A 71,074-nucleotide genomic window follows, 5' to 3' on the forward strand; every position below is an offset into this window, starting at 1 on the left:
ATAGGGCTGGCATCTCACTTGCAAGCTCTCTCAATGGGTTTCCTGGCCTCCCCTCCTCCCCCTCGCCTTGTCTGACTTCCTCTACAGACTCGAAGATCTTTGAGGACAAGGACAATGTCTTGTTCACCTTCTTACTCATTCCCACCAGGGGTTATTTGTCTAAATCAATTCATTTATAAGCGTTCTGCACCAGGCACATGGCAGGAACCCAGTAAATACCAGCTGACAGAGAAAACAAATGATCCAGAGATGATTTCTACCAATTAGAACTAATTTTGGAAAGGCTGCACAGAAGTGTTTTTGTGACATGGTTAGTCAGGGGACAGTGACCTCTCTTTTTATTTTTCCCTGATTGGAAGTGAACCTCACTTTTATGAGGTTTATAAAACCTGTGGAAATTGGGCACAGTATTAGGATGGTGGCCAGGAACAGAGTTTGCAATATAGTCCTAGAGCTTCTGAGCTTCACACAGGAGGTCACCGGAAGGAGTCTGGTCAGCAGAGTTTTGCTGGGACTGGCTGTGGCCACAGAGGTGTGGGCTTTTCTTGCCTTGCCTCCCTGACCCCAGAGGGAGAAAGTTATAGGAAGTGCTTCCAGAAATTAACTCTGGGGCCAGAATTCTGCACGAGAGGTGCCCATGCCCCCTCTTCAGGTGGGGGTAGGCATTCTACTGAGCTGAGGATCTAGAACCACCATGGAGGGCCACCAGCCCAGGAAGCTCCAGTATGGCCTCCACACTTCACTTGTGTCTGCTCCCAGGTTCTCTGTTGTTCTGTGTTGTAAGAATTCCCTGAAAAAGATCCATGGGGTTTCTTTTCTTTACAAATGTGTGTTTTATGCTAATAGAATTGGGAAACAAGGATATTAAAAGAAGAAAATAAGAAAGCAAATCCTTGTGCCAGTACCATGCTGTCTTGGTGATCACAGCTTTGTAGTAAAGCTTGAAATCAGGTAATGTGATGCCCCCAGTTTTATTTTTGTTTTTCAACATTTCCTTAGCGATTCGGGGTCTCTTCTGATTCCATACAAATTTTTGGATTATTTGCTCCAGCTCTTTGAAAAATACCGGTGGAATTTTGATCGGAATGGCATTAAAAGTATAGATTGCTCTAGGCGGTATAGACATTTTAACAACGTTTATTCTTCCGATCCAAGAGCATGGAATGGTCTTCCATCTTTTTGTGTCTTCTTCAATTTCTTTCATGAGTGTTCTGTAGTTCCTCGAGTACAGTTCCTTTACCTCTTTGGTTAGGTTTATCCTCAGGTATCTTATGGTTCTTGGTGCTATAGTAAATGGAATCGATTCTCTAATTTCCCTTTCTGTATTTTCATGGTTAGTGCATAAGAAAGCCACTGATTTCTGCACATTGACTTTGTATCCTGCCATGTTGCTGAATTGCTGTATGAGTTCTAGTAGTTTGGGAGTGGAGTCTTTTGGGTTTTCCATATAAAGAATCATGTCATCTGCAAAGAGAGAGAGTTGGACTTCTTCATTGCCAATTTGGATACCTTTTATTTCCCTTTGTTGTCTGATTGCTGCTGCTAGGACTTCTAATACTATGTTGAACAAGAGTGGTGAGAGTGGGCATCCTTGTCGTGTTCCTGATCTCAACGGGAAGGCTGCGAGCTTTTTCCCATTGAGGATGTGATTCTATCCAGTGGATGCCATTCTGGTGTGAGCAAGTTTTGTTTGATATGTATTTGTACACATACACAGGCTTTAATAAATATAGAATAACTGTGATTGTTTTATAAGATGCTGCTTCAGTTTAAAAAACACTGTGTAATTCTTTCCATGTCATTCCAGGTTCTTCCACATTAGTTCATATTGGAAGTGCTCAGTTTCATTACTCACTTGTGTATGCAGGTGTCAGGAGTCCATCATGTCCTAGATACATGTCCTAGAATGTTGCCCTTCTTCCTTTTCTCAAGCCCTATATTCAAAATCTCAGCAAGTCCCTATTCTTTTCGTCCTTCATAATAAAATGTGTCTATATTTAAGGATTTTAGAAAACACTGAATTAAAAAGAACACAATGGGTTGCTTCTAGTTCCATAATCTTTAAGTAGATTTTTTAAAGATATTTTTTATTTATTTGACAGAGAGAGAGAGAGGTCACAAGTAGGCAGAGAGGCAGGCAGAGAGAGAGGAGGAAGCAGACTCCCTGCTGAGCAGGGAGCCCAATGCTGGGCTCTATCCCAGGACCCTGGGATCATGACCTGAGCTGAAGGCAGAGGCTTTAACCCACTGAGCCATCCAAGTGCCCCTTTTTAAGTAGATTTTGTCAGTAGCCCTCACACAGATGACAATTATAATCTCCATAACAATTTTTTTTTCTGTCACAACTCTTTCTAGAACCTGAAGGTGACCTAAACCAGGCAAAACTGGATAAGAATAAACCTCAAAAGAATGAACTCATTGTAAGGCTCTGTGGCTAAGCTCAACTATGAGCCACATTCAGGCACTTATGACTCATCACAGAGCCATAGGCCAGTTGGTTTAAGGACAGAAATTGTGGCCACCAGGCATATAGAAATTAAGGATAAATGAGGAGAAAAAAGAAAAAAGAGGAGGTAGCAAAGGTCTTCCAGCCATTGGCCATACCTGAACTGTGGAAGAGAAGGGGCACTGAAAGGAGACAAAGGAGTGTTGGTAACTGGAAAGTTCAAGGGGCTGATAAATACCTCAGGATCTCCATGAAAACCCAAGAAGGGTCACACCTAAGGAATAAAGTCTATGCCACAGAACCAAAAAAATTATCTTAAAACTAAAATCATTCAAATACAAATCAAAACTATAATGAGGTGTCACATCACACTAGTCAGAATGACATCAAAAAGACAAGAGGTAGTATATATTGGTGAGAATGTGGAGAAAGGGGAACCCTCATGCACTGTTGGCGGAAATGTAAGCTGGTACTTACTTTTACTTACATTACTCAGGAAAAGAGCATCCAAAAATTAAAATAGGATTACCTTATGATGCAACAATTGTACTTCTGGGTACATATCCAAAGGAATTGAATCAGAATCTTGTAGGGATATCTACAGTCCTATGTCCATTGCAGCATTGCTCATAATAGCCAGGTTATAGAAACAACCTAAGCATCCATCAGTGGGTAAATGGATAAAGATGTGATTTATATACGGTAGAATACTACTATCCAGCCATATGGAAGGAGATCTGTCATTTGTGAAACTCGGATGTACCTTGAGAGCATTATGCTAACTGAGATATTTAGACAGAGAAAGATACATACTGTATGATATCTCTTACATGTAGAATCTAAAAGCAAATAAATAAAGAAAAGAAAACTAGAAGAAACAGGAAGTAAGGTGATGACTAACAGGGGCTGGGACATGTGGAGTGGGAAAATGGGGAGATATTGGTCAAAGGGTACAAACTTTCAGGAATAAGATTAACAAGTTCTGGGGATCTCGCATACATCATAGTTATTACAACTAATAATACCATATTATACACTTGAATGTTGCTAAAAGAATAGATGTTAAATGTTCTTTACACACATACAAAAGAAATAAATGGTAATTATTTGACATGATGAAGGTATTAGCCAATGCTCTTGTGGTAATATTTCTACAATACACAAATTTTTCAATATAAAAATATACCAAATCAACTCATTATACACCTTAACTTACAAATGCTATACATCAATTATGTCTCAATAAAGCTGGAAAAATGAATTTAAAACAATGAGAAAAAAAATGAGGTTAAAATGGAACAGAATAGAGACTCCAGAAATGGACCCTCAATTCTATCATCAACTAATCTTTGACAAATCAGCAAAAAAAAAAGAATATCCAGTGGAAGAAAAAAAACAGTCTCTTCAATACGTGGTGCTGGAAAACTTGGACAGCCACATGCAGAAGAATGAAACTGGACCATTCTGTAACACCATACACAAAGATAAACTCAAAATGGATGAAAGACCTCAATGTGAGACCAGAATCCATCAAAATCCTAGAGGAGAATACAGACAGTAACCTCTTCAACACCAGCCACAGCAACTTATTTCATGACATGTATCCAAAGGCAAAGGAAACAAAAGCAAAAATGAACTTTGGAGACTTCATCAAGATAAAAAGCTTCTGCACAGCAAAGGAAACAGTCAACAAAACTAGGAGACAGCCCACAGAATGGGAGAAGATATTTGCAAATGATGTTACAGATAAAGGGCTGATATCCAAGATCTATAAAGAACTCCTCAAACTCAACACTCAAAAAACTAATAACCCAGTCAATCAATGGGCAGAAGACATGACAGACACTTCTCCAAAAAAAAGACTTACAGATGGCTAACAGACATATGAAAAAATGTTCAACATCATTAACCATCGTGGAAAAATACAAACCAAAACCGCAATGAGATACCACCTTGCACCAGTTAGAATGCCAAAAATTAACCAAACAGGAAACAACAAATGCTGGAAAGGATGTTGTTGGGAATGAAAGTTGATACACCCACTCTGGAAAATAGTATGGAGGTTCCTCAAGATGTTAAAAATAGAGCTACCCTATGACCCAGCAATTGCACTACTAGGTATTTACCCCAAAGATACAGATGTAGTGAAAAGAAGGGCCATATGCACCCCAATGTTCATAGCAGCAATGGCCACGGTCGCCAAACTGTGGAAAGAATCAAGATGCCCTTCAATGGACAAATGGATAAGGAAGATGTGGTCCGTATACACTATGGAGTATGATGCCTCCATCAGAAAGGACGAATACCCATCTTTTGTATCAACATGGACGGGACTGGAAGAGATGATGCTGAGTGAAATAAGTCAAGCAGAGAGAGTCAATTATCATCTGGTTTCACTTATTTGTAGAGCATAACAAATAACACAAAGGACATGGGGAGATGGAGAGGAGAAAGGAGTTGAGGGAAATTGGAGGGGGAGATGAACCAAGAGAGACTGTGGACACTGAGAAACAACCTGAGGGTATGGGAGGGGATGGGGGAGGGGGCATGGGTTAGCCTGGTGGTGGGTATTAAGGAGGCTATGTATTGCATGGAGCACTGGGTGTGGTCCATAAACAATGAATACCGTTATGCTGTAAAGAAATTAAATTTAAAAATACTTGCAGTATTTTGTGGTGACTAATATAACACAATAAAAAAGAAAATTTTTTAAAATGGGGAAAAAACTAATTATGGACTACTATACAGTGGCTACTGAACTTAAAAATAAAAACTGAGCTCAAAACCAAAAAGACCTAGCCTGACAAAATAAAAAGTAATCCCTAACAAATAAAATTAAGCCTCCATAAAAGCTCCCAGTAATTTAACTCTGCTAGAACAAAAAGTCAACCCTCTTCACAGGAAGGTAACATAATCAGAAGGTAACATAATCAGAGTCTTTGTAAAGTATCATTTACAATGTCTAGGAATACAGTGTTATACATACAATAAAAAAAAGGTGTGACCAAAAGACAAAGAGAAAATAGAGTTAATAGAATTAGACCCTGAGACAACCCAGATGTTGGTATTATCAGACAAGTACTCTAAAGTAGCTATCGTCTCTGTCATTGTTGCTTTAAATATTTTTGCCATTCCTTTCTCTCCTTTTTCTCCTTCCAGTATTCCAATTATGTGTATGTTTCACCTTCTGTAGTTGTCCCATAGTCTGAAGATATCCTGCTTTTATTTGTTTCAATCTTTTTTCTCTTTGCTTTTCAGTTGTTGAGGACTCCACTGATTTATTCTCTAGCTCAAAGATTATTTTCTCAGCCATGTCCCATCTACTAATGTGCCCCTAAAAGGCATTTTCCATTTCTGTTATGGTGATTTTTATATTTAGAAATTTTTTTGTTCTTTCTTAGGATTTCTCCTCTCTGCTTACATCACCCACCTATTAATTAGAGGGTTTCTTTTAATTGTTGGTCTGATAATTCCAACATCCCTGCATGTCTAATTCTGATGGTTTTTCTGTGTCCTCAGTTTGTACTTTTTGCCTTCTGATATGCTAGTAACTTCTTTGTCATAGCCAGCTATGATGGAACGGGTAAAGGGAACGGCTGTCAATAGGTTTTAGTTACATAGTGGTGAAATAGAGACAGGAGAAGCCTTCTACAGGCCTATGATTAGGTCTCAATCTTTTAGGGAGTCTATGTCAAAGGTACAGGCCATGGGAAACTCTCCACCTCCTGTCTGGGTTTGGTTCCATGGCATTCAACTTCTGTGCACCTCAGCTTTCAATTTCCACCCCCATACAATTGATTAGGCTAACATGCACTGAGTTTTTCCAGGATGTACCAAGATCCATTCTGAGGGGCCAGGATTGAGTGTGAGGGAACCAGTAGCTGGAACCTGGTGGGGCCTCCATTAAGAGAGTCACCTGAGAGTGTATGAGCATGCTTGTGGCTCAGTGACCTGGTTCAGTACATATTTTTCTGAAAAAATCAGACACAACTGCAATGGCTTAGCCTTTCTAGTGTTAGGTAAAGTCTATTAAATTAGATAAAAGCAGCAATAAGACAGCAATAATGTAGAATTTCAGCCTAAAAGTGCCATCTTTAAACTTTCTGGGAGCAGTGCAGTCCTAGATGGAGTTTGGGGTCAGAGTAGTTTAGTTTGTCAAAGATGATGTGAGTTAATAGGCTCCAAGAAGCTGAGCATGGATTTTTTCCATCAGGAACATCCTAGTTACCCTAACAACAGCACCAACAATCCCTTGTTCCTCCCTGTGTCAATAATCATGCTGCTATGAGACTAAACATTATTTCCTCATCAACCCTTGAGCTAGTATGAGTAGGTGTTCTACCTTCAGATCCTTTTACAGATGATGTGTGCCTTCCATTTGCCCCACCACCACCACCACCACCTCCGACCTGCAGACGTGCACTGCCTGCCTGATCAGCCCACACTCTGTGAAGGAGGGTGGTCAGACATTCTATGCAGAGCCCCTACTCTAGGAATTTTAATGCTCAGGGCAGGTGGGTTGCCTTTATACAACAACAAACAAAAGAATGAGAAGAGTGATGCCCTTGCACCTCTATAAAAATTGGACATAAAATACCTGGATTTCAGGGCTGCGTGACAGGGAATCTAACCTGTCCTGTGAGGCTGTGGGTAGGGAGAGTGCAAGGTCAGAAGACAAAGGAATGGATTAGCACACTCTTGGCAGAGCAAGAGGGAGGAGCTGGAGGGAGGAGCCTGGGATGAGGGGTCTTACAGAAGCAGGGCATGTGACAGGAGACTGCAGGATGGGCAGCCTGCCCATGACTGGCAGATGTCTTAGACCATCCACTCCCATCATAGTGATGGGAGCAAGAGCCCCTTGCAAGAGGTACCCCGGTGCAGGCAGGAGCGTGAGAGAACAAGGCAAGGACTGCCTTTGAAATGAAGGTCTCACAGATGGTCCTTCAAAACCTCAGGCTGTGAGGGCATGTGACTTCCAGGAAAAATTGTTTTGTCTTTTTGCTTATTTGCTTTAAATATGTGAGCAGTGTGAGAAGGAGTCAGCAGGGGGAACGCGTGTCACAGGGGAAAGAGGGCAGGGCCGAAGAGCAGGTCCCTGAAAGGGTGGGAGAGAGGCATCCAGTGCAGAACAGGGGAGAGACCAGGAGGGCGGGAAAGCCAAAGTCAGAGGGTGAGGACTCTGCCAGACACATGGGGAGGAAAGGCCCAGTGCAAGGGGCAGGCTGAGTGGGTCCCTAAGTCTCTGTGCATATCCCAGGAGCGTGGTGGTTGCAGGAAGCCTGGGTGGAAATGCAGTGAAGATTGGACAGGCCCTCTGTCTCTCCCAAAGCCTATGCTCTCACCACTTGGCACTCTCACCTCCCAAGCCGCATGCCCACTTCTTAAACACTGGGAGTTAGAACTGGTGGCAAGTCCCCACTGTCTCTCCAAATTAATCTTTATACCACTTCTTTGGGTAAGTTTATCCACACTTTATGAATAAGAGAATCCATCAGTGAAGTCACTTTCCAAATACTCTCACTACTGTCAACTCTTGACATGGACCCATCATGACAGAAAAGTGTCTGTTCTGCCTGCAGTACAAAGGCAGAAAGTCCTCACTATGGTGCAGTCTCCTTGGACTTGAGCTTCGGGGATGATGAGAATAGCAATTCTGTGTTCGTGTCTCGAGAATCCATGGGCCAACCCCACGGCCATCCTGGCTCCTCCTCTGTCCCTTACACCTCCTGGGCACCCACCAACCTCCTCAAACACCTCAAGACACATCTTCCCTTCATGGCCCCACTCTACTGCCTTCCCAATTTCTTTCCCTTATTCCTATAAAACTGTTCACTGCTTTCCTTCCCTGCAGCCTACCCCTATCTACTTCCCATGCTGGCCTCAGGGGAGCTTCCTCCAAGCCTAGTTTTCTCCAGCTCAGGATCCTTCATTCATACCAGTGCTTCTGAAGTCATGGTCTGACTTCTCACCTAACACACAGAGCACCTGCTTACCTGGCCGATCTCACCTGGCACACACAGTTCTTGGTTACTTGGCTGACCTTTCTGACATCAAGCTGCCTACTCTTCCTGGGTCCCAGCATCTCCTGATTCCCTGGTCCCCACCAGGCCCCCAGGTATGCCATCAGGTTGCCATGCACTCACAGTAATTCTCACCTCTGCTCTGGTGATGCCCTGAGCCCAGACACTCAGTTCCGTGTGGATGGAAAACAGAATGCCAGGAGTAAGAAAACCTCATCAGCTATGTATGCAGGAACTTTGCCAGGCCCCTCAATGTGTTATTGGTTACAGACACAAATACACACAGTGTTCCACAATTTGTTGATTAAGACACCCATCAGACCTCCCAGATTGCTAGTCTACTGCCTTGTATCTTCCTCTGCAGTCAGCTAATGTGTGAGGACCACTGGGCACCAGGCAAGGCAGAGGCCAGAGTCTCTGCAGGGTGGGTGCTATACATGACAGACATGGTGACCATCATGTCCATCCTGACATCCAGAGAGACAGGTGTTTTCCACCCTCTAACCAGGTCACTTTTTTCCTAACCTCCACCTCCCTGCCTAGGACTGAGTCTGGCTGATCCCTGCCAGCCTTTTCAGACTAGCCCTCTACATGCCTCACAATTCCCTCACCTCCAGCCTCCTCAGCCACAATCCTGTGTCCATCCAGTAGGCAGGATAACATCAGAGTTTTGTCTGTGGGATTTGTGTTCAGTCTGGGCTGGAAACATCATCCATTCTTAAACCATGATTCTGAGTGGACATGTCCCTGGGGCCTGGAGTGAGGGAGGTAGTGGGGACTGTGCACCAACGAGAGCAAAATTCTTTATTCTCAGGGGCCTATGGAGGGGCCTTTCTGACAGCAGAGAGCAGGTGTGTGGTAACAAGAGTGATGCTGCTGAGGGCCCAGGGTGAGGGAAGGCAGGAGCTGCTGGAGGCACTTAGTCCACCCTGGGGTGGGTTTGGCACCCATCCCATAGGTTTGCTTTGAGAAATGGAATGAAACTTGATTAAACTTGGAAATTTTTCTCTGAAATCTAAACACTGCTTCTAGAGTAAGACTCAAAACAGCAGTTTCATTCTGGACTTTGCAACGCTGGGACCAGCCCATAATCACCAACCTTCAGCTTATCACTCACTGGAGTTCCCACTCTCACACACCTCGTGCTGCAGGTTGCTGAGTCACAATGGAATATTACTCAGCCAAGAAAAAGAATGAACTCTTGCCATTTGCAATGACATGGATGGATCTAGGGAGTGTCGTGCTAAGCGGAATAAGTCAGTCAGAGAAAGACAATTGTCACAGGATCTCACCCATATCTGGAATGGGTGAGCAAAAACAAATGAGCAAAAAAAGAAGGAGAGAAACCATTAACTCTAGAGAACACACTGATGGTCAGCAGAGGGGAGGAGAGGGGAAGAAGGAGTGTAATTGTTGTGATGAAAAAAATAAAATTAAATACAAAGCAGTCCATGCTGTCTGGCTCTGAAGAGAGGGGGGGCCTGGCCAGCTATTCCTCAAGGTGTCCCAATGCCTCTGTCCCTCTGTGGGCTGCCCTTCCTGCCTTTTACTTGTCACATTGGCCCCTCTCTTCCACTTTTTCTGTTTTCTCTCAGCTCAATTCATTATATGGACACAGTCCACAAACACATTCTGCTTGGAAGCTGAAACATTACCAGACAAAGCCGAGGCCCTTTGACCACGCCCCCAGCACCTCTGTTGTGTACTTGTTGTGCGTCCATGCAAACTGCTGCCTGTGCATTTGTGTGCCTGTGTTTATATAAAGAATGATACCCCTGCCTCATAACTTTTATGTTAACAATAGGATATGCTTTTTGTTCTGTAACTTGCTGTTTTCAACATCTGGAAGATGGCATCTGGATACCTTGATTCTAACAGATGCACTGCCCTGGCAAGAGGTGCTGTGGCTTAGCTGTGGCCCCACAGTGGTCTTCAGTGCATGTCTTGTTGCTATTTCTCCTGCTACAGTGAGGATAGAAAGTGTCCATGACAAGAAACACCACATGCCTCAGTGCAGACTGGTGGTTGCCCAGCCATGGGAGGTGATATGAAGTGACCACTTCATAGCTCCAGGGTCTCTATTTGGGCAATGAGAAATCTCTGGACCAAGATAGTGATGAGGAGTAGTCAATCCCACTGAATCGTTCACTTTAAAATAATTAAAATAGTAAACTTTTTGTTATGAGTATTGCACCACAAGAAAAAAAATGTAGAAATCCTTAGAAGAAAACATTAAGTAACACACCTTGAATAGATATAATTTTTATTTACTAATTTTACTTTTAAAAGCTGGGGAAATGCAAATAAGATGTCAAAAAAAACCCACAGACAGCATAGACATTTTCAAAATGTTCGTTCTTCCAATCCATGAGCATGAAATATTTTTCTATCTCTTTGTGTCTTCCTCAATTTAATTTCTTTTGTAAGCGTTCTATAGTCCCTAACTTGTAGATCCTTTACCTCTTAGGTTAGGTTTATTCCAAGGTATCTTAAGGTTTTTGATGCTATTGTAAGTGGAATCGATTCCTTGATCTCTCTTTCTTCAGTCACATTATTAGCATATAGAAATGCCAGTGATTTCTGTGCATTGATTTTGTATCCTGCCACGTTGCTGAATTCCTGTTGAATTCTAGTAATTTGAGGGTGGAGTCTTTTGGGTTTTTCACATAAAGTACCATGTCATCTTCAGATAGAGTTTCACTTCTTCTTTGCCAATTTGAATGCCTTTTATTTCTTTTTATTGTCTGATTGCTGAGGCTAGGGCCTCTAGTACTATGTTGAACAACAGAGGTGAGAGGGGACATCTATGTCATATTCATGACCTTAAGGAAAAGCTCTCAAAATTTTTAAATTATGTTCAGTCAGCCATTGTATAGTGCAACATTAGTTTTTGATATACTGTTCAATGATTCATCAGTTGCATACAACAGCCAGTGTCCATCACTACATGTGCCCTCCATAATACCCATCACCTCGTTACCCTATCTTCCGGCCCCACTCCCCTTTGAAACCCTCAGTTTGTTTACCGAGTTCCAGAGTATCTCATGGTTCATCTCCCTCTCTGATTTCTCCCCCTTTAGATTTCCCTCCTGTGCCCTTTGGCCTTCCATGTATTTCTTATGTTCCACATATGAGTGAAAGCGTGTGCCAATTGTCTTTCTCTGCTTGAGTTACTTCACTTAGCATAATCCCCTCCATTTCCATCCATGTCAATGCAAATGGTGGGCATTCATCCCTTCTGAATGGCTGAATAATATTCATATAATATATGAACCACATCTTCTTTATCCATTCATCCGTCGAAAGGCATCTTGGCCCTCATTTTTTCCCCACTGAGAATGATACTCACTGTGGGCTTTTCGTAGATGGCTTATATGACATTGTCATATCTTCCCTCTATCCCTATACTTTGCAGAGTTTTAATCAAGAAAGGATGCTCAGAGCAATCCACATATTCAGTGCAATCCCTATCAAAATACCATCAATATTTTTCACAGAGCTGTAACAAACAATCCTAAAATTTGTGTGGAACCAGAAAAGACCCCAAATTAGGGGAATACTGAAAAATAAAACCAAAGCTATGGTATCACAATGCTTGACTTTAAGCTATATTACAAAGTTGTGATCATCAAGACACATGGTATTGGCACAAAAGCAAACATATAGACCACTGGAATAGTATAGAGATCCCAGAAATGGACTCTCAACTCTATGGCCAACTAATCTTCAAAAAAGCAGGAAAAAATATCCAATGGAAAAAAAGAAAGTCTCTTCAATAAATGAGGCTGGGAAAATTGGACAGCCAAAATGCAGAAGAATGAAACTGGACCATTTCTTTACACCATACATGATGATGTACACAAAATGGATGAAAGACCTCAATGTGAGAAAGGAATCCATCAAAATCCTAGAGGAAAACATAGACACTAACCTCCTTGACCTTGGCCACAGCAACTTCTTCCAAGACACCTCTCTAATGGCAAGGGAAACAAAAGCAAAACTGAACTATTCAGACTTCATTAAAGTAAAAAGCTTCAGCACAGCAAAGGAAACAGTCAGCAAAACCAAAAGGTAACCTACAAAATGGGAGAAGATATTTACAAAAGACATGACAAATAAAGGGCTGGTATCCAAGATCTATAAAGAATTTCTCAAACCCAACACCCAAAAAAAAAAACACCAAAGGCACTGGAAACAAAAGTGAAAATAAACTTTTGGGACTTCATCAAGATTAAAAGCTTCTGCACAGCAAAGGAAACAGCCAACAAAACAAAGAGGAACCCATGGAATGGGAAAAGATATTCTCAAATGACACTACAGACAAAGGGCTGATATCCAGGATTTATAAATGACTCCTCAAACTCAACACACACAAAACAGATAATCATGTCAAAAAATGGGCAGAAGACATGAACAGACACTTCTCCAATGAAGACATACAAATGGCTATCAGACACATGAAAAAATGTTCATCATCACTAGCCATCAGGGAGATTCAAATTAAAACCACATTGAGATATCACCTTACACCAGTTAGAATGGCCAAAATTAACAAGACAGTAAACAACATGTGTTGGAGAGGATGTGGAGAAAGGGGAACCCTCTTCCACTGTTGGTGGGAATGCAAGTTGGTTTAGCCACTTTGGAAAACAGTGTGCAGATTCCTTAAAAAAATTAAAAATAGAGCTTCCCTATGACCCTGTAATTGCACTACTGGATATTTACCCCAAAGATACAGATGTAGTGAAAAGAAAGGGCCATATGTACCCCAATGTTCATAGCAGCAATGTCCACAATAGCCAAACTGTTGAAGGACCCTAGATGTCCTTCAACAAATGTTGGATAAAGATGTGGTCCATATACGCTATGGAGTATGATGCCGCCATCAGAAAGGATGAACACCCAACTTTTATTAACACCATGGACAGGACTGGAAGAGATTATGCTGAGTGAAATAAGTCAAGCAGAGAGAGTCAGTTATCATATGGTTTTACTCACATGTGGAGCATAAGGAATAGCATGGAGGACCATAGGGCACAGGAGGGAAATCTGAAGGGAGAGAAATCAAAGAGGGAGATGAACCATGAGAGACGATGAACCCCGGGAAGCAAACTGAGCATTACTGAAGGGGGGGTGGGGGACGGGGTAGCCGAGTAATGGGCATTAGAGGAGACACGTGCTGTGAAGAGCACTGGGTGTCATATGCGGCTGTGAATCATTGAACACTACATCAAAGACTAAGGATGTTGGCTAACTGAGCTGAAAGGAAGGAAGGGAGAGAGAGAGAGAGAGAGAGAGAGAAACCCCATGGAAATCGTCATATCCTAAGTGCTCAGACGGGCTCAGCCGCCCTCATTGGCTGCTGCTGTGTGGCTGTTATTGGCCTGTCCTGCCTATGCCCAGCCATGGCCAAGCCTCCTGCCCCCACACCCACTGGCACACCTGTCCCTGCCAGTGTTTCCCAGAACTCCCACTGTTCCCTATTCTGCTTCCTGGACAGCCTCCCAGCCTAGTGGCCGGAGGAGTGTGTGGTGCTGTGGTGAGCCTTGTCATCCACGGGCCTGTGACGTAGGCTGATACCCCCCCCCTGCACCTGCGGTCCCATTTTACACTAAGGGTCAGTGTCGTCACCTCCAAGGAACCCTCTAGTGCTGTGTTTCCGGGAGAAACCAGCGCTCAGAGTGGGCACTGGGGACGCTGGTGTCTGGCAGACACTGCCCGTCACAGCCCCGTCGGAGGAAGTAAGTTTTCTCTCTAACTTGGAGTGGCCGCTCCCGCCAATACCGCTTGCCTTGTCGCTCAGTACAAGTCACTCTGCGCTGAGGCTACCGCCTCAGGCTCCAAGGCCCCCAGGGCTCCTGAATCCCTCTAAGTGACAGAATCTGGAGCTGGATCCCAATGGGTTAACACTTTCACTCATGACATCACACAGCAGAGCTGCCTGGCTGAAAGCAGGCCACACTGGGCTCTGGCTGCTGTCCTCAGCACAGACCCCACCGACCCCACTTGCCACTGAACGAGGCCCCTGAAGAGCCAGCACAAGGTCACGTGTTTGTTTCTTCTGAGTCAAGCCCGAGGGGACTCCCTAGGCAACTTAAGGGCCATCTGCAATGCTTCCGGGACTCAGAAAGAAGCTTTCATCTGCTCCACAACTGTTTAAGTCATGCTGTGTATTATTCTTGATAACGGATCTCTTGCTATTATTATTAGATTCATTTCACAAAACAAGTGGAACAAAATGACTTAGGGCATGAAACTTTTTGTTTGCTAGGTCACAAATTATTATTATAGCAATTTTTAATTTTAGGGGTAAGTTTTCATCATTTTCAGAGGCCACAGAGAGAGCAGGACAGGGAAGGAGGGAGGGGCTAGGACTTTGTGGCCAAGGCCCACGTCCCTGCGTTTTGCAGGTCAGAGCAGGTGTGAGTGTGGGGCTGTGCACCATCCTCTCCAGGACACCAGCGGACACCTCCGAACACCTGTCCAGGAAGCCCGGGGCAATGCGGATTCCCTCTGAGGTGGGTGCTGCTCCACTTGTCCCTTCTCCTAACCCCGAGGATGTAAGACAGATCCAAGGCTCGAAGGTTGTTCCCTTTTCCCTCTGGGTGATGCACCTTCTGTGAGGTCTTGGGTGCGAGCGTGATCGTGTCTGCAGTGACCTGATGCCTCCCAGAGCCCAGTGTCCTGAAGGGCTCCCATGTCTGCTTGGAGGGGTCCGTGTACCCTGGCTGTGCCCTGGTGTTGCGTGCAGGTCTGTCTGGTTTAAACACAACTGACTTCTGCTTTTTGAGAGAACATGTTGTTATAATAAATTGCCATGTCATCAAGTTTTTAAACCGACTGCTGACCACACAGTGTCCGGGCTCAGACTGTGATGGGGAAGGAGAGCACGGTTCTCCTTCAGATGCTTCTGTGCTCCCCCGGCCCTCCTCTGACACTCCGACTGCAACCTCTCTGCTCCTTGTGGGCCCCACATGCTCACAGCACAGCCCAAGCCAAGGGCAGCAGCAGAAGAGTGTGCTCTGCACAGTGTTCTCTTCTGGACGGGAAAAGCCTGGGAGGGTCTGACTTTGGGTCCAGTCACCAGAATGGTGTATTTAATAACACTTCCAGGAGTGCCCCTATTAATACATGACTGCACAGGACACGAGCAATTGACAGGCTCTTTCAGAAGATGGGGTGGCTTCCCCTGTGCCTGCCTTTCCAGCATGAAGGTCTCTTGGGATTGTAAAAATGAAGATGCTGGGGACCCAGTCACATGTGCTATTTCAAGCAGAGATATTTTTTCCTTTTTTTAAGATTTTATTTATTTATTTGACAGACAGAGATCACAAGTAGGCAGAGAAGCAGGCAGAGAGAGAGGAGGAAGCAGATTCCCCGCTGAGCAGAGAGCCCGATGTGGGACTTGATCCCAGGACCCTGAGAACATGACCTGAGCCAAAGGCAGAGGCTTAACCCACTGAGCCACCCAGGTGCCCCCAGAGATATTTTTCTTAAGTCTGGGTTGCCCCTGTGAACTTGGGGCAGGTCTATACCTTTATAGTACAAAGTCAAAATTAAAACAGTGAAGATACAACCTGTCACTCATTTGTGGTGGGAACCCTTAAAAAGGTGCTTTACTCACAGATGTAAGTGGCAGGCACACAGAGTTGGGCTGTCTCCGGCTCCCGATGGACTTCCCCGGAGGCTGATCTGGGCTTCGGTTGGAAGATGTCCCCACTCAGTAGTAATACTGTCATCTGTTCTGCAACGGCTGCACAGCTTTCTCGGAAGTCCCTTGCTGGCCATCTGAGAAGGGCCAGTGCGTCTGCAGATACGCAGAGTGTGCTTGTGGCCGGGTGCGACCACGATGACTCTATCTGCTGTGTGACTGTGTGCCTGCCTTCTCAATGAGCCCGACATATCCCCTTGTCATGTACAGGTTCATCCTCGAACTGTTACCCTGTGTCTGTTATCATACAAGAAACATGACTGAGAAATATAAAACACACCAAAAATCGTGCTAATCTCTGTTGTGCCAGCACAAACCCAGCCGGAATAAGAGCTATGGACAAGGTCACCCCTGCAGAAGCAGCTGGGAGTTGCCATCAGGCTCTTTGATGCCTGCCCTGGACTGGATGCCCCCTTCCCAGGACGGGGAAGTCACGGGGACAGAATCCGTTCTGCTCTCTTCTGGTGGGACTGCCCTGGACCCTCAACCTGTAAGATCCTCCCTGCTTCCAAGAAGGCCTGTATCCCCTCTGACCTTCCCAGTCTGGTCCCGACTGCACCTCCCAGCCTGCACCTCATGTTCATCCCCCTCGGTGACTTAGGTCTCCCACCAGCCCTCCTGCCTCCATCATCCTCTGTCCCCCTAAGCAGAGCCCAGGCTCCATGTCGGGTGTGACGTCCACTGATGTCCACTGCCTCATGTCTGGGGCAGCTCATCAAGGAATGTGAAGGGACCCGGGGGGACCGGGCAGAGGAAGGGGCGGAGGGTGGAAGAGGGGGTAATGCCTGGTACTCCTGGGCCAGGACAGGACATGGAGATACTTTCAGGCCGACCGTGCACACTGGGCATCGTCTCCTGAAGGGCCTCACAGGGACATGGCATGGTCGGGGGACCACTGTGGGAGGCCGTCATGCCGCGGTGGGGTGTTTGTGGGCAGGGGTCCTGGGTGCCATGGCGGCAGGAGGAAGCAAGAGCGAGCACACCCGCCCATTTCCCTGAGAGGAGCTTGTTAGCCGGTGATGTCTGAGTCTAATGAAATACGAAAGGATTAAATTCTGGGAGAGTCTGGCATATTCACTTATTCCACACTTAGACCACTAATTCCACACACTTTTTTCCAGCCCAGCTGCCGAACAGGAAAGAGCTTGAACAGACGGGTCAAAGGCCATGAGGAATCAGACGCGAGTGACGGAATTCATCCTGCAGGGCTTCTCGGAAAGGCCGCAGCTCCATCTTCTCTACTTCAACCTCTTCCTCTGCCTCTACGCCACGGCCCTCTGTGGCAACTGCCTCATGATTGTGGCCGTCGCCTTCAGCTCCAGGCTCCACACACCCATGTACTTCTTCCTGGTCAACCTGTCTGTGCTGGACATCATCTGTACATGCACCGTGGTACCCAAACTGCTCGCGATCCTGGTGGCAGAGAAGAGAAGCATCTCCTACAGAGGCTGCATGGCCCAGATGTACTTCCTGTCGTGGTCAGTGGCCGGGGAGGTGCTGCTCTTCACCGCTATGGCCTATGACCGTTACGTGGCCATCTGCCAGCCACTGCACTATAGCTCCATGATGGGCCCGGGGGTGTGCGCCGTGCTGGCTGGAGCCGTGTGGGGCATCAGCGTGCTAGGAGCTGGCGTCAATGCCTGCCTGATGTTGCGGCTGAACTTCTGCGGCCCCAACGTGATTGATCACTTCTTCTGTGAGATCCCCCCTCTGCTGTTACTCTCCTGCTCCTCCACATATGTGAATAACATCATGGCAGTCATGGCCGACATCTTCTTTGCCATGCTGAACTTCCTGCTCACCATGGTGTCCTATGGCTTCATCATCGTCACCATCCTGAAGATTCGCACAGCCGAGGGGAAGCAGCGAGCCTTCTCTACCTGCTCCTCCCATCTCACCGTGGTCACCTTGTACTACTCCACCATCATCTACACCTATCTGAGCCCCGGCTCCAGCTACTCCCCCGGGATGGGCAAGGTGATGGCTGTACTCTATTCCACGGTGAGCCCCACCTTGAACCCTCTCATCTACAGCCTGAAGAACAAGGATGTCACAGCAGCCCTCAGGAAAGTCTTGATACTCGTGGTCAAAAACCTGTAAATTGGCAGTCTCTAAAGTTGTGTTCTTTGTTGCTCTCTGACCACTGACCCTTATGGGATGTATCCCACCTGTTATAAATACCCTCTTTCTATGTGACTCAAAACACAGCTTTATTGAGAAAATATTCCTATATGAGTTCTCTCTAACATCGCAGTGACTTGTGGCTTTTGCCCACCTGTCACTGGAAGTTTGGAGTTCCTGGAATATAACACACGGTAAGGTGCAATGGATGTGTTGGTTACTTCTCAGACCCCTGGACCACACACCAAACCAGAGTCTCTATCTTTGTCTTGCTGACTTTCATGAGGTGGGAGCCAGCTCAACTCCATCATAAATGCCCCTGCAAACAAACAAACAAAATGCCCCTGAAAACCTACCCGAAGCTCTGCTCAGGCCACATGGGTCTCAGCTCCAGATTGCAGAGGGGAGGCTCCTGCCATGGTGGACCTCGTGTGTGGACCTGACTGCGCTCTGGGACACACAGACAGCCGGTTGGACGTTATTTCGGGTGTGTCTGGGAGAGATTAGCATCTGAATGGACAAGCCGGGTAAAGAAGGTCATAGATCTTCCTCCCCAGTGGGGGTGGGCGTCACGGGGGCGCTGAGAGCCGGATGGAACAAAAAAGAGAAGGAAGGGTATGTTTGCTTCCTTGGCTGGAGACTCAGAAGAGGACTACAAATTGTCCCCGGTTTGGAAGTCTGGTCTTGGGCTGAATGACTCCATCAGGTCTTGTGGTTCTACAGTTTGCAAACGGCTGGTAGTGGGGCTTCTTGTCTTCCATAAATGCATCAGCCACTCCCCAATAATAAACCTCCAAATCTATGTATATATGAACATAAGTAGATACATACATATATGCACACCGTATTGTACCATATCATGCATGTGATTACATGTGCATATGTGTATATATGTGCATGTTATCTATGTGTGTGTATGTGTGTGAATAGATATAGATACAGATCACCACAAGTCCAAAAGTACGTGTACCTCCTACTGGTGGTTTCTCTGGAGAGCACGGACTACACCCTCTCCCGTCCCGTGCAATGACTGCCTTGGAATCCCCAGCCCAGGGACGCGACAGAAACCTCATGAGCCACAGCAACACCCCCTTCGAGTCTCGTGTGCACATTGCTCCTTCCACGTGGGACACTATTTACTGCTTAACACATGCTCTTTTCACACCCCTGCTGCACATTCAATCCTGAGTAGTTTTTCCCTAGCCAGCCTGAGTTCGGTCTCTCCACTATCTGCTCCTAGTGCTTTCTTATTTCCCTCACAGCTAATCATTCAATCGATTATGTAATTAATATCTGTCGCACTGGGTTTCATTAAGAAAGGGGCTCTGGATTTTGCACACCACTGCATCCTCACAAAACACGGGACCTGGAGCACAAGAGGTGGTAAATAAATGACAAATGATGCACAGTGCCTCTGACTTGTCACATCTGTCAAAGACGAAGACGCGCAAACCCCACTATGGGACAGTCTCCCTGCTGGCTGCTCCTGCCTACAGACACAGCACACGGGCTCACCGTTGTCCGTTCCATCACTTCGTGCGGTGGCAAAAAGTGGAAACTGCCTAAGTGCCCATCAGTGAGAACATAAGGAAGCGAGCTGTGGATTTACCACACCTGGGCTATCATCCCGAATCCATCCATTTAATGTGGAAATACATCACACCTGGAATTTCCTGTTGGGTGTTTTATCCATGGGGACAATATAATAAAAGCATAATGTAAGGAAGAAAAACAAGTTGGAAATAAATAGATGTAGGTGGCAAACATTGCCATATTTATAAAAATACTGAAATAATGGGGCACCTGGGTGTCAGGCAGTTAAGCATCTGCCTTGGCTCAGGTCGTGGTCTCGGGGTCCTGGGGTCGAGTCCTGCATCAGGCTCCCTGCTCCGCTGGGAGTCTGTGTCTCCCTCTCCCTCTGCCAGCCACTCCCCTGCTTGTGCTCACTTTTGCCCTCCCCCCTCACACTTGCTTTCTCATAAGTAAACAAATACAAAGATTTTTTTAAATCACTGAAGGGTGCCTGAGTGGCTCAGTCAATTAAGGGTGTCCCTTCAGCTCAGGTTATGATCCCAGGGTTCTAGGATCAAGTCCCACAGCCGGCTCCTTGCTCAGCAAGGAGCCTGCTTCCCCATCTGCATGCCCCTCCCCTTTTTTGTTCTCTCTCTCTCTCTCTCTCTGATAAATAAATAAGATGTTTTTTAAAAACTAATGAATCAGAATTTTCATTTTAACAGGTTCCCTGGGGGGTGCTTCATAAGCTAAGGTATGAGTACACCCGACTTAGGATAAAATCAAGACTTTCCTGTCTCCCACTATGTGCCCATCATGGTATCTGGTATTCTTCCTCAACACAGAGAAAACTATAGGAACCCCTCAATGAAATTCCTCTGTTTAGCAGATAATTCTAATTCATATCCTGTTTGTTTAAAGAAAAGTTGTCATAGCAGCAATGGCCACAATCACCAAACTGTAGAAAGAGCCAAGATGCCCTTCAACGGACGAATGGATAAATAAGATGTGGTCCGTATACACTATGGAATATTCCTCAGCCATCAGAAAGGATGAATACCCAACTTTTGTATCAACGTGGATGGGACTGGAGATTATGCTGAGTAAAATAAGTCAAGCAGAGAGTGTCAATTATATGGCTTCACTTACTTGTGGAGATTAAGGAATAGTGGAGGACATTAGGAATAAGAAAGGAAAATTGAATTGGGGGAAATCGGAGAAGAAGATGAACCGTGAGACTGTGGGCTCTGAGGAAAAAATTGAGGGATTTGGAAGGGAGGGGTGGGGGGTTGGGTGAGCCTGGTGGTGGGTACTCAGGAGGGCACAGATTGCATGGAGCACTGGGTGTGGAGCATAAACAATGAGTCTTGGAACACTGAAAAAATAAGATAAAATAAAAAGATGTCAGTATCATTGATCAGAATGGCTAAAATTAACAGCACAAAAAAAATTAACAACACAAGAAACAACAGGTGTTGGCGAGGACGGGAAGAAAGGGGAACTTTCTTACACTGCTGCTGGGAATGCAAGCTGGTGCAGCCACTCTGGAAAACAGTGTGGAGATTCCTCAGGAAGTTAAAAATAGAGCTACCCTATGACCCAGCAATAGCGTTACCGGGTATTTATCCAAAAGATACAAGCATAGTGATCTGAAGGGACACCTGCACTTCAATGTTTATAGCAGCAATGTCCCTGGTAGCCAAACTCTGGAAAGAGCCCATCTGTCCATAGACAGATGAATGGATAAAGAAGATGGGATAGATGTACAATGGGACATTACTCAGCCACCACAAGAATGAAATCTTGCCAACAACATGGATGGAACTAGAGGGTGTTGTGCTGAGCAAAATAAGTCAGTCAGAGAAAGACGGTTATCATATGAGCTCACTCATGTGGAGTTTAGGGACAAAACAGAAGATCAGAGGAGAAGGGAGGGAAAATAAAATAAGATAAAAACAGAGAGGGAGGCAAACCATAAAAGACTTTTAAATCCAGGAAACAAACTGAGGTTTGCTGGCGGGGACAAGCGGGGAACAGGGTAACTGGGGGAGGGGCACCGAGGAGGACACGTGACGTAACGAGCGCCGGGTGTTGTGTGCAACTGATGAATCACTGAACTTTACCTCTGAGACTAATAATATAGCATATATATGTTAACTAAATAGAATCTAAGTAAGTACGTTTTTAAAAAAGAAAAGTTGTCAGTATCATAATCTGAGTTTTTGAAGGTACCGTTTTTAGTAAATATGGGTAGTTTAGCCAGCTGGGCTGTGCTGTAGTCCCCCCGAACACGCCGGTGGTCTGTAGGCCATGGGTCACCTCTATATGGCATGGCTCAGCCACAGGCAGTTCCCGGGGCTCCATGGGACAGACACCACACAGCACACGAGTTCCCCCGTGACCAGGTCCTGGATACACCATTGGCAGGCTGTGGGAAGCACCATAGGCTGCTTCGAAGGGTGACACTGTCCTTGAGTGCTGAAAACAGTATCGTAGGGAAAAGAGTTCTTCTAAATCCTCTCAAAATAGTAACCACATGAATGTTTCCAACCAGCCAGCCAGCATCTGAGTTTCTGTCATTCTCATCTTGCCTGACTCCAGGAGACAAATGAATTGACCACAGGATGTTGCTTGGCACTAGCCGCTGGCGACTCAGCACATAAAAATGGCTTCAGTTGCTCCCTTTGGGCACTCTAGCCACTTAGAATTCATCTCCCAATTTTGCAAGCACTTAGTCGTATTTCTAAATTGTAACTGATTTTACCACATAAAGCTGTGAAGATCCCTAATGTAGCACATCACCTCAGTGGGTTAGGACAATCAAACAAAAAATCTGATTATAATTAACCTTGAATAACTTTTCCCACTTCCTCTATACAAGAGTAGATATGTATTTATCACCACTGCGAACTGTTACATGAAGACAGTGGGAACAGTTCCAACAGATGCTTGGTCTTCCCTGGACCTGCCCTCCCCCTTGCACACACACCCCATTTCTATCCCCAGAGTAGTCCCCGTTAACTTGTTCTTTTATGTTCTACGAGAAAACTTTTGTTGTGCATTGCTAAACAAATACTGGATAGCTATTTATCATAGCATTTATAGATTTTTATAATTTTTTTCTTTTATAAAGTGATTTTATTTAACCAGGTATTTATTGGCCACAGCAACTTTCAAGACACATCTCCAAAGGCAATGGGAACAAAAGAAAAAATGAAATTTGGGAGCTTCATCAAGATCAAAATCTTTTGCACAGCAAAGGAAACAGCCAACAAAACATAGAGGCAACCTACAGAATGGAAGAAGATATTCGCAAATGACACTATAGACAAAGGGCTGATAAAGAAGATCTGTAAAGAACTCCTCAAACTCAACCCTCAAAAAACAGATAATCATGTCAAAAAATGGGCAGAAGACATGAACAGACACTTCTCCAATGAAGACATACAAATGGCTAACAGACACGTGAAAAATGTTCAACATCATTAGCCATCAGGGAAATGTAAATCAAAACCACAATGAAATACCACCTCACACCAGTTAGAATGGCAAAAATCAATAAGACAGGAAAACCAAATGTTGGCAAGGATGTGGAGAAAGGGGAACCCTCTTCCACTGTTGGTGGGAATGCAAGTTGGTGTGGCCACTTTGGAAAACAGGGTGGAGATTCCTTAAGAAATTAAAAATAGAGCTTCCCTGTGACCCTGAAATTGTACTACTGGGTATTTATCCCAAAGATACAGATGTAGTGAAAAGAAGGGCCATCTCTACCCCAAAGTTCATAGCAACAATGGCCATAGTCGCCAAACTGGAAAGAGCCAAGACACCCTTCAATGGACTAATGGATAAAAAAGATATGGTCCGTATATAGAATGGAGTATTATGCTTCCATCAGAAAGGATGAATACCCACCATCTGCATCAACATGGACGGGACTGAAGGAGATTATGCTGAGTAAAAGAAGTCAGGCAGAGAAAGACAATTATGATATGGTTTCACTTATATGTGAAACATAAGGAACAGAGCAGAGGACCATAAGGGAAGGGAGGGAAACTGAAGCGGGGGAAATCAGAGATGGAGACGAACCATGAGAGACTCTGGACCCCGGGAGACAAACAAGGGTCAGGGGCGAGAGGGGTTGGAGGGGGCGTAACAGGGTGCTGGGCATTAAGGAGGGCACATGTGATGAGCATGGGGTGTTGTACACAACTAATGAGTCGTTGAACACTACATCAAAAACTATGAGGTGCTATACCTGCCTAACTGAATTTAAATTGTTAAGAAGTTAAGCCTGGGGCGCCTGGGTGGCTCAGTGGTTAAGCTGCTGCCTTCGGCTGAGGTCATGATCCCCGGGTCCTGGGATCAAGTCCTGCATTGGGCTCCTTGCTCAGCGGTGAGCCTGCTCCTCTCTCTGCCTCTGCCTCCACTCTGCCTACTTGTGCTCGCGCTCTCTCTCTCTCTGACAAATAAATAGATAAATAAAATTTAAAAAAAAAAAAAAAAAGCTAGGTGAAGTAGAATAGACTGAAAAGTGAGCATCTCAGGTGACCCATAAGGCAATATTGAGCATCTGTCAGATATGTAAGTGGATTCCCAAGACTGGAGTGAGGGGTGGAAACAGCAAAGAAAATTGGTCAAAAGTTTTTCAAAGATTTTCTAGATACAGGAATCCCCACAGTCACCACAAGCAGCATGAACACATAACAACCCATCAAAACTCACCGTTGTGCAATGTCTGACAATCAGTAGCGAACCGTAAGAGGAATCAAAGGCATAAAGAAAGGTCACACATGAAAGAACAAACATAAAAAACCGCAAGCAGATTTCTCGTTGGAAGATGTGCAAGCCAAGGGCGCCTTGGTGGCTCGGTCGGTTGAGCGTCTGACTCTGGCTGTCAGCTCAGGTCATGATTTCGGGGTCCTGGGATCGAGTTCCGGTGCGGCTCCCTGCTCCACAGGAGGCCTGCTTCTCCCTCTGCCCCTCCCCCACTTATGTTCCTTCTCTCACTCTCTCCCTGTTAAGTAAATAAAATATTTTTTGAAAAGGTAAATAAAATTCACATTTATCTAGATTGACCATGAAAACATTAGAAAAGCCTCAAGTTCCTAAACTCAGAAACAGAAGTGGAGGCATTCCAACCCAACAGAACAGAAGTGAACGTGGTGCGCCGGGAGCCAGCACGCGACAAAACCCAGAGGGAACGCGCAGATCTCCAGAAACACCAACTACCAAACTGACCCAAAATAAACAGAAAATCTGAGAAGACTTATAAAAAATAAAGAGAATGAATGAGTAAACCAAAATCTCTGAGCAAAGAAAAGCCCAGCCCCAGACTGTCCACTTCGCTCATAAAGGAGACAATGGAACATGAGTGTCCGGACTGAGGCAGAGAGGGTGTCCGACACCACCCAGCCGCGTGGCAGGGGAAAACCCTTCAGCTGGAAAGGAAAGGAGCGTTTCTCAACACAACCCAGGCCGGACGTGAAAAGCCCACAGCGTGCACGGGGCTCAGCGGCGGTGGCCGGCAAGCTCCCCTCGCAGCGGGGGCAGATGGGACCCCTTTCCCATGGCTCCCAGTCAATGCCAGATGCACGCTCTAGTTGAACAATGAGGCAAGAAAAAAGAAAAAGGCATTCAGATGGGAAAAACAAGTAAAATATCTGTATTCACAGAGACATGATCCTCTATGTAGAAAACCCTACAGAATCCTTAAAAAAAGAAACTATTAAATAAATTCAGGAAAGTTGATGGTACAAGATCAATACATAAAAATCAGCTGAACCTCTACAGAGCAGCGATGACCAACGCCAAAGGAAAGTGAGAGAACAGTGCCCTTCACAGCGAAAGAAAACACAATCTTCCTGCTTCCCATCTGAGCCCGGCCTCCGGGCGGTGCCCACGCTGGTGCCCCGGCCCCCGAGGGCAGTGGGACAGCAGAGACACCTGCACCACGGAAGGCCTCCGTCCACACAGGCCCGGAGCCCTGGCTGAACTGGGCGCCTCCAGGCGTGGACACCGCCCAGCCACACTGCAGCTCCCGGCACACCACGTGGGCCTTGGCCCAGTCCAGGTGGGCATTAGAGACGGTGCCCCAGGTCAGGCCACACCTCACTTCCAGAGGCTGGCACAGGGGTGCCCGGCGCACCCCAGCTGGGCCTCCTTGTGGCCTGGGGAGGACACTGAACTGAAACAGTCCATCTAGGGCAGGGGAGACGTTTGGCAGGCCTCCGGGCAAGGGACCGACTGCCCCACCCTCCAGGCCCACAGGGAAGAAGGACACAGGAGGACCAGGATCCCTTGGCCCAGCACAGCCCCCATGGGCCAAGGGGTCCTTAGGCCAGGACTGAAAGTCTGGGGGTGGGGCGACCCGTGGATTAGGAGGACCGTCTCGTCCCTCAGCGTCTCCCAGGTCCCAGCCCCACGCAGACTGTGACAGCAAAGGCTCACTTCCCACCTCCTCAGGCCACGTGGGGGCCAGGGATAGATGAACACAGCACCCTCAGCTCTGTCCTGGGGGCCTAGGGCCCCTTCCCCAGGCCGGGACTGTGTGCCTGACTGGAACGTGCATCGCCTGGTCAGTCTTCAACCCTGGTGCCTAGTCACAGCCCGACCAGGGCACTCAGAGCCCTTGTGGGGGCAGGGGGGCATATGCGCCAGGGCCTCCCAGTGTTGTCTGCTCCCAGCAGCCCCAGTGACCCCCAGACACGGCCTCCGGAGCGAGAGCACAGGAAGGCTGTACATGGCAAAAATGCTGCACTCAAGGACCCTTGGTCCAGAAATTTCAAAAATTAGAGATCAAATATTCACCTTCCATCTCAATTTGGATCCTTAATTTTAATTTTCCTAAGTTTGCTCACACTTTATTTCAATGGTGTCCATGACATTAAGAAATTAAAGATTTAGCAAAAATGAACGCCCGAGGATCCTTTCCTGAGGAATCTCCACAGAGTGAGGGTCTCGGCTCTTCACCTGAACACAGACGGTTCACTCTGCCTGCAAAGGGCTGAGACAGCCCGTCTCTCTGGGGCCCAGGTGCTGTGGTCCCCTCCGCTCGGGGACCTCTTGGAGCCCAGGGCCCTGTGGACAGCAGCACACTCACCTGGAGGGGGCATCCAACAGGCCAGGAGGAGGGGTCTCCCACCGCTGCAGCCCCCTGGGCACGGAGAGGGGGCCCCATGCCCCTGCAGGAGGTGGGCTGCAGCTCAGCAGGGAGCAGTTCGGGAAGGAAGCGCCGCCCACCTCCCAGCCGCCCAGGGCCACCCTGCCACACCCACACAGCACCAGTGGCAGGTGGGGAGGCCTGGGCTGGGCTTCCCACAGACCCAGGTGTGAGGCTCCTGGAGGCTTCCTGGAGGCCCCACCTTCCCTTGCCCCACGCAAAAGGTCAATCCAAGCTCCGGGGGCGTTGTGGACAGACAGCAATCTGCTCGGAACCCTTAAAAAATGCCTGACTGTGGTCAGCCATCACGAAGGGTGCACACACCTCTCTTTGTGAGGACGGGGGCTTCAGAGAGCCGTCACAAGTGCAACGGAGTGAGGATAAATGATAGAAGACACGTGCGGAGGGCTACTCGGCAGACATCGGGCACTTAACACGGGCACGTCTGCGCGTCTCCGGAGCGAAACACGCAGCACACGGACCATGCACCGCGTCAACCGCACTCATAGATGCGCATCAGTGCATAGAAAAGGTCTCGTGGGTGTCGATCAGGATGCCGAGGTGTTCATTTCTGGGTGTAGAACAAGTGTTTTCCAACCTCTTTCTTGGTTCTATAAGTTTTTGCATTTGCGCTAAGAAACGCGTATTATTTTATAAACAGAATCAGATCAGTAATGGCTGCTATCCAAAGCTTTGCCAGATGACCCGTTTTCGAGAGGGCCGCTCAGGTTTTCAGACAGTATGGAGGAGGCAAGGAGAGCCTGGAGAGGGCAGGAGGCCCCCATCCGCAGAACCCTCTGGGCAACAGCTCCTGAGCCACAGCCTCTCCCAGCACTAAGTGGCACCCCCAGCTCGGGTCTCAGGGCACCAGGGACCTGCAGTTGCTTCGAGTGGGTCCCCCAATGCACTTCACTCACAAGCTGCCTAATCAGAACCCTACAAAGGGACTGAAAGGGCGAGGGCCCCTGGGAGAGAGCTCGGCACATAGCCGGAGGGGGCACCGTCCAGCCCGGGCAGCACTAAGCACTTGGGAAGTGCGGCACACGTAGGGGAACCTTGCACACTCCCGACCCTCTCTGCTCAGCTGACACCCTTACACTGCTCTCCGCGTCTTCCAGGTCCCCTGTCCCATGCCCAGACCCCCAGAGGGATGTCCCCAGTTCCTGCCAGCTCCCTTCTCTCCTTCCTGACCCCAGGGACGCACTCCTGCTGCACCTTCCCCCAACCCCCAGGCCCGCGGGATGTCCAGTGCAAAGATGCAGAGGGTGTGGCCAGCGTGTGGTCAGGGAGAATGTGGTCAGGGGTGTGGTCCTGGTTGGGGTCCAGGTGGGGACCTGGTTGGGGAGGGTGTGTCGGGGGGAATGGTGGGAGGGAGCGAGGGGGGCAGGCAGTGGCCAGAGTGGGCGTGGCCACAAAGGGCTGCGTCCCTCTGTGAGCGCTGGGGACCCCGACACGGCAGAACACCGGGGCCGGTTCCTGCGCTCTCTGCGAGGCGGCGCTCCAGGAGCTGGTTCTTCCGGGCCCCGCTCCGACGACGCCCCACGCCGACGATGCACGCCCGAGACCCACGTGAGCAGGACGCTGAGGGTGCGGATCGCGGAAGACGCGCGCCCACATGGGACCAAGGCGAAGAGGGGGTCGCTGAGAACTGCACCTGGGCTGGGAGAGGTGGTCTGAGGAATGCTCCTGAGATGAATTAATGCATGAATGAGTGAGTTCAAAGGGACTTTAATGACATCTCCTTTTGAAGTGAGGACAATGAAAGCCCCCCAGGGCCTGGGCTTCCTCCCCAACCGCCCCACCCCCACCCCGTGTCACTGATGTCGCCATGGCCAGCTCACTGTCATCACGTCCCAGGGCATGCTGTGTCTTCTGTCTCAGGCCAAGCTTTGGGGCAGAGGCTACAAGGAGCCCCACCTGTGTTGAAGGAGAAAGACGCACGTTGGGCCCCTTGGCCACCCCTCCGAGCCCCCACCACTTCTGGGCCCTGGTGTGTCACTTGAAACCAGAGGCCAGACAAGGACTAGAGCCAGGGTCACACTGTACCCCCTCCCACCCTGACGGCTCAGGCCCCTGCAGCCGAACAGGACAAGGCACTAGAGGAACCCTGGGGGCAGCCATGAAAAGAAACCCAAGGGAAACTGCAGGACCCTCTCTAAACTCCACATCCCCCACAAGAAGATTCCTGTCGAGGGAGCAGCTCTGAAGGGACAACCCAGCCTGTGGCGCAGGAGTGAGGGACATGGACACACGGGCAGATGGCTCTCAGGGTCTTTAAATGTAGGCACTGGCCAGTGCAGAGCCCCGCACATAGGAGCAGTACAGAAGGAAGAGCGCGACAGATGCCAGCATGCAGAGGTGCACACCGGTGGGGCTCAGGGGTGCCTCCTCCTCTTCCTCCTCCTCCTCAGGGCCCAGGTCTGGCTCCGCTGCATCGTCATACTCCTCCTCCAGAGCCAGGTCCTGGGACACTCTGGGTCCCTCGTCTTTCTCCCCCATGGGGACAGCTCCAATGTCCTCATAAACAGCTTCCGAGGCCAGACTCCCCAACATTCTGGAACCTGAAAAGGCCACACCAGAGCCCCCTAGAAGAGACCCTCCCTCCGTCTGAGCCCAACCCCTGCTGGCCCTGTGGGGTCTCCCGTGTAGCCTGGCCTACCAAGAGCAACGTCTCCCACAAGGGGCCACACGTCTCCCTGGGCTCCCATGGCTGTTCAACCCCACCACACAGATGGCATAAGGAATCGGGACACCCCTGGGGACTTGTTTTCACACCCAGGCCACCTCTCAGAAGCAGAGCAGGGTCCATGGTTCCCTGACCCTGGAAACTCATGGGCCCAAGGGTGTCACTGAGAAGTCACCATGCAGTGGGGTCTGGGTGAGACCAGACATGCAGAGCAGTTCCCAGGAGAGAAGGGGCCTGTGAAGGGCTAGGGTCTCGGAGTGTGCACCCCCGGCATCCCCATCCCCAGAGCACATGCTCCCAGCCACACCCACCTACCCCTATGGGCTCTGCCACGGTACCATTGCACCCCCAGGACCAGGGAGACGATAACCAGAAGGGTGCCGAGGACAAGGCAAAACGTCATGGGCAGGTTCCTGGTCTTGAGGGCAGGCGAAGGGGCTGAGGGGTGGCCTGTGGGGACAGTGAGAGGTGGGGTCTCCCCTGTGTGCCTGGGGTATTGTGACCTTGGGTCTGGACCACCTGAGCCTCTCAGGGAGGGGGAAGACACCCACAGGAGAGATGGGCCTTGTGCTCCTCTCCTAGAGATAGCCCTGAGGTCACAGGGCAAAGGTGAGGAAGGGGGGGACACAGGAGGGAGGGGGCCAGGAGAGAGAAGTACCAGGAGGGAGGGGGCCAGAAGGGAGTGAGAGTGTTCCCAGGTCAAACCCCCCAGCCGGTAAAAGAAAGACCCCAGAGAAATGACTGGTCAAGGCCTGGGCTTGGCTTGGCCCTCCATATAGGCTGGCCCTCTTCCTCAGAGGAAGGGGTGTTCCTGGTCCTCCAGACCTTGGCCCAACCAACCTAAGGAGGGGCTGCCTGGGGCCTTGGCACCCATAGGAAACTCCAGGGCACCCCTCTGTGCAGAACCCATTGTAGGGCCCCTCTGAGTTGGGACCAGACAGGAGGGCATGAGCTGAGACTTGGGGGAGAACACACCTACCCGATGTCTGTGCCAGTGCCGGTGGCAAGGCCGTGGTTCCCCTGTCACCTGCAGGAGAAATCAGAGGGATCCGAGGGCAAAGGAGGGGAGGCAGCCACAGCCCTGGGCAGCCCAGACCCTCAGCCAAGTGTCCCAGTCCCACTCAGCCTGAGCCCAACATGCCATGGGACAGCCACAGAGGCAGCCAGAGGAACCCAGCTCAGGTACAGCCTTAGGGCCACGTTTTGGGGGATATTCCAAGGACCTCTTCTGGCAACGCCCACCCCAGCCCCCAGCAATCCCTCCCACCCTGCCTGGCCCACTGCCCCCTGCCCACTCACGGGAGCAGTGCACACCAGCATCCTCCTTGTGTCCACAGTCTCCAAGTCCCCATGGCTCTGCAGGACAGCTCCACAGGGACGACTCGCTGCCACGGCACCCCACCTCATCCAGCCACACAGGGCCCGAGCCTGGCCCGAAGGCGGCCCCTGCAAGGGCACCCAGAGCTGGGCCACAGCCCAGCTGGCGGCACACGACCTCTGCATCTGCCAGGTCCCAGGAATCATCACACACGGTGCCCCAGGAGCCAGCATGCCAGAGCTCCACACGGCCAGAGCAGCTGTCCTTGCCCCCACGCACACGCAGCATACCCTCCTCTGAAAAAGGGAGCTGTGGTCACTGCAGGGCAGGACCAAGATGAAGGGTGGACAGGGAAATGGGCGAAAGGGTACCTGGGCAGCTGTGGGTGGATGAGCAGTTGAGGGTCTCCCCGGAATCCTGTATCATTTTCTCTGACAATCCTATTGGATTACATAGTCACCATCCCATTGTAATTGCCCTGAAAAGCTTCAGAATGAAGTCTGTAGAACCCACAGGATGCCAGGCCCTGAGTCAGGATCAGTGGCAGCTCCTGTGGGTGAGCTCTCAGAAACTGCCCATGTCCCACCTGCACAGGTGATCCAGACCTCCTCTCCAGGGGCACAGGAGTGTGGGTGCCATGGCGCCGAGGGGCACTGCCACAGCGTGGAGTTCCTCAGCCTGCGGCACTCGATGTCATCCACCCAGGAGGTGCCCAAGCTGCTGTGGACAGGCTTGTTCTCTAGCCAGCCCTGCTCCCCACAGCCCAACTGCTTGCAGATGATGGACAAGGAGATGTCCTTCAGGGCATTACTGCACACGGCGCCCCATGTCCCATTGTAGAACACATCCAGCCACCCAGCACAGTGGTGAATGCCACCTCGCAGCCTCAGAGCCACTGACCCTGGAAGAAAAGAGCAGTCAGGCCAGGGGAAATTTCCAAGGGAGGAGCCAAAACGTAGAGGGTCGCAGCACCAGGATCAATGTTGCTCATGGGCATCTAACCCCTCAATCACACACCCCCATGACAATCTCCCACCCCAGGGAGGCAGGGAAATGTTAACCTCAGGGGACCAGAATGAATCCCCAGCTGCAGGATCTTAGCGGGTGTCAGTTAATTGTCCAGAAATCCGTCCTTGGAAATCGTTCAAAATACAGAATAATCCAAGTGCTAAATGAGAAAAATTTAGCAGCCCATAATACTTTATCCCTCAAGACTGTCATTCAGAGTAGAAGAAAAGATCAAAATCTTCCAGGACAAACAGAAACTAAAAGAATTTGTGATCACTAAACCAGCCCTGCAAGAAATATTAAAGGGGATCCTTTAAGCTAAGAGAGAGTCCAAAAGTAACAGAGACCAAAAAGGAACAGAGACAATATACAGAAACAGGGATGTTACAGGTAATACAATGGCCCTAAATTCATATCTTTCAATAGTTACTCCAAAGGTAAATAGACTGAATGCCCCAATCAAAAGGCACAGGGTATTGGAATGGATTTAAAAAACCACGACTCATCAATATGCTATCTGGAAGAGACTCATTTTAGACCCAAAGGCACCTGCAGATTGAAAGTGAGGGCATGGAGAATATTTATCATGCTAATGGACATCAAAAGAAAGCTGGAGTAACAATCCCAAATCAGACAAATTACATTTTCAACCAAAGACTGTAAAAAAACATGAGGAAGGACCCTATATCATAATTTAAGGGTTTATCCAACAAGAAGATCCAATAATTATAAATATCTATGCCCCTAACATGGGAGCAGTCAATTATATAAACCAGTAAATAACAAAATTAAAGAAACACATGAGTAATAATACAATAGTAGTAGGGGACTTTAACACCCCACTCATGGCAATGGACAGATCATCTAAGCAGAAGATCAACAAGGAAACAAGGGCTTTGAATGACACACTGGACCAGAAGGACTTCACAGACACATTCAGAACATTCCATCCTAAAGCAACAGAATACACATTCTTCTCCACTGCACATGGAACATTCTCCAGAACAGATCACATATGGGGTCACAAACCAGGTCTCAACCTGGGTGCCAAAATATTTGGATCATTCCCTGCAGCAGTCCATCAAAAGGATTATTCACCACGACCAAGTGGGATTTATTCCTGGGCTGCAAGGTTGGTTCAACAACCACAAATCAATCAGTGTGATACAATACATTAATAAAAAAAAGAACAAGAACCATAGGATCCTCTCAATAGATGCAGGAAAAGCATTTGACAAAGTACAGCATCCTTTCTTGATCAAACTCTCTGCAGTGTAGGGAGAGAGGGAACGTACCTCAATATCATAGAAGTCATATTTGAAAAGTCCACAGTGAATATCATTCTCAATGGGGAAAACTGAGAGCTTTTCCCCTAATGTCAGGAACATGACAAGGATGTCCACTCTCACCACCAGTGTTCAACATAGTACTAGCAGTCCTGGCCTCAGCAATCGGACTACAGAAAGAAGTAAAAAGCATCCAAATTGGCAAAGAAGAAGTCAAACTCTCATTATTTGCAGATGATATGATACTTGATGTGGAAATCCCAAAAGACTCCACTCTAAGACTGCTAGAAGTCATACAGGAATTCAGCAAAGTGTCAGGATATAAAATCAATGCTCAGAAATCAGTTATATACACTAACAATGAAACTGGAGAAGAAGAAACTAAGGAGATGATCCCATTTACAATTACACCCAAAACTGTAAGATGCCCAGGAATTAACCCAACCAAAGAGGTAAAATACCTAAAAACTATAGCACACTCATGAGAGAAATTGAGGAAGACACAAGGAAATGGAAAAATATTCCATGCTTATGGATTGGAAGAACAAATATTGTTAAAAGGTCTACGCTGCCCAGAGCAAGCTACACATTCAAAGAAATCCCTATCAAAATACTATCAACTTTTTCCACAGAGGTGGAACAAATAATCCTAAAATTTGTATGGAATCAGAAAAGACCCCAAATAGTCAAAGGAATGTTGAAAAAGAAAACCAAAGCTGGAGACATGACAATTCCAGACTTCAAGCTCTATTACAAAGCTGTCATCATTAAGACAGCATGGTACTGGCACAAAAACAGACACATAGATCAATGGAACAGAACAGAGAGCCCAGCAATGGACCCTCAACTCTAGGGTCAACTAATCTTCGACAAAGCAGGAAATAATGTCCAATGGAAAAAAGACAGTCTCTTCAACAAATGGTGTTGGGAAAACTGGACAGCCACATGCAGAAAAATGAAACTGGACAATTTTCTTATGCCATACACAAAAATAGACTCAAAAGGGACAAAAGTCCCAAATGTGAGATAATAATGCATCAAAATCCTAGAGCAGAACACAGGCAGCAACCTCTGTGACCTCAGCCATAGCAACTTCTCACTAGACACATCTCTAAAGGCAACAGAAACAAAGACAAAAGTGAACTGTTGAGACTTTATCAAGATAAACAGCTTCTGCACGGCAAAGGACAAAACCAAAAGACAACCAACGGAATGGTAGAAAGGATTTGCAAGTGACATATCAGATAGTATGCAAGATCTATAAAGAACTTATCATGGGGCGCCTGGGTGGCTCAGTGGGTTAAGCCTCTGCCTTCAGCTCAGGTCATGATCTCAGGATCCTGGGATCGAGCCCCGCATGGGGCTCTCTGCTCAGTGGGGAGCCTGCTCCTTCCTCTTTCTCTCTGCCTGCCTGTCTGCCTACTTGTGATCTCTGTCTGTGTCAAATAAATATTTTTTTAAAAAAAGAACTTAGCAAACTCAACACCCAAAGAACAAATAATTCAGTCAAGAAATGGGCAAAGGACATGAACAGACATTTCTCCAAAGAAGACATCCAAATGGCCAAAAGACACATGAATAAAATGTTCCACATCACTCGGCATCAGGGAAATACAAATCAAAACCACCATGAGATACCATCTTATGCCAGTAAGAATGGACAAAATTGACAAGTCAGGAAATAACACATATTGGTAAGGATACAGAGAAAGGGGAGCCTCTCGCACTGTTGGTGGGAATGTGAACTGGTGCGGCCACTCTGGAAAACAGCAGGGAGGCTCCTCACAGCGTTAAGAATAGAGCTGCCCTATGGCTCAGCAATCACACTGCTAGAGATTTACCCCAAACATACAAATGTCGTGATCTGAAGGGACAGCCGCACGCCAATGTTCATAGCAGCAATGTCCACAATGGCCAAACTATGGAAAGAGCTTAGATGTCCACCAACAGATAAAGAAGATGTGGTTCATATATACAATGAAGTATTACTCAGCCACCAAAAAAAATGAAATCTTGCCGTTTGCAACAGCACGGATGGAACTAGCGGGTATTTTGCTACGGGAAGTCCATCAGAGAAAAACAATAATCACATGATCTCACTCGTATTGGCATTTAGGAAACAAAAGAGATGAACACAGGGAAAGAGAGGAAAAATAAAACAAGACAAAATCAGAAAGAGGGACAAACCATGAGAGACCGCCAGCAGCATCAGAGCAGACCCGCCCTGGGGTTCCCTGTCCCGCCCTGTCCCCCACCCCCTTCCCGCGCCCCTCCCGCAACAGGGTGAAGAGCGCACGTCCAGCCGGGAAGAGGGCGAGCGGAATCCGAGGAAGGCAAGTGTGCGCTGTGTCACTCCCTCGGGCAGCGCGGCCATTTGATACCCAGCTGCCCCAGGAAGACACTGGACGAACAGGACCGACCTGAGCAGACGACGCCCGCGTCCTCCTTGTGCCCGCAGTCCTGCTGGCCCCAGCCCCGCGACGGGCACTGCCACAGCGCAGACTCGCGGCCGCTGCAGCCCAGCTGGTCCAGCCAGATGCGCCCCGAGCCCGCACCGAAGGGCGCGGCCCCCAGGGCGCGGAGGGCTTGGCCGCAGCCCAGCTGCCGGCAGACCACGTGGGCGTCCCGCAGGTCCCAGCCATCGTCACACACGGTGCCCCACACGCCTCCGTGCAGCACCTCCACGCGCCCCGCACAGCGGTGGGGCCCCGCGGCCAGCCGCACCCGCAGGCTCCCTGCAGGGACACGCCGGGAGTCAGGGCGGCCGGCCCGCGGGCAGATGGGCGGGAGGCCCGGGCACTCACTCACCCGAGCACACGACGCCCACGTCCCGCGCGGCCCCCGCGGGTACCAGCGGGGATGCGGACACGTTGCACTGAGTCAGGCGGGTCTCGGTGCCCTGACAGCGCGCGTGGCTCAGCCCCACGGGGACGGCCCCGCGCTGGGGCGCAGGTGCATCGTAGGCCCGGTCAGCCAGTCCGCAGCCCAGCTGCCTGCACACCACGTGGGCGCCGCGCAGGTCCCACGCATCGTCCAGGACGCGGCCCCACACCCCGTCCAGGGAGACCTCCACGCGGCCATCGCAGCGGCTCTGTCCGTCCCTCAGCCGCAGGGCGTGGAGGAGACCTGGGGAGGACGCCCGGACAGAGGGTCAGGGGGAGGGACTCTCCGCCTGTGAAGGGGAGGGGACCACCACCTCCCGGCAGAACCCCGCCCACTCCCAGCCTCCCTCGGCCCGCCCGGCTCCCGCAGACCCACCTGAGCAGACCACGGCAGCCGCGTTCCCCAGGGCACAGACCCCGCTCCCAAGGGTGCCTACTGCGCAATTCCACAAATAGGGTTCTGTCCCCACACAGTGAAACACATCAGGCCAGATGGGAGCGTCCCCGCCCCCAAAGTGGCCTCCTGGGGGTGTGGCCTCCGCGCTGCCACAGTTGAGCTGGTGGCAGAGGACAGTGGTGTCTGCTGAGTCCCAGTGGGCCGCGCAGATGGGGGCCCAGGCCCGCTGCACCTGGAGCTCCACGCGCCCCTCACAGCTGCTGCTGCCGTTAACCAGCCGGAACTCTGAGGAGGGGAGTGGGTGTCAGCATCCCCCTCCCCCACAGACCTGATTCCGTCCTTTGTACCCAGGGCGGTGTCCACGCCATGCCCTTGCCTGCCTCACTAGCTCCCTCCCCTCCTCACCCTCAGCAGCCAGATCACGCCTCTAGGCACGGGCTGGAAGACTATGGTGTGCAACTGGGGGCAGGGGGTGGGGGCACAACCTTCTCCTCCCCTTCCTTCAACCCAGAGGCGACACTTCCTCAACCGGAACACGCACACCCTCCTGGCCAGAGGCATCTTCGTGAGCCTAGCTTAGAGCCCCCAGAGGGAGTCACCGAGGGGGCCCGGCAGGGAAGCCTACTGGAGGCTGGCCCTCCTAGTCTCACCTGAGCATCTGAGCCCGGCATCCTGGCCGTGCCCACACTGGTGCCCCGGCCCCCGAGGGCAGTGGAACAGCAGAGACTCGTTGCCCGCACAACGGAAGGCCTCCGTCCACACAGGCCCAGAGCCCCGACCGAAGTGGGCGCCCCCGGGCGTGGACACGGCCGAGCCACACTGCAGCTCCCGGCACACCACGTGGGCCGTGGCCTGGTCCAGGTCGTCATCACAGACGGTGCCCCAGGTCAGGCCACGCCTCACTTCCAGACGCCCGGCACAGGGGTGCTCACCGCCCACCAGCCGGGCTTCCGTGTGCCCTGGGGGGGGGGGGAACACAAACTCTGTTAGGAGTCATGCTCTCAGGCAAACCGCTCAGCCACCTCCCCGGACTGCAACAGGCTCCAGCCAGGGCCGAGCACCTGGGCCGAAGCAGTAGGTCCGCAAGCCCGGGCCAGGAACGGAGAGCCAAGGGCCCAGACACCCTCTACCTAGAGCAAAGCAGGGGTCACTGCTCACTTCTCGAGACCAGAGGACAGAGCCACCTCCTCCAGGGGCTCACAGGTGTCACACAGTCTCTGCCTGCCCAGGGCAGGGGCCTTAAGGCTCTGTATAGTCTTGGAGGCCCGGTCAAGGCACCTCTCCTGCCACAGGTCACTGCCTTCTTGGGGGCACCCAAGACAGGGGCCCATCCACCTCACTTCAGCCTTTCCTCATTCCCAGAACCGAGCCAGCATCCCTGAGGGCCGCTTCACTTGCCCGTTTGAGGCAGGACTGGGAGGGACAGCTACCAGCCAGCCGGCTCGCGTCGCACACGCGACACTCTCAACTCCACCAGCTCAAATGCTGCAGGACAGCCAGGCCCCCCGCCGGCCTGGGGGCTCTGAGCCAGGACACCTCTGCAAGGAGAACACACGGGGCCCTCGGGGAGGCCCCTGTGGGCCATCCAAGAGAATTTTGTGCGCCCTCACTTCCAGGCCTCTGTTCCAAACAGCTCCGAGCCAGAGAACGCCAGATGGTCCCGGCACAGGGCTCTCCTCTCTGCCTGCCAGGCCGCCCCGACCTGATCCCTCTGAGACGGCAAGGGGCCCAATGGCGGAAGGAGATGGGGCAATTGGGCGGGGAGGACTGAGACCCTTCCCAGCAGCAACTGCCCCAGGGCCCTGCGCTGGGGACTCGGGCGGTGCGCGCGGGGCCTCACCTGTACAGACCACATCCGCGTCCTGCTGGAAGTCACAGCCGCTGCGCAGATTGTTGTTCAGCCTGCAGTTCCGGATGGTGGGCTCGGTGCCCCTGCACGTCATGTACTTCCCGACGACACCCACATCTCGGCGCGGCGCCTGAAGCACAGGCCCACAGCCCAGCTCCCGGCAGAACACAGTGGCCTCCTCCTCGTGCAGGCCGCAGAGGCGATCCACCCCGTTCACATTCCTGATCTCGGGGAGCCCAGAGCAGGGGCTGTGGCCCTTCACCAGCCGGATCTCCCGAAAGGTGCCATCTGAGAACCACAGGCCCATGGGGCTAAAGGTGGGGACTCTGCCGGCCGCTTGGCCACTCGGAGCCTGTGGCCTGCCTCAACGACCAGACTCCATTTGGGCACGGCATTCCCTACACTGGGCCTGGGTTCCAGCCCGAGCCCAGCCCTGCTCCTTCCAGCGCCTCAGTGTTGGGCTGCATGGGGCCCTCTCTGAGAGCAGGTGGTCCCAAAGGCCCCCCACCCAGCAGCCCCCCCCCCCCCCCCCGCTCAGAGGGGCCTGGGCCTGTCACTGTCTTGAAAACCTTGCTGTTTTCCCAGGTCCCTGCATTTTCGCTTTATGCTGGGCGTAGTGGGTCAGCCTCACAGACGGGATGCTACAGAGGGACCTCACAGGTTCTCGGCCACCTAAGTGGCCAAAGACAGCAGAAGACCCTCAAGCGAGACCTCCAAGGGAAAGCATTTGCCCCCTCCTCATTTTGGAAATCATGTTTCGGCCTAAAGTGTCTAGAAGACAGGGTGGTCCTCAAGCCCCCACCCGCCCGTGTGTTCCCCACCACACCACTGCCCTGCTCCTTTGTTCCCTGCCTCCCGGGGGGAGAGGAAAGGCTCCTGCAGCAGGGTCTAGTCTGAGTTACGCGCCGCTGCCCGCCCCCCGCATCTAGAATAGTGCCCTGCAAATAAGCATCTGTTGGAACAGAAGGAATAAAGGACTCACGAGAGATGGAGATCGGAAGGCTTTACAGGTGAGGGCGGTTCTCACGCCCAGTGAGGAGCCCCAGCCAGAGACCCCAGAGCCCCTCCCCCCCCAGAGGCCCTCCTTCCCCTCCCCAGACTCACCCTCCCCCCTCCCCAGACCCTCCCCCTTTCCCTGACCCCTTCTCCCCTCCCCCAGACCCACCCTTCTCCCCCTCCCCAAGCCCCCTCCAGCACACTTACTTGCACACAGAGCCACCACCACCCACTCATGAGGGCACTCGCTCTGCGTCCAGGCCCCGAGGCTGCACTCCCAGAAGGAGGGCTCATCACCCCTGCAAGACACGTTGTGAAGCCACGGCCGCACCATCTCCCCGGGCAACGGGACGTACTTGGGTGCACCCACCGCATGGCCGCAGCCCAGCTGCCTGCAGACCACGGATGCCTCTGCCAACGTCCACTCCTGGTTGCACACGTGTCCCCACTGCTCCTTGTGGCGGACCAGCACCACTCCGTCGCAGGGACTGTGTCTGTACGCCAGCCTCAGGTTGCGTGGTCCGCCTGCAGAAGGACAGGCCAGCCTCAGAGGGGCCGGAACCGTCTTTGTGGCCTGGGGGAGGGAGCAGCTGGGGTCTGAAGACAACTATGTTTGCCTGGAGCCACTTCCAAGGTCTTGCTCTGAGGCCTCAGCGCAGTCAGGTCCCTCAAGGCCCCCAGTAGACGCAGTCCCGAAAGGTGACGGGGTGGGGTCACAGGGAGACCCTCCCACTGTCCCCAGGCAGCCTTGTGTCCTCCCCTCCACAGCCCCCTCCAGTCAAGCTCTCTGCTTCCCTCCCGAGCCCTCTGGGGCCCCCCAGGCAAGAAAGGCCCCTTGTCCTCCACGGTCCTTCCCACCACCCACCACACCTCCCAGTCATCACCCCCACCTCCACTAGAGGGCCTAAGGCCCACCGCACGCCCTGCACCACCCCTGCTCACCCCCACCCCCACCACCTGGCCATCTGCCCTTCCAGTTCTGCCCGCCAAGCAGGCCTCCTCCTCAGGTTTCAGGCCTTGGCAGCTCCCTGGACCAGGACCAAATGGACCACCCTACCAGGACCAGGACACATTTCCAGAAGAACGCCCCGTCTAGGCCTCTGCACCCCGGTTTTTCCTGCACAGCCCTTGATCCCTCATTCTCATGACCCCCTCCTGGGCTGGTGTGGGAGAAACACAACAGCAGCCACGGAGCAGTCTAGGTCCCAGCCTGGGCCACCCCAGACCACATCCAGGGCCCATCCTGGCCTCACAGAGGGAGGAGGCAGAGGGCAGACTCCCGCACACAGACCCAGAGGAAGGCATGTCCCCCTCACCACTCGTCTCACCAACCCTGGAGGGTCTTCATTCAACGCTGGTACAACCCCAGAGCCTCCGCATCCCCCTCCAAACTGTGCACCGTGTGTCTGTGTCTTTCACACAAAACGAGGTCCCCTCTAGCTTTCCCACGCCACTCCCGCCCGATGGCATCACTGGCCACAGACCCCTGCCACCATCACCTGCAGCGCCTTCACTGGCCGGCTCCGAGGCCACCTGGGCCGGGCCCTGGGACAGCCTGCCCAGTGAAATGTCCTTCCTTCAGTTTCCAGGGCCCTGGACACTGCCGCCCTCTCCTGTCTCCCTGCACAACTCACACGCGTGCACACACGTGCGCTCGCACACACCGTCTGACGCCAGCACGACCACTCACCCAGTCAGAGCCCCGTGCTAGCGTGTGCAGCTCCCCCAGGGACTTCTCTCACCAGCAGCCTTTCCGTGCTGGCCCGTCTGGCAGAACCCCCTCGCTACAGCTTCCTACACATGCTCCTGCCTCTTGGTTTCTGGACCCACTGGACCCACACCGCTGTGACCCCCACCTTGCTATTGCAACTCCCTAGAACTGGGTCTCTTCCGTGTCCCAGCACAAGCTGAATGGTCACCCTCATGGCCCAGTACAGCTAGCTCTCCCACTCCCTCAGCAGCGCCGCAGCCCCAGGAAAAGCGGATGGAGCAGCCGCTCTGCAAGAGCCCTCGGCACCTCCCGTCCATGGGGTCACGGGGACCCTAGCCCTGTCCCCTCATTCCACCCGGGCTCTGGCCCAGCCCTGCACCCCGGGTTCACCATGGAGTTAGATCTCCTCAGTCTTTCTCAGAACAAGAGTCTCCAGAGACACAACCTTTGGAGCCCACATGCCCACTGGCCCCAGGATGACCCATCCCCCTTGGGGCTAAGCAAGCACCCAACAGACAGCCGGTCACAGCAGGAGATCCCCACACCCCAGGGTCTCAGGCTCTGCAGAGCGATGGTTTCCAGAAACTTCCACGGATGTGGGGAGGAGAAACTTACCAATGGGGACTGCCCTGAGAGTGAGGAGAAGGGTCCCCAGTCCCAAGGCCCAGAGAACTGTCTTCATGGCTCTGTGACCCCCAGAGCTCAGCCTGCTCCTGCTGCTCCACAGGGACAATGCAGATATTATAGTCCAGAGTCAGACATACTGAAGTAGGAGCCACGCATAGCCTCCAGGAACCAATGGGGACAGTTAGGGCCTTTCTGTCTCTGAGCAGGGCAACCAATGACCTTGGTAGCCCTGAGCATTGCCAGATCTAAGCGAGGGGCCCAGGCTGTGGGTTTCCTCCCACAGTACTAACTGCTGACAGGGTATCTTTACTGAGACCTCACAGTCAGACAGGTCTGATCTGCCCACAGCCACAGCGACAGCATAGCCCTGTATGTCTTGCCCTCCACCCCAGGCCCAGTGGCCTTGGCTCCCCGACACAGTGACACAGTAACACCAGACTTCTGGGGACTAGCAGGGTCTGAGTGGAAGACCCACAGCACCAGAAGAATGAGACAGGCCAGGATAGCCTTGCAAGGCCCCCAGAAGATGAACTGTCATTGGACCTACAGCCACAAAAGTTCATATCCTCTGAACTTAAACAGGATGACAACCTGCTGACAAGGAAGGGTCTCCTAACATCGCAGTCCAGAGTACAAGTGAACATCACCCATCATCTGAAAAACCAGGAGAAAAATAATCTGATGATAAAATACAATGAACTGGTGCAGGTCTCAGAACTATCTGCCGAGGGTTTAAAGTAGCCATCACAAAAGATGCTTCCATGATAAACTGAAAACTCCTTTGAAACAAATGGAAAAAAAAAAAAAAAAAAACAGGAAATCTCAAGAAAGACATAGAAGTTATAAAAATGAACTGCTGGTGAGGGCGTGGAAACACTGGACATTCGTAGGACTGGGAAACGCTGCAGCCAGTTTGGAAAACAGTCTGGCAGCTGTTCATAATGTCAGCCCAGCAGTCCCACTCTTAGGCACTCGTCGAAGAGAAATCAAGTCCTGTCCACACAAAAACCTGTATATAAATGTTCATAGCAGCATTACTCATAATAAGCAAAAAACGGAAGCAAGCAAATGTACATCAATTGATGAATGCATATTTGGACTGTCCACAGCACAGACCATGAGTCAGCCACCCTAAGGAGGGAAGATCTGACACTGGGAACAATGGAATGAATCTTGGAAACATCAGGCCAAGTGCGAGTTGTCAGACCGGAAGTTCACCTGTATGACTCCATTTATATAAAATGTCCCAACTGGGCCAATCCACGGACAGAGAAAGGGAATTAGCGGTTGCCAAGGAGGGTAGAACTGGAAACGACTGCTAATAGGTATGGGGTTTCCTTTGGAGGAAATGAAAATGTTCTGAAATCAGCCAGCGGCAATGGTGGTATAATTCTGAGTCTACTAAAAACTACTGATTATAGACTTTTAAAGGATACGTTTGTGATATATAAATTATAGGCTCAATAAAGCTATTATTCTTTTAAAGAACCAAATAGAAATTATAGAACTAAAAATACAACAGCTGAAGTTTTTTTTAAACTCATTAAATGGGGATGCCTTGGTGGCTCAGTCAGTGAAGTGTCTGCCTTCGACTCAGGTCATGATCCCAGGGTCCTGGGATCGAGTCCCACGTTGGGCTCCCTGCTCAGCAGGGAGTCTGCTTCTCCCTCTCCCTCTGCCACTCCCCCTACTCCTGTGCACGTGTGCTCTCTCTCTCAAATAAATAAATAAAAACCACTAAATGGACTCAAGAGTAGAATGAGAACGCCAGAGGACAGCATCAGTCAAATTGAAGACAAATAAATAGTATTTCCTTAATGTAAACAACAGAGAGAAAATAGACAAAAAATTAATACAACCTCAGAGACCTATGGGACAATAACAAAAGAACTAACGTTTTATCACTGGAGATCTAGGAAGGAGAGGAAAGAAAAGAATGGGAAGAAACAATGGCTGAAAACTTCTCAAGACACAGATGTACAGATTCAGGAAGCTGAGCAAATTCCAAGCAGGATGAATCCAAAGAAATCCACACCAAAGCACCTCATAATTAGAATTTTGAAAACTAAGAAATAAAAGAATACTAAAAGGAGCCAAAGAAAAATAGCACATTATAAAGGAAATCCAATAGGAGTACTAGCGAATTTCTTATCTGCAATGGAGACCAGTAGGTTGCCAAAGACCCCTTTTAAGGGCTGAAAGAGAGCATGTGTCAAGCCTGCATTCTATGTCTGTGAAACTACCCCGCAGAAATTAAGGGGAAATAAAGACGCCCTCAAATGAAGGAAAACAAGAGAGCGTCATGCTAGCATACATACTGTTACATGACGGTCAAATAAAACCCCCAACCTGAAAGCAGACGATTACAAAAAGATGGGACTTTCAGAAAGGAAAGAACAACAGAATGGGTAAAAGTCGAAGTGGCCATAATATACTACCGTTTACTTTGCAGTTTCTTTGATCACATTTTATGTTATAACCCTGCCTGAGGTGGAGTCAGTGAATATGGAGGAAATACTCCAAACAGTTCTGTTTAAAGCAGGAGGGGAAAAAAAGAAAAAAAAAAAAACCTGAATATAAGTAAGGTTTCTATATTTCACTTGAAGTGTTAAAATGGTAACACCAGGGGCACCTGGGGGGCTCAGTGGGTTAAAGCCTCTGCCTTCGGCTCAGGTCATGATCTCAGGGTCCTGGGATCGAGTCCCGCGTTGGGCTCTCTGCTCAGCAGGGAGCCTGCTTCCTCCTCTCTCTCTGCCTGCCTCTCTGCCTACTTGTGATCTCTCTCTGTCTGTCAAATAAATAAATAAAATCTTTTTAAAAAATGGTAACACCAGAGGCTGTTATAAGTTACGTAGAATATCATATGTAAATTACATGTAAGTTAACCAATGAGAAAATTACACAAAACTCAAAAATATTATAAATATACCAAAATAGAAGTCTGAAAAATGTTCATATGACTCATAGGGAGAGAAGGGAAAGAAACAGGCACCTGAGAGTAAGTAAGGTTCCTTGCTTACTCGGGTTCCCCTGAGAAATAGGGGAACAAAGAGGAAATAAAAAGTAAATGGCAGATATGAGCCCCAAGACATTAGTAACAATTTAAATGCAAATGTTCTAAATACACAAAAGACAGATGTTGGCCAAGTAAATTTTTTTAAATGATCCAAATACGTGCTTTTTTAAGAAAAAATATTTTATGTGAACATTAGTCCAAAAAGGCAGGAGTAGCTGTATTGATATCAGAGAAAAATTTCAGATAAAAGAAAATTATAGGAATAATGGAGAACATTGTGTAATAATAAAAAGGGTGAATTCACCAAAAAGATAGGACAATCCTAAATGTGTATGTGCCAAACTACAGAACTTCAGAATATATGAAGAAAAATGGATAAAGCTGAAAAAAGAAATCGACAAGTCCACAATTCTCGTTGGAGACTTCAAGATGTCACTCACAGCAACTGACAAAACTCCTGGAGGTAAGACCAGCAAGATGTGGAAGATCGGAACCCACCAACCAATGGACCTACTGCACATCTGCGGAACCACCCACATACACTAAAGAACACACGTTTGTTTCACACACATGGCACATTCACTGAAAGCTATATCTTGGGTCATAAAACAAACCTTAGAATTTAAATCATACAGAATATATTTTCTGACCATAATAGATTCAAATAAAAACTCAATAACACAGGAAGACAACAGAAAAATCTGCAAACACTTGAAAATAAAACACACTTCTAAATAAACCATGGGTCAATGATGAAGTCTCAAGGGATATTTTTAAAATACAAAGAAGCAAATGAAAACGAAAACGGCATATCAACATTGTGAGCCGCAGCTCAAGTAACGCTGAGGGATGTTTACACGCACATGAAAGGGAAGATCTCCATCCATACGATAAAGTGCTACCTCAAAAATCTACGGAGAAGAAAGCCAAATAAAACCAAAGTATGTGTAAGGAAAGAAATAATAAAGACAAAAGCAGAAATCAATGAAATTAAAAACAGGAAAAATTTTTTGGAACACTGCATCAAAAACTAATGATTTCATGGTGCCTAACATAACACAATAAAAAATAAAAGTAAAAAAATATAAAATTAACGAAACAAAAAGCTGGTTTTTGAAGAATAAAATAAAATTAATAAACCTCTAGCAAGATTAACAAGAATCAAAAGTGACCCAAATCAATACCAAGAATGGGAAAAGTGACGGACCGACAGACCCAACAGGCATTAGAAGGGCAGGAGGGAGATACTGTGAGCAACCATGAGTTCGCAACTTCAACATCTTCGAAGAGATGGACCATTCCCTGAAAGCCATAAACTACTAAAACTCAGCCAGATGAAACAGATAACAGAAACTATGAAGAAACTAAGATTTTGTCATTAAAATCCTTCTGAATCCAGAGCTCTCACTACTGGAATCGGCATTTACATACCAGCAAGGGCAGGAGGCTGGAAGGACCACACGGTGGTTAATTAGAGGTAGAGATGTCGTGAAGACCTTGTGCTCAACTTGATATGGGTACAGATGTCTCCGTACAGAAATACTGTAAAGGTGTGTGTGCACTTCTGTACAGATGTGTGCACAGGTTTGTACATACACACATGTATTTCTTTGTTCTGCCAACTGAGAGGGCCTAGAAGCAGGGGTGTCCCAGTAGCAATGAGCATACCCAAGTGCCCAGAACTTGGCATCTAACATCATCCTCAGTAAAAGGAAACTGGACACCTGGGAGAAGCAGCTGGTTCTAAGACTGGAGCAGGAAAAAGTAAGGTGGCCCAGAGCATCTTCTAATGTCAGAAAATAAAAAAGTGATCCAAAAAAAAAAAACAATAACAGGCGAGCCTGGGTGGCTCAGTGGGTTAAGCCTCTGCCTTCAGCTCAAGTCATGATCTCAGGGTCCTGGGATCAAGACCCACATCGGGCTCTTTGCTCAGCGGGGAGCCTGCTTCCTCTTCTCTCTCTGCCTGCCTCTCTGCCTACTTGTGATCTCTCTCTCTCTCTCTCAAATAAATAAAATCTTTTAAAAAAACAAATAACAGAAAATTGAAACATTGGTGATGAGGTACAGCAAGCGTGCCCAGAGGCTGACTGAAGACTTCCCAAAGACCAAAGCTGGGACAGTTGGAGCAATGACCAGTCATACCGATTATGACCCAAAGGGTAAAATACACACCCGCAAGTCATACTGACATAAAAAATGACGGAATACGTGAAGGGGGAGAAGAGACACCGTTCCCACGCAGAAGAATTCCAATTTGTGTAGATACTCTGCTTTCAAGGAAGGAGCACCTAACTTCCCACTCTTAAATGTGGGCCTGCCTAACGTCCTCCTCCAAAGAGTGAAATACAGAAGGGGAGAAAAGGAACAGTTCTTCAATGGAAAAAGCCTGACCACACAATTCAGCCATGTGAAAAAAGTCAACGTCACAGCCACGCACCATTTTAATATGTGCACTCTGGGTCATGTGGGACAAAAATGGCACTTCACCTTTGCGATCTGCCTCCCAAAACACCTATGACCATGATCTAATGGGGAGAAGATCAGAGAAATTCCAGTAAAAAGGCCTCTTACAACATACCTGAGCAGTACTCTTCAACACTGTCAAGGTCACCAAAACCAAGAACGTATGAGAAACCGTCACAGCCGAGAGGAGCCTCAGGAGACGCCTGCTACCACGGGAGTCCTAGATGGGACCTAAGAGAGGAAAAGGACACTAGGTGAAAGCGAAGGAAATCTGAACAAACTATGCACTTTTGTTTATAATAACGTGTCGGTGTCGGTCCATTAACTGTCGCAAATACAACATACTAAGAGGAAGATAATGTAAATGTGGTGTCTGTGCTAGCTTCTCTGGTTTGTGCAAATCTAAAACTGTTCTAAAAAAGAAAGTCTAAAAATTCCTAAGGAAGAAATCTCTAGGCCTAGCTGGTTCCACTAGAGAATTTTACCAGACGTTTAAAAACGAATACGCCAACTCCACGCAATCTCTTCTAAAAACAAGATGGAACCCTTTCCAACTCGTTTTATGACCCAACCTGAAAGTGCAACGGAAGACAGCACTGAAAATGAAAACCACAGACCTATATTTCTAATGAATTTAGATGCGAAATCCTCAACAAAACTCCATCAAACATAACCCAGTAGATAGAAAGAATAATTCACTCTAAGTGGGGTTATTCTGGCACTCAAGACTGATTCAATATCGAAAATCAATCGGCCTGATGCATCTCAGCAACAGGCAAAGAGGACAAATCTCATGATGGTATCGAGTGTGGGGAAGGCGCTTCGGACAAGATTCACACCCACTCGGGATAGATAAAAATCTCTCAGGTAACTAGGAACAGAGGGGAACTTTCTCAAATAAAGAGCATCTACCAAAAATTCTCAGCAATTAAATCACCCTTAACCCTGAGAGACTGAACGTCCTCCCTTAGGATCAGGAACTCCATGTGGTGACACCCATTCTCCCTCAGCACAGCCCGGGAAGTTCCAGCCAGAGCAACAGGGCAAGAGAAGAGACTGGAAGCATACAAGTTGGAAAGGAAGAAATAAAATTATCTCTATTTACAGATGACATAATTATGTAGAAATTCCCAAGTCCACAAAAATAAAACTCGTAGTAGTAGTAAGTGGGTTCAGTAGGCTCAGAGGACAGGACATCACATACAAACACCAGGGGCATTTCTGCACACCGACAATGAGCAGGGGGAAATCTCAAGAAAAAATGCAATACAATTTAAAATTTCTACAAAGAAATGAACTCAACGTAACCCTCGTATCTATACAAGTGCTAATTCGAAAAGAGTCATGGGCCTAAATGTCAAATGTAGAACTACAAAACTTCTAGAAAAAATGGATTAAATCTTTGGGACTTACGATGAGGCAAAGCATTCTTAATTTGACACCAAAAGCAAAATTCTACAAAAAATTAAATTGGACTTTGTAAAAATTTAAAACCTTTGCTCTGTGAAAGAATTGTGAAAATATACACTGGAGGGAAATATTTGCAAATCACATATTCAACGCTAGACTTGCATTCAAAGTATTAAACTAAAAAAGTCCCCAAAACTCAACATGAAAAAGTACTCATTTCGAAAATGGGCACGCAGAGTCATTTCACCGTCGAGGACGCACAGCTGCGCCACCGCAGGACATGGCCAGTGGCCCCCCTCGTTAGCCGTTTAAGCGTGAACTAGAAACGCAGTAGGACACCCCTAAGAACCCAGGATGGCTTTTTAAAAATCAGTGAGACGCCGAGAAACTAAGTCCCAGACACGTTGCTGGTGGATGTGGGCTCCACAGCCACGGCCACTGCAAACAGCGCGGCCTTTCCGACCCTGGAGCTAGAACTGCCGCTGACTCGGTGGCTGCGCTGCGGGCCCGACCCCGGAGCAACAAGTCGTTTCCACACAGAGTCGCGTGCGCTGGTGTTGGCAGCAGCAGGTTCGCGCGGCTTCCCGAGCGCATCCGCGGCCCCCGGCGCGCTGTGGTCCGCGCGGGACCCGCCCCAGCAGCGAGGAAGGAGTCCCTGGTCCACACAAAGCCGCCTGGAGGACCGGACCTCGGGGGTGACGCGGGGTGGAACAGCGATCTCCACGGACCCGCACCGCAGGGCCCCACGGATCGGCCCTTCTCAATCCACCGGGACGGAGAACTGGTCAGTGGGTTCGCGAAGGGGGCGGGGGTGCCTGGAAGCGGCCGCTCCGGGGTGGGCGTGATTGCCGGGCCCCCGCCTGAACGGCCGCCGCGCGCTCCGCGGACGCACAGCCCAGAGCGCGCGGCCCGCGGGATCCGCGACAGCTCGGGGCGTGACCCGCGCGCGGACTTCCCGCGTGCACAGTCGGGGCCTCCCCCAGCGCGCCGGGACAGGCTCCGGGCAAGTCCTTCGCGGGACGCGCACGTCCACTTCTGGCAGCAAGGACCTAGGGCGGGCGGCGGGCCGAGTGGTCGGAGCGAGGAAGGACCAGCTTCCCGACGTGGCTGTAGGACTCGGGGCTTCGGTGCCGCCCACACTCTCCGCTCACACATTTCTAGGAAACGCGAACAGACAGTGGCAGGTGGGGCCGCCCGGAGCGCAGGAAACTCCGGGGAATGGAGACGCGCGTTCTGCTCGCTGTGGCTCACGGGTGCGCGTCGACACCAGCCGGACCGCGCAGGTGTGCGCTGTTGGTGCGCACCGGACGCCTCGACGGTGCTGGCTTGGAGGACGGAGCGTCCCTCACCAAGAAAACCCTGTGCCCAGAGCCCACAGAATCACAATGTGTGTGAAGCGCAATAATGGTGCTGACTTCGCCCCAGGACTGCGGAGCTGGTCGTTCCAAACGCCACCACCGGGGCGCCGGGGGCCTCAGTCTTTGAGCGGCTTCTTCGGCTCAGGTCATGGGCCCGGGGTCCTGGGATCGCGCCCCGCATCGGGCTCCCTGCTCTACGGGAAGCCTGCTTCTCCCGCTCCCGCTCCCCCTGCTTGTGTTTCCGCTCTCGCGGAGTCTCTCTCTGGCAAATAAATAAATAAATAAAACCAAAAAAGAAAGAAAGAAAGAGAATCCACCATTATAATTTGCCACACTGAAATACTGAGGGAGAAAATGTGTATTATCCTCTTAAGAGAGGCAAAATTTTTTATATTAAAAAATGTATTGTGTTTACTAAATACCTTGCAAACTAGAAGTAGCAGGGAAGTCCCTTAATCTGATAACAAGCATCAAACCACAACCCACAGCCTGTCTCCTGCTCCCCAAAACCAGGTCGGGGACCAGAGACAGCACAGGACTGCCCTCCCCACTTCCAGAGGCTCTGCCCTGCCCTGGGGGCCTTCACGAGTGCAGTGGGTTATGAGAAGAAAGTCGTTAGGACTAGAAATGAGGGCAAAGCCCTAATGACCCACAGACGATGCCACCGGGAATGAAAGGAATCCAGAAGAACCCTCAGATAAGTGAGCAGAATTCACGGCAGTTTGGCAAGCTCACAGGGCACAGTTAATAAACAAAAAGCAACAAAAAGAAAAGGGATTCTTTTTAAAAAGCTCCAATTTAAAAAGCAACAAAAATATTAAATATCTAATTTAATATTATATTAAATATTAATACCTCAATATCTAATGAAAGACGTGGAACCCTTTACACGGAAAACAAACATCGCAGCAAAGTTCGAGGAAGAAAAATACGCCCAGTTTATGGGTCAGAAGGCTCAATCTTGCAAAGACATAAAATTTCCCCAAATTAACTACTGAAGGAGGGAGGCTGACCCTGACAAGTGACCCTAAAATTTACCTGGAACCCCACAGGGGTGGGAGCACCAGCCCAGTCTGCTAGGGCAGGCCTCCGCCGCCCCTGCTGGAGTAGCAATAACACGGTTGCAGGGGACACCCACCAGCCAGCCAGTGTGGACCGAAGCAGAGGGCACGGTCAGGAGTGGGCTCTCTACTTCTCCAAGGCCAGTGGCAGGTGGGGAGTCCTCCTGCCCAAGAAGTAGGGTGAGGACACGCAGGTGCCGCTCCCAGGGGGTAGCGGGGTGGGGGTGCTGCAGGGCTGGGGCTTCCTCCCCTTTGGTTTCTAAGACAGGAGGCTGGGGCCTGTGTCCTTGCTGCTGTTAGGAAAGGTGGAAAGAAAGAAGGTGGAGACCCAGCAGCAAAGGTCAGGCAGGGGTCCAGAACTCAGCACAGCCTGGAGCCGGAAAGCCCCCAGGATGCGTGTGGATAAAGATAAGGTCACTGTGGGGGAAGCAGGAAGTCAGAGTCCCTGCCCCTGGCTTGTTTTCTGAGAAGGGGCTGAAGGTTTGGGAAGCCTGCCTGGGGGAAGGGGGCAGAGGACTGGGGGCGGGGGTGCTGCTGGAGATCACGCTGCAGGGACAGACTGGGGACTCTGCAGGGGTGAACACTGGCCCCAGCGATTGGGAGGGGTGGCAGGACCGGGTGTGGGCACCCGCTGAGGTGGGACCAGGGCTGGTGTGAGTGAGGTGAGAAATGGGCAGGACCTTCACCTCCACAGCCTGGATCCAGAGGTGAAGTTCTGGGCCACAGGAAGCCAGGGGTGTCTGTGGAAAGGGGCCGAGATGATGCAGGGAGACAGGACCCTGGGAAGCAGGAAGCTGGGGAAGTGTGGGGTGTGCTGCCCGGAGTGCTGGGGTTCCCAAGAGGAAAATCTCCAAGCGGCCACCAAGTCAGCAAACCAGCAAGAGGTCCAGCAGCGCAAGACACTCCCCACCTGAACACAGCAGAGTCCCCGATCTCACTACTGCAGAGGGGCTGTGGGGCAGAGCTCCTGGGAAGGTGTGGGGGCGGCGAGGAGGTGGGGACAGATTTAGACCAGGGCAGGGGTTGGGGCTTCACAGGAGTAAGAGAGCTTCTTCTCCTGGAAGGCCCCAGGCAATCCCTCTGCAAAGCAGCCTGGTTGGCCCAGGTGCAACACAGAGCAGTGAGGCTCAGAGCATGGTCAGCCCTGCCCGGCAGCCACAGCGGCCCCCCAGACCCAGGGCCCAGTGGGAAGGGATGGTGTAGGCCTGAGAGTGTGGGTACACGGACCAGCAGCCTAGCTGAGTGTCCTCCCTTGGTCACTTGCTCGGGCCACTGTCACGGTCCCCAGATAGCAGCCCGCACAGCCCAGCTCCGGCTCCAAGCCCCTCCCCCGGACAGCAGTGAAGAGCCTGGCCTGCTCCTGCCTCACCCCACACCTCATCTGCGGGAGGCCCTAGTCCTTGGTCCAACTCTCAGCCTCGCACCCTGGGAGACCCCAAACGCCCACCTCCAGGGAGGCTCTGGGGTTCAGATGCATGTGTCCATGCCACCACCTAACCTCCCTCATCTCTAAATCTGCACACCCAGAACACTTACTCCTGACGCCCTCTCCTCCAAAACCACCAATCCCACATCCTGCAGCAAATCCAGCGACACCCCCCCGCCCCCGCGACAGGGCTCACTAGCTCGGACGGGACGGGGCCCCAGTGCAGCCCATCTGGACCCGCCAGTTTGTTCTCCCCAGCAGCCCAGCTCTGCCCACAAGCCCACACGTCTCAGGGGCACCCCAGACCGTGCACCCTCCCCAGAGCTCAGCTGCCGACCCCTCCCCAGCTCTCTGATACCAGGCCCGTCCCAGCATGCCCCTTCCCCCCACTGCCCCTACACGTGGAGCCCGCGCCCCCCCCCAACCCGTGCAGTGGCCCTTCCCTCCGCCCATGCACTCCTCTGGGCTATCTCCAGGACCCTGTGCCAGCTGGAAACCGCACCCCGGATTTCGTCCCGGTCCCTGCCAGCCGCAGCACGCCTCACCACCCCCTTGTCCGTCCCTCCAGCACCAGAGCTCCACACACAGGAACTTGACTCTTGGGTGCCCCAGAGTCCGGCCCGCCTGAGCTGAAGGGTGAATGAGTACCTGTGGCTTCTGTAAAGTGATTCTAGGACCCAGCAACACACCGCCAACCTGTCCACCCTGGGCCCCGAGATGGGGCAGCCCCAGAGAACCGAGTTCCCCTGAGGCCAGGACCCCACCTCTGAGGGGCTGGTCAGCTGTCCCCTCTGGCTGAGCACAGCAGACGCGGGACCCCATGTGGCAGGAAAGGACCGCAGGCCGGTGTGGGGTCCTGGACACCCTCCCCCCACCTCCCACAGGACAGAGGGAGCTGCTGCTTGGGTCCCTTCACAGCCGAGGAAGGGGTTTGCCTGTCCACCCCCTGGGCCCTCACAGTGTCCAGCTGGAGGTCAGGGAGGGAGGTGCCACGAGACAGGACTGGAGCCTCAGTCCCACGCACTCAGGACGCGGCCTGGAGCCCACTCAGGACAGCGGGTGGAGGACACGGCCTGGGCCAGCTCCTCACCCACAGCCCCGCTCAGGGGTGGGGGCAGAGGTTTCTGGCTAGGGCCCTCTGCTGCACCAAGCACCTGCTGGGGGGTAAGGGGGACCGCCTGTGCTCACATCCCACCCCCACCCCCAGACCACACTGCCCTCTGTCTGTGCGGACAGCCAGGGAGGGGTCCAGGCTGCACATGGCCGCCCATCCTGGCCATTCTGGCTGACATGGATGGTCCCAGGGGAGGAGGGTCCCTGACCAGAGGCCTGAGGAGCTTCCCAGGAGGAGCTGCTGATGCACCACCCCTGGGACGGCGAGGGGGGGGGGGGCAGGGCAGTGCGAGGGCGGGGGCAGGGGCCGGCGGGGAGGAGACTTGCTCCCTCTGCCCAGCCCTGCTCAGTCTCTGGTGCTGGCTCCCCCGAGCTCTTCTCCAGTGAGGAGGGAGCGACAGCTGAGGTGAGCTTCCCATTCGCCACCCAGCTACCCTTTAGAAACACAGCGGCGACCTGCTGGTGGGCGGTGCGGGCTCCGGGGCTGCGGGGGTTCCCCCCATGCAGAGGGGCTGTTCCCCACAGCCGCGGACTGGCCCGGCCATGGTACTTTCCCCCAAACCTGACTCCTGCTCCTGTGAAACGAGGGCAGGAAAGGAGCCCCTGCTTGTCCGACCACCACCGCCGTCTCCGCCTGGAGGGCTCCTTACTGGGGAGGAGGGGTCTTTGCAGCCGGTGTTATCCCATTTTGTATCTTCCAAGCTCTGCCCAGAACCGAGATGGTCCCAGGGTGTGTGGCAGCCCTGGGAGGGAGAGATCCAGGGGGCCCGTGGTCAGCCTCCATTCACTGTCGTGCTGAGCCCCTCTCAGCACTCAGGACCAGCTAGTGACCTGCATTGGCTAAGTCCCTGCCCAGAGCAGCACTGCGGCCTCAGGAAAGCCAGAGAAGAGCGCTGAGACCTTGTCCTCCCTAGGTGAGGAGTCAGGCTTGGGGGCTGAGAGCAGAGTGTGGGGCTGGGCTCGGGCTCCAAGGCAGACCTGCCACCTAAAACTGGCATCTCTGCCTGTGGGAGCCTCTGTTCCTGTGTGTGACCACACATGGGGAGGACAGCAAGCTTGTCTGAACACCTCTCTGAGGGGCAGGACGTCTGGGGCTTGGGGTTGAACCCTGTGTCAGAGCCGTCACTCGTGTTCCTTTGGCAGAGGGTGTGGGTCCTGAGCCTCGGGCGGGAGGCTTGGCATCTGTCTCCTGGGCAGGACAGCGTGTGGTGGGGCACCTGTGCTGTCCGAGGCCTCGGTGCCCATGTCTGTGCCAGGTCGGGGTCTGCTGGGGACACTCAGGTTCGCAGGTGTCTGTCTGCCTGGCAGGAACCTGGTGTCTGTGTGGGTCACTGCATTAGGGGCTGTGGGTCTGGGTGTGGAGGTTGCTGTGGCTTTGACTCGGATGCCTGGGTGCCCCGAGTGCATCTGAGTTTGGGGGAGGGAACGTGGGCCTTCTCCCAGGTAACGTCTGGGGGGCACCGGCTTTGGAGCATCACAGCGAAGCCTGGGACTTGCTGTTTGTGTCCTCGTGTCTGTGGGACTCGGGGCTCCTGAGGAAACGCTGTTCTCACACCCCTGCAGCCAAGGTGACACTTTTGTTCTGTCTCTGCCCTGGACAAGGGTAGACATTGTTCCAACTCTGATCAGTGGCAGATCTGAGCAGAGAGTCCTGGGGTCACCAGGAGCCATCGTGGAGGAGAGATAAAGGGACCCAGGGGTGTTTTTACTCCAGACCCCACTACAAAAGGCCGACCCCACCAAGGTTCCTCACCGCACCCTCTGGGGCCACCAAGCGCCCTGAGTGAGCATAGCAGGTGTGCAGGCTTCCCACGGCCCTCAGAGCCCATGCGTCCCACCCCTCCTGCTGGCTGCAGAGACCGGGACAGCCCAGCAAAGGTCCTGCCACGCCCCACGGGACAGCTGAGGGGTCAGAGGCCGATGTCGTGTCCCAGGCGCAGGAGGCTGGGGAGGGTGAACCTGAGCTGCCCATCCCAGAGCCCGTGCCCTGGAGCTCCGGGCTCCGCTGCCTCTCACCATCTTTGCAGGAAGAAAACCATGGGAAACTGCAGGCGTCAAGAAGGTCCTGGGCAGCACATGGGGGAGAGAGGACGGGGGTCCGTGGCCACTCAAGGGCAGAGGCTGGGAAGAATCCTGGGAGTTCTGGGGTTCTGGGAGGAGGCAGGAACTGAGAAGGGGACATGAACTGGGACCTGGGGACAGGGCCAGCCACCCTGCCGGGTTCCGGGCTCAAGGGCCTCTCCAAAAAGGGGCAGGGGCTGAGGAGCCAGGGTAGCCGTGCCCTGGGGCATCCACTCCGTCCAGGAAGGAGGGTCACCTGCCGCACCCCAGTCAGTCCCAAGCTCAGGAGGAGGCCTCAGGGGACAGGCCTGGTGTTGGGTGTGCCCTCTGAGGGCTCACAGCAGCGAGATGCCCAACAGAGCCTGAGCAGGGGTCTAGGGGTTCTGCCTCCAAACCCCTTCTCTCATGCATCAGCCAGCGGCTACTTCGCGTCCAGTGTGCGGGTCCCCTGGGCTGTGTCCCAAGGCGCTCGGCGAGCAGGTAAGAGCCCAGACCCCAGCCACAGCACACACGAGCACGTTGGGTTTTAAATGGGTTTTTGGAGATCTGGCAGCACAGCCTGTGACCTGCGGGAACGTTCCTGGGACAGAGAGCACAGGCTGATGTGAGGCACAGTACAGGGGGACCCTGGACAGGACTCGACCACACTTCGGGGAGCCTCTGAGCCAGAAAGCCCACGGGTCCACAGGACGGGGGAGACCCACCATGGTAGGGCAGGGGTGAAGAAGCTACTTCTGTTTTGAGGGTCTGGCCCTTCCAGTCCTGTGAGAGCAGCTCCTTGGAGCCACAAGGAAGCTGCCCACAGTCCTGCCCTTGGCCACCGCAGCCAAGGCTGGAACCAGGGATGGGAGCACAGGAAGTTTGGGCCCAAGAACCTCCCTGCAGGCTGTGGCTGCATCCCCGTGGCCTGGGCAGAACCACGCAGGAGCTGCCCCAGGGGTGAGCAGCGGAGGGCCGGACCCCCAGGCCCGTGCAGCGGCGCCGGCTTCTGGGAGTGTCAGGAAGTACGTAGCTCCCCTGGCCGGGGTGTCCAGGGGACCCGGGGTGGCTTCCTGCATCCCTCCAACTGCCTGCGATGCTGACCTCTCCTGGGGAATAGGCGTCCCATGAGGGGCCGTGATCCGTGTCAGGCCCCGCACCACACGCGCCCATGGATGTCCTCCTCAGCAGTCCTGGGGGACACAGAATAAGACGGCCCCTCCACCCACACCCCGCCCGCCAGCCAACCTCTGACCCACCGCCTCTGCCAGCAGGCGGTGTGCACCATGTCCACCGGGGACAACCACTCCGAGGTGACAGAGTTCATCCTCGTGGGCTTCCCGGGCTCGCTGGGCATCCACGTGTGCCTGCTGCTGCTGTTCGCGCTGGCCTACACGCTGACGGTCACGGAGAACGTCATCATCGTGGCCGTGATCCGCGTCAGCCCCCTGCTGCACAAGCCCATGTACGTCTTCCTCAGCAACCTGTCCTTCCTGGAGGTGTGGTACGTGTCCGTCACCGTGCCCAAGATGCTGCTCAGCCTGGCCGCGCCCCGCTTCCGCCGCATCTCCTTCGCGGGCTGCATGGCGCAGCTGTACTTCTTCCTGGCGCTGGCCTGCACCGAGTGCGTGCTGCTGGGCGTCATGGCCTACGACCGCTACGTGGCCATCTGCCGGCCCCTGCACTACCCCACGGTCATGAGCCCCAGCCTCTGCCGCGTGCTGGCCGCCGGCTCCTGGCTCTCCGGCTTCGCCATCTCCCTGGGGAAGGTCTTCTTCATCTCACGCCTGGGCTACTGTGGCCCCAACGTCATGAACCACTTCTTCTGCGACGTGTCCCCCCTGCTGAACCTGGCGTGCTCCGACATGTCGGCGGCCGAGCTGGTGGACTTCCTCCTGGCGCTGCTCATCCTGCTGGGGCCGCTGCTGCTCACCGTGTTCTCGTACGCCGCCATCCTGGGCACCGTGCTGCGCATCCCGTCTGCCGACGGCCGGCGCAAGGCCTTCTCCACCTGCGCCTCTCACCTGGCCGTGGTGGTCATCTTCTACTCCGCCTCCCTCTTCATCTACGCCCGGCCGCGCGCCCTCTACGCCTTTGACCTCAACAAGCTGGTGTCCGTGGTCTACACGGTGCTCACGCCACTGCTCAACCCCATCATCTACTGTCTGCGGAACCGGGAGGTCAAGGAGGCCCTAAGCAAGGTGGCCCAGAGGGCAGCCCAGGCCCTGGGGGTCCCATCCTAGGAGCCTCCCCAGGACCCCGGCTCCCGCAGACCTGCTCTAGGCCTCTGTGTCCCCTGAGTGGCCACAGGGCGAGGGGCTGAAGGCAGAGTCCTGGCTGTCCCTGTCCCTCATCATGACCGGCCCAGGACGAGCACCCCAACCTGGGTCACCCCCAGCGCGCCCGTGTCCGGAGCACCTGTCCGGAGCCCTCACCGTGCACCCCAGGTGCCTCGCAAGGTCTCATCCTGCTGTGCTTTGCACGTGCTGCTCGTGGCGGCCAGGAACCCCCATTCCAGGCGGGACCCCCTCTGTCTCCCAACCCAGGGTAGAAATGGAGTGGCCAGGTTGCAGGCCTGGGCCTGCCTCTTTGCCGAGGCCGCAGGCCATCCCCACCAGGCGCTCCTCCTCTGGACGGGCCCCCGGGCCAGGTCAGCCATAGCACCAGACTCCTGCGCAGTCCCAGGGAGAGGGTGTGAAGGAAGAGGGGCGGGTGTGCCCCAGCTGGGACGCAGAACCTTCTGACGCCATGCCACCGGTGATCTCGGGAAAGCAGGGAAGAGCTCTTCGAGGGAGACCTCGGTCCTGCCCTCCCCGGTCAGCCAGGCCCGTGCTGGGTGTGGACCTGCACCCAGTCTCCCCTTGGTGACAATGTGCATGTGGGAACTGTGGCCGAGATAGCCACCAGGGACCGTGCACAGCAGGGCCCAAGCGGATCCCATGCCAGGTTCACAGAGCAGGGAGGCCACATTGGGGCAGACAGCTGGAGGAGATGGGTCTCTGGTGGGAGCAGCACCAGTGCTGGGTCTGCATGGAACAGGCCTGCGTCTCGGGGCCCGCACCTCGCTTCCAGGCCTGGCCTTGTTCACTCCACCTGCTCCCGACAGAGAGCAACCGGTCACGGGGACACTGGCAGGTGGGCAGGGCTCCACCTCCCAGAGTCTTGGCCGCTCTCCTGAGATCACTGGTGCCAGGGCGTCAGAAGGCGCTGCGTCCCAGCTGGGGCACGACTGTGACAGACCATGGGGTTTCCACCGCGGCTCCTAGAGTCACGAGGCCCCAGCCTGTGCCGGTCTGCAATCTCACGGTGCCCGGTGGGATTTCAGGTGGCAACCATCAACCATGCTGGCTAGTTGGGGCGACCTAGAATGCTGGTCTCGTGAGATGGACGAGGGAGTTTGAGCTGCCGTATCTGGGCCACAGAAACACACCGGACCCCGAGCGCCGAGGCTGCTTGCCCCATGTGGGCATGGTGCTGCCAGGCACAGGGGACACATCCCCACGTAGCCCCGCGGGCCAGACCTGTGGGCAGGACAAGCAAGGGAGGTCCTGCCGCCCCGTCCACTGGCGGAACTGTCGCCGCGTCCCTACTGGCCTCTTGGCACAGACACCACCGCCGTGGCAGCCAACAGGATGGAGCAAGCGTCCCACACACAGTGCCCGTAAGCCCGATACCTCGAGCTCCTCCCTCTTTCAAGATTTGTTTATTTATTTGACAGAGAGATCACAAGTAGGCAGAGAGGCAGGCAGAGAGAGAGGAGGAAGCAGGCTCCCCGCTGAGCAGAGAGCCCGACTCAGGGCTGGACCCCAGGACCCTGAGATCATGACCCCAGCCGGAGACAGAGGCTTTAACCCCCTGAGCCACCCAGGCACTCCAACCCCGCCCTCTTTCGTAACAGATGTAGTTCCACATCAAATTTCTGCAAAGCGATCACTCTAAAAACTAGGCTGAAAAGACCACGGCTCACTGGTCTGACAATTCAGCAAGCTCGGAGTGCCAGCCTCTCACTCGGTCCTGTAGAGACCAGCTGCACCGGGGAGCTCACAGCCTGGACTAGTCCCCCAGAAGCAACAGATGCAGCTCGGGTCAGGGCCGGACACACAGCAGGGCCCCCAAGGCCAGGGAGACACAATCTGCTCCAGGTGGAGCCTGGGTGCTGTGCAGGGATGGGGCCGTGAGGGAGCCCCAGCAAGTGTGGAGTAACGCCCCGCAAGGAGCAGCGAGGTCAGGAGACACGGCACGTCCGCAAGCCAGGAGGAGCTGGGATGCAGGGCCCCCAGCAGGGCACGAAGGGCTGCCCCACATCCTCCTGCCGAGGCCGAGCACTTGAAATGAAGCGGAGATGCGCTCTGGTCTTCACACTGGAGACAGAACTCTACAGTCGGGCCAGAGGGAGAGCCCACCCCGAGCACGGGGGGAGAAGCGGAGACTGGGGGTGTTGGAGGAGGGGGCACCGGCATACGCAGCCCAGTCAGGCAACTAGTTAGTGCTGGAAGACTGAAAACTAGGGGTCAGGGACAAGGCCCCAGCATCGGTGGGGGTGCCCCAAACTGAAGACCGAAGCCCCAGAGCAGAGCCGAGAAGGGCCTGATGGGGGAACCTCGTGGGCTCTTGGATTTGGGGCCCCATAAAATCATAATTTGAGTTTTTAGAAGATTGCTCCACCTTTGGGATGTTCTAACGGGACTTGGCCTCCTTCTAACGTGGGATACAGAGCACAGAGTGGGAGCGGGAGTCCGGGGATGAGGGAGCCAGGGCAGAGGCCCAGGCAAGAGGCTGGGGCACCTCGGACACGGCGCAGCTGGCCGGTGTGCGAGGCTGCAGAGCTGCGCCGAAGGTGGGGCCGAGCTCCGTGAGGCGCTGAGCCTGGAGGTCCCCTGTCCACACACCCAGAGGGGCAGGTCTGGGGAGCAGGACCCCTGCTGGGACCACCCTGGTCTCCCACCCCCTGCCCCCTCACTTGACCCTGCCATCAAACCCCTATTGTCCATAGGCAAAACTCCCAAACCTTACGGGGACCCTGTGATCCAGCCTTCACTACCACCCCCGGGGCCTGACCACACTGCCTCCCATCTCTCCGGATCGCCAGGCCTCCCCATCTGCTCCCGTCAGGCACCGGCCCCCATCGAGGACACTGAAGGAGACAGAGCCCTCTGCCCTGGCCCCTCACAAGCGTGACTCCAGGAGGGGCTTGCCCAGAAGGACACCTGCAACCTCCCAGCGCCCAGCGCCCAGCGCCCAGGGTGCTCACCTGTGTCTGTCCCTCCGCCATATTCACACGTTCCAGGCACACACTCCCGGGGGCCACTGAAGCCTCCTGCGGACCCAGACACACCACTCTGCCCACGTGCACCCTGGCGCAGGGACTGAGCAGCAGGTAAAAACGGCAGCCCTGGCACCGGGAGTGGGAGCAGCCCTGGCACTGGGAGCCCTGGCCATGGGAGTGGGCCCCCTGCATCCCCTGGGAGCATCCTGCCAGGCCCTCCCTCCTCTGGGCCAGCGAGGCCCAGACTCTCTGCCCCATCTGATGCTCCATGTGTTCTGTTTTCTTGGACTTTGGAAGGTGTGTATTTCCAGTGGCGACTCCTTTCTTTCGCACAGTGTGAAGTTGGGGGCAGCAGAGAAGTCAGCGGCTGCTACTCCTGCGTGAGCGTCGGGAGGCCAGTCTCCCTAGGCCTGCGGTGCTGAGCCAGCCCTGCCCCCTGCCCCAGAGCCCCCAGGGACAGGAGGAACCCACCGGCAGATGAGGAGTCGGAGCTTCTGTGGCCCGGGACACCTTGCCACCAGGGGTCCCACGAACCACCCCAGGCCCTCTCCGAGGTCTCCTCTGTCTCCCTGCCCCAGCCCCCTGTCAGGGTCCAGTTTCTGGTTAAAGGTGGTCAGTTGCTCACCACATGGCCCCTCCTTATCCCACCAGAATGACGGTAAAGGAACCCACAGGATAAGGACAGTGACAGAGGGGCAGAAGCAGCGAAGCCCCAGAAACTGGGGAAATGGTCCGGCCAGAGCTGAGAGGACTAAAGTGCAAAGCCCAGAAGGAAGGGTCTGCCTCTCGGATACCGCTGAGACCCTCACCCGGGGCAGACTGGGCAAGCAGAGAGGAAACTCAGGGAGCCTACAGTAAAGCTTATTATTCAAAAACCAGCTTGCGTCCATATATCAGCAACAAACAATAGGAAGTTGAAGTAGTTTTCAAATCCCATTTCCAGTATGACGGGAATAAGGGAGGGCATGTGATATGATGAGCCCTCGGTGTTATTTCAACTAATGAGTCATTGAACATTATATCTAAAACTAACGATGTACTATATCTTCACTAATTAAATTTAAATTAAAAAATAGAATAGCTAAGGGTAAATCTTACAAAAATGTGCAAGAACTATACGCTCAAAACTACAAAATGTTGCTGAGAACATTAAAGAAATGAGATGTAAACCACATTCTTTGGCTGAATCACTCAATTTTTTTAATCCTCCCCAGACTGATCTACACATTCAATGTGATCCCAGTCGGAACCTGAGCAGGTTTCTCTTAGGAACCACCAAACTGATCCTAAGGACCTAGAATTTTCACAACTTGAAAAAGAGCCACAGATTTAGAAAACTGACACTGTCTGATTTCAGGTTTTATTGTAAAGCCACCGTGACGAGACAGCACAGTACTGGCATCAAGAGAGACAAAAAGGTCAGCAGAACAGAGTAGAGAGACTACAAAAACGGAGCCCCACATATAAAAACAACTGATTTTTGACAAAAGCACAAAGGCAATTTAGTAAACAGAATAGTCTGTTCAACAAATAGGGCTGGAAAAATGAGATATCTTGATTCCCCCAAATAGGCTTTGATCCATAACTCACAACATACATACTCATAGAGCTAAATAGAACCTCAAACTCCCAGAGGAAAACATCTGTGGAAATCTTTTTTACCTTGGGCTGGGCAAAAATTTCTTAGCTATAAAAGCAAAACCAAAATCCATAAAAGAAAAAAAAATCATCAACTGAACTTCTATAGAATTTAAACCTTCTGCTCTTCAGGAGGCGCAGTTAAAACAGGAAAATACAAGCCACAGCCCGAGAGAAGATATTTCCAAGGCATGTGTCTTGGCGGGAGTGTAAATGCAGAGCCACTCTGGAGAGCTAGATGGGAACTTCCTGAAACAATGTACTCAGACCCACATACAATGCCCATCTCACAGGTATTTATCCAAAAGAAATGAAAGTCTTTCCAAAGACTGTAAGTGTATGTGCATAACAGCTTTCTTGTGACAGCCCCAAACCGGAACTAGCTCAAATGTCCCTCAGCCAGCGGGTGAATAAGTTACGGCCCATCTACATGCTGGGTTTGTTGGTGATCGAGAGGAATGGGCTACTGACGCAGATGACATAGGTGGTCCCAGAGAAACCATGTTCAATGGGAAAAATGTGACACCTAAAAACCTGGAAAATGCAGACTGATCACCAGAGACGGCAGACCAGGGTTGCCTGTGATGCTTTGTGGGGAGGCAGCCAGGAAGGGTTAGACCTGCAAACCAAACACATACTCTCTGACCCTTTCAGAAAAGGCTTGTCCCCGGATACAGCAATATTGATAAGACTGTGGTTGGGAATATTCCAGAACTAATGAACAAGAGAAATCTATAGATTCAATAAAAGTCCATGAATGTTGAGCAGAACGAAGACGGACGGTGCCCAGACATATACTAAAAACACATGACATCCAAGACAGAGAAAAACTTTCAAAAAGCAACCAGGAAAAAGGCAGATGTCTTCCCAAGGAACCAGAAACTAACCATCAAGAACTTCTCAAACCCAACACTCAAAAAACAAATAACCCAGTCAAAAAATGGGCAGAAGGCATGAACAGAAACTTCTCCAAAGAAGACATACGAATGGCCAAGAGACACATGAAAAAGTGCTCACATCACTCGGCATCAGGAAAATACAAATCAAAACCACAGTGAGATCCCACCTCACACCAGTCAGAACGGCTAAAATTAACCAGTCAGGAAACGGCAGATGCTGGCGAGGATGCGGAGAAAGGGGAACCCTCCTACACTGTTGGTGGGGGTGCAAGCTGGTGCAGCCGCTCTGGAAAACAGTGTGGAGATTCCTCAAAAAGTCGAAAGTAGAGCTACCCTACATTACAACTAGGGTATTTCTAGTGGCTACTCCTTTCTTTTGCACACTGTGAAGTTAGGGGCCACTGCAGCAGAGAAGTCAGCGGCCGCTACTCCTGCGTGAGCGTCAGGAGGCCAGTCTCCCTAGGCCTGCCCCGCCCCAGCATTTGCACTACTGGGTATTTACCCCGAAGATACAGACATAGTGAAAGGAAGGGGCACCTGCCCCCAAATGTTTATAGCAGCAATGGCCACAGTCACTAAACTGTGGAAGGAGCTGAGATGCCCTTCAAGAGACCAACAGAGAAAGAAGATGTGGTCCATATACACAATGGAGTATTCCTCAGCCATCAGAAAGGAAGAACGCCCACCATTGGCATCGACGGGACTGGACGGGATGATGCTGAAATAAGTCAAGCAGAGAAAGACCGTTATCATACGGTTTCACTTATTTGAGGAGCACAAGGAATAGCTCAGCGGACCACAGGGAAGGAGGGAAAACTGGGAAGAAATCAGAGAGGGAGACAAACATGAGAGACTCTGGACTCTGGAAACCAAACTAAGGGTTGCTGGGGGGGATGGGGAACGGGGTAACCGGGACATGTGCTGTGATGAGCACTGGCTGTTACACGTGACCACTGAATCACTGAACACTACATCGGAAACCAGTGATGCACTAGACAGTGGCTAACTGAACATTAAGGGGGAAAAAGCTGAGTCAGTGCCTTCAAGGTGCTGGAAAAATCTGCCATCCTAGCATCCTATACTCAGGGATAACTGCACATGGCAACTTTGGCCAGTTTTCCTAAAAAGTCAGTCCCAGTCTTAGGTGGATACTTGCCACTCCTGAGGACATTTGGAATCAGCTGGTCCAGGCTTTACAGGAGCATCTGAGAAGTTCCTGAATATTTGGAATCAGCTGGTCCAGGCTTTACAGGAGCATCTGAGAAGTTCCTGAATGTGGTCTGGGGACAGCTTCTGCCCCCCAGATCATCTGTCTACGACCACGAGCACGTGAGTAGCCTGCAAAGGTGCTAATTAGTCTCAGGTTATTCTCAGAGAAAACCTGCTATGCCTTTCTGATAACTACTTATTTTAGAAATATTTCCAGCCTTACACTGCACCGTCCTTCCCTTGATCATTTGTGTTTCCTATTGCTGTGTAACGAGTCACCACAGGTTAACACAAAACTGTTTATTAGCTCGTGGTTTCCATGGCTCTTCTGCTTGGGTTTTCGCCGGACTGCAGGCAGATGCCAGCTGGGGCGCGTTCCATGGGAGGCTCAGCTGGGGAGGGACCCACTTCCAAGCTCTCTCGGCAGAGTTCATCTCCTCACAACTGTAGGACTTCTGGGAAGAGATCCCTGCCAGGTGCCCCTATAGGCCCTCCCACTGTAGGGCAGCATGGTCAGACTCATGGGGTCTCACATATCACAGGAGTGACATCCAATCCCCTTCGCGTAGTGGCTGGTTCCCATCCACTCCCAAGCGCTTTGTCCTCAAAACATTAATAAAAGTAAACTGAAGAAGAGTTGGGTTCACTCAGCGGTCTAGAGGTCTTTTGCCTAGAAAACTGTCAGCCAAATTTGTACCCAAGCCCTTCTCACTGCTTAACCTTTTAAAATTCCTTTTTTTTTAAAAGCTTGTATTCAAATTACAGAGGAGGGGACTATAAGGCAAATTTTTTTTAATTTTTTATTTTTTTATAAACATGTATTTTTATCCTCAGGGGTGCAGGTCTGTGAATCTCCAGGTTTACACACTTCACAGCACTCACCAAAGCGCACACCCTCCCCAATGTCCATAACCCCACCCCCTTCTCCCAAACCCCCTCCCCCCAGCAACCCTCAGTTTGTTTTGTGAGATTAAGAGTCACTTATGGTTTGTCTCCCTCCCAATCCCATCTTGTTTCATTGATTCTTCTCCTACCCACTTAAGCCCCCATGTTGCGAAAAATTTTTTTTTTTTTAAATTTTTTATTTTTTATAAACATATATTTTTATCCCCAGGGGTACAGGTCTGTGAATCACCAGGTTTACACACTTCACAGCACTCACCAAAGCACATACCCTCCCCAATGTCCATATTCCCACCCCCTTCTCCCAAACACCCTCCCCACAGCAACCCTCAGTTTGTTTTGTGAGATTAAGAGTTATTTATGGTTTGTCTCCCTCCCAATCCCATCTTGTTTCATTGATTCTTCTCCTACCCACTTAAGCCCCCATGTTGCATCACCACTTCCTCATAGCAGGGAGATCATATGATAGTTGTCTTTTTCTCTGCTTGACTTATTTCACTAAGCATGATACGCTCTAGTTCCATCCATGTTGTTGCAAATGGCAAGATTTCATTTCTTTTGATGGCTGCATAGTATTCCATTGTGTATATATACCACATCTTCTTGATCCATTCATCTGTTGATGGACATCTAGGTTCTTTCCATAGTTTGGCTATTGTGGACATTGCTGCTATAAACATTCGGGTGCATGTGCCCCTTTGGATCACTACGTTTGTATCTTTAGGGTAAATACCCAATAGTGCAATTGTATTTAAAACAGTTATGTAAAATAATATCTTGGTCAACTCCCTGTTTAACTGATCTTTTTTTTTTTTTTAATTTTTTATTTTTTATAAACATATATTTTTATCCCCAGGGGTACTTTGCGAAAAATTTTAACAAAAACAGAACTTGTTGATAACAATGAAGTTGTATTACTAGGAAGAAATTTCATACCAGGATAATGTGAGGTGTAATGTTTTTCTCTACAACCAATCTAGAGATCACCACCCAGCTCCTGGCAACCACCATTCTACTCTGTCTCTAGGAATCTGACTCTTCCAGGTGCCTCATGTAAGTGGAATCATGCAGTTTTTGGCCTTCTGCGTCCGGCTTATTTCATTTAGCATGATGTCCTCTGGGTTCACCTATGCAGGATTGTCTTCTTGTTTAGGGATGAATAATATTCCACTGTGTGGGGGCACCTGGGTGGCTCAGTGGGTTAAGCTGCTGCCTTCGGCTCAGGTCATGATCTCAGGGTCCTGGGATCGAGTCCCGCATCGGGCTCTCTGCTCAGCAGGGAGCCTGCTTCCTCCTCTCTCTCTCTCTGCCTGCCTCTCAGTCTACTTGTGATTTCTCTCTATCAAATAAATAAATAAAATCTTTAAAAAAAAAATATTCCACTGTGTGTGTGTATAAGTGTGTGTGTATATGTTTATTTTATGTGTGCATATAAGTGTGCATACCTATGTATTATGTGTGTATACATGTGTGTTGTGTTATGTGTGTATAAATGTGCATACATGTGTATTGTGTGTATTATGTGTGTAAGTGCATATACGTGTGTATTGTGTGTGTGTCATATGTGTGTGTGCATGTGTATTATATGTGTGTGAGTGTTTATATGTGTGTATATGTATATGTGTGTGTGTGTGTGTACGTGTGGCTGTGTACATCGATCTTCATTATCCATTCATCTGCTGACGAACACTTGGGTTGTTTCTGTGTCTTTACTATTGCAATGAACACAGAAGTGCAGACAGTCTTTTCAAGACCCTGAGGTCATCGCCTTCACATACACACCATAGTGGGACTGCGGGGTCAAACAGTAGTTCTTTTTACTTTTTGAGAACACTGTTTTCTACAGAGGCTGCACCAATTCGCATTCCCACCAACAGTGCACAAGGACTCCTTCTTCTCCGTGGCCTCACCCACACTTAGTTTGCTTTTTAAGAGCAGACATCCTGGCAGGAGGAGGTGATATTTCGTTACGGTTCTGATCTGCATCTCCCTGATGATGAGGGATGTGGAGCATCTTTCCATGTGTCTGTTGACAATCTGTAGGTCTTCTTCTGAAAAAGTGTCAACTCATGTCCTCTACCCATTTTTAATCAGGTTTTGGGGGGCAGGGGTTTTGTTTGGTTTTTGCAACTGAATTGTATACATTCCTTACATATTTTGGATATTGAATTTTTATCCGATATATAGTCTGTAGGTGTTTTCTCCCACTGGTTGCCTTTTCATTTTGTTGACTGTTTCCTTTGCTGTTCAGAAGCCTGCTGTTTGACAAATGTTGGTGAGGACACAGAGAAAGGGGAACCTCTGACAATGCTGGTGGAAACGCAAGCTGGTGCAGCCACTCTGGAAAACAGTGTGCAGGTTCCTTAGAAAGTTAAAAATAGAGCTACCCTACGACCCAGCAATTGCACTCTGGGTATTTATCCCAAGGATATAAATACAAACATAGTGATTCGAAGGGACACGTGCACCCCAATGTTTGTAACAGCAACATTCACAACAGCCAAAATATAGAAAGAGCCCAGATGTCTATTGACAGATGAATGGATATAGAAGACGTGGTCTATATACACAATGGAATACTATGCAGCCACCAAAAAGAATGAAATCTTGCCATTTGCAACAACACGGATGGAGCTAGAGGGTATCGTGCTGAGTGAAATAAGTCAATCGGAGAAAGACAACTATCATATGATCTCCCTGATATGTGGAGTTTAAGAAACAAAACAGAAGATCATAGGGGAAGGGATGGAAAATAAAACAAGAAGAAAACAGAGAGAGAGAGACAACCCATAAGAGATCCTTAACCCCAGGAAACAAACTGAGGGTTGCTGGGGGAGGGGCACCGAGGAGGACACATGACGTAAGGGGCGCCGGGTGTTGTGTGCGACTGATGAATCGGTGACCTCTGCTTCTGAGACTAATAATACAGCGTGTACAGGTTAACTAAATAGAATTTAAACAAAACATTTGTTAAGAAGCTTGTTGTTCAATGTCACCCCACTCCTCTACTTCTGGTTTTTGTTGCTTGTGCTGTTGCTGTTGCTGTGTCCAAGAACTCGTGCCGAGACCAACTTCATGAAGTTTCTCCCCAGTGTTCACTTCTAGGGGGTCACAGTCCCAAGTCCTGCGGTTAAATCTTTAATCCACTTGGACTTTCCGCACATGCACAGTGTGAAACCAGATGCAACTTCAGTCTCGTGCATGTGGATCTTGTTTTCCAAAACCCTTTGTTGAAGTGGCTGTCCTCCCCCAGGGGGTTCCTGGCACACTGCAGATCCGTCTGGCCGCCTGTGCGGACGACTTTGCTTCCACGTCCTCTGCGCTGTTCCTTACTCTGCAGCCCGGCGTGACCAGGACCGCGCTGTTCGTGCGACTCCGTCGTGTATTCTTGAGTCAGGACGTGCGGTGCCTCCACCATCCTTCTTCCTTCTCAAGGCCGCTCTCGCTGTTTGGGGTCTTCCATGCTTCCACATACATTTCAGGGTTACCCCGATGCCGATTCCAAAGACACCACAAGGAAAGAAAAACGCAGGCCAGGATCCCTATTGAACATAGATGGGAAAACCCTCAACAAAATACTAACCAGCGAAACTCGGTGGCACACGCGGCAGTTCAGACACCAAGACGGAGGGATGGATCCCGTGCAAACACCAGTTAGCCTGAGGCGCCGCAGGCCCAGAAGGAACCACAGAAGTCCTCTCAGCAGCCACCTGCCCTCATCCAGCCCTTCAGAGCTCTGGGTCACAGACGTCTTCAGGACCAGAGAGAGCGGGGCCATCCCCAAGCCCAGGCGAGAGCCCAGCCAGCCCACAGCTATCCTCAGACGCCTCAGGGAGCACTGTGAGGCCACAGCCTCTGGAGGGGCAAGAGAGGGCTTTTGTGTGATCATGGTCTTAAGCCACTGAGGCTTTTAGTCCTGTGTCATCTTTCTTATGGTAAAATCACTCCTGTGAAGCCTGGAACCTGAGGCATGGTGGTGGCCACCAGCGCCCCCAGGCAGACCCACTTCCTCGGGCTAAACGGCCCCACGGCACTCAGGCTTGCCTCTCCTGGTGATCCACTCCGTAGGCCTGCAGTCCGGCGCGCCCCTTCGCTCCACGCATGTGTCTGAGTTCCATCAGGTGTGTATGGTCACCTCTTTCGGCCTGCTCCTGGGCGCTGACCCACAACATGAATGTCCTCTATGGGACAGACCCGGGGTCACACTCCGTTTGGGACTATCATGAACACACTTAGAATGTCTCCGTGTGGACATGCCGTCCCACTTCTCCTGAGTCACCTCCAGGCGACAGAACTGCTGGGTCACCTGGCAAGTGTATGAGGTGGTCACTCTGTAAGATACTGCTGTGCTGGTTTCCAGACAAGCTGCTGAGGTCCGAGGTGGCTCGTGTGCAGGGCCACTGGAGGACTAAGTGACCGCCACGTCATATGGACGGTATAGAAGCCAGTATCAAAGCAGCAGGAGACAAGCAGGGTTCTCCACCCCCCACCTCTCGGGACCCAGCTAGCTGGCGCACCTGTGGCCTGGGGTCCCAGCCACATCGGCGACCCAGCAGCCCAGGGCTCACGGTCTGCTCGCCGAGCAAAGGCGTACTGCACACACACAGGCGCCCTGTTCACATCAGCAGGAATGAATCAGTGACCATGATCACAGAGACTAAGGTAGAATCATACAGGATGCTTTATGCCAAAAGGAATATTTTCTGAAAGAATTGTACTCAGAGCAGCTCAGTGGTCCTCAGACTAGAAATCGTGGTGGACAGCACCCGCCGCCACGCCGGAGCACAGAGAGCTCAACAGCTGGTCCGCCCGTGAGCGTCCCACAGAAGACACTCTTGGCCACCGCCATGGTGGCTGCTTCCCTTCCTGGCTGCCAGGCTGAGTGGTTTCACTCAAGAGGGGGAAGGAAGGTGAGCAGAGGCCCACAGTCACGGGTCTGCCATGCGCTCACCCCGTGACCATCAGTCTCTTCAACCAAAGGGGAATTCTTTCTTTTTTAAAAATTGTTATTGTGTTATGTCAGTCACCATAAAATACACCATTAGTCTCTGATGCAGTGTTCTGAGATTCAGTGTTTATGCACCTCACCCCCAGTTCCATGCAACAGGTGCCCTCCTTAGTACCCACCACCAAAGGGGATTCTGTCCCACTGTGTGCTGCCCATGGGACAAATGAGGGGGTGCCCAGTCCCCACTGTGCTACAGGGCAAGTGTGGCGGTCACTCCCACCGTGCACATGGGCATGATGGCAGAGCCACTGCAGGGAGGACCCGTCCCGCTCCCGGCCAAGGCTGTGCTGCCTCAAGTGAGCAGTGACGTGCAGCCTCTGGCAGAGAGACACCCGCAGCAGTGCTCTGACCCCACATTGCCTCAGATTTAAGAGGACTTGTGAGCCAACCATGTGCCCTTCAAACAGGGAGGCTTCAGGGGATGTGCTGGGGACAGAGGTGCCGGCCTGGTCAACCACCTCCAAGGTGACACAGGGGTGCACAGCTAGGCTTCCGCAGAAGCGTCTGAACGTAGCCCTGTGGTCCAGTGCGGTAA

The 71,074-nt window shown here is 51.4% G+C and overlaps 2 protein-coding genes across 6 annotated transcripts; one reads left to right on the top strand and one right to left on the bottom strand.

Annotated features, from left to right (window-relative positions):
- Positions 1–17,306: 17,306 nt before the first annotated feature.
- On the top strand, positions 17,307–18,277 carry LOC131830244 (olfactory receptor 13A1-like). Its single transcript, XM_059172571.1, has one exon. The coding sequence runs from the start codon at positions 17,345–17,347 to the stop codon at positions 18,275–18,277; it is 933 nt and encodes a 310-aa protein (XP_059028554.1). The 5' UTR covers positions 17,307–17,344.
- A 10,414-nt stretch (positions 18,278–28,691) lies between these two features.
- Positions 28,692–41,973, bottom strand: SCART1 (scavenger receptor family member expressed on T cells 1). 5 transcript variants are annotated; one of them, XM_059172718.1, is made up of 14 exons: positions 41,718–41,968; positions 39,599–39,916; positions 38,387–38,683; positions 37,197–37,505; positions 36,526–36,831; positions 36,076–36,393; positions 35,688–36,002; positions 31,560–31,874; positions 31,345–31,413; positions 30,955–31,269; positions 30,635–30,682; positions 29,971–30,105; positions 29,336–29,530; positions 28,692–28,886 (listed from the first exon to the last, which is right to left on the bottom strand). In XM_059172718.1, exons 1-14 carry the CDS (start codon positions 41,782–41,784, stop codon positions 28,816–28,818), a joined length of 3,078 nt encoding a protein of 1,025 aa, XP_059028701.1. In that variant the 5' UTR covers positions 41,785–41,968; the 3' UTR covers positions 28,692–28,815. The 5 variants fall into 5 exon arrangements, with proteins under 5 accessions (XP_059028701.1, XP_059028704.1, XP_059028705.1 ...); XM_059172721.1 differs by lacking the exon at positions 35,688–36,002 and having other exon boundaries at positions 28,693–28,886; positions 41,718–41,964; XM_059172722.1 differs by lacking the exon at positions 41,718–41,968 and having other exon boundaries at positions 28,693–28,886; positions 38,387–38,525; positions 39,599–39,726.
- Between the last annotated feature and the right edge of the window lie 29,101 nt (positions 41,974–71,074).

The sequence above is a fragment of the Mustela lutreola genome, chromosome 4, assembly GCF_030435805.1.
Source record: "Mustela lutreola isolate mMusLut2 chromosome 4, mMusLut2.pri, whole genome shotgun sequence".
In the NCBI taxonomy this organism is placed as follows: domain Eukaryota; kingdom Metazoa; phylum Chordata; class Mammalia; order Carnivora; family Mustelidae; genus Mustela; species Mustela lutreola.

What these genes read in the sequence shown, in the direction of transcription:
- LOC131830244 (XM_059172571.1), top strand. Translation starts at nt 17,345, where the DNA reads ATGAGGAATCAGACGCGAGTGACGGAATTCATCCTGCAGGGCTTCTCG.
- SCART1 (XM_059172718.1), bottom strand. Translation starts at nt 41,784, where the DNA reads ATGAAGACAGTTCTCTGGGCCTTGGGACTGGGGACCCTTCTCCTCACT. An exon ending in GGCACTGGCACAGACATCGG is followed by an intron (nt 30,106 to 30,634) that starts GTAGGTGTGTTC and finishes CTGTCCCCACAG; the next exon opens with GCCACCCCTCAGCCCCTTCG. An exon ending in GGCACCCCTGAGCCCCACCG is followed by an intron (nt 28,887 to 29,335) that starts GTGTGCACCTCT and finishes CCTTCAACACAG; the next exon opens with GTGGGGCTCCTTGTAGCCTC.